At 44.7% G+C, this 72,089-nt stretch overlaps 1 protein-coding gene and 1 pseudogene across 1 annotated transcript; one reads left to right on the top strand and one right to left on the bottom strand.

Annotated features, from left to right (window-relative positions):
- Positions 1-61,752: 61,752 nt before the first annotated feature.
- LOC123425366 (mitochondrial import inner membrane translocase subunit PAM16 like 2-like) lies at positions 61,753-63,936 on the bottom strand. The gene is made up of 4 exons (XM_045109054.1): positions 63,682-63,936; positions 63,509-63,596; positions 62,686-62,816; positions 61,753-61,859 (listed from the first exon to the last, which is right to left on the bottom strand). Exons 1-4 carry the CDS (start codon positions 63,682-63,684, stop codon positions 61,830-61,832), a joined length of 252 nt encoding a protein of 83 aa, XP_044964989.1. The 5' UTR covers positions 63,685-63,936; the 3' UTR covers positions 61,753-61,829.
- Positions 63,937-65,429: 1,493 nt separating this feature from the next.
- Positions 65,430-66,562, top strand: LOC123429703 (annotated as a pseudogene).
- The last annotated feature ends 5,527 nt before the right edge of the window (positions 66,563-72,089 follow it).

Genomic DNA, 72,089 nt, shown 5'->3' with positions numbered 1-72,089 from the left:
TCTAGTGCCGAACGGACGGCACCTCCGCGTTCAGCACACGTACAGCTCGACGATGATCTCGGCCTTCTTGATCCAGCAAGAGAGACGGAGAGGTAGATGAGTTCTCCGGCAGCGTGTCGGCGCTCCGGAGGTTGGTGATGATCTTGTCTCAGCAGGGCTCCGCCCGAGCTCCGCAGAAACGCGATCTAGAGGTAAAACCGTGGAGATATGTGGTCGGGCTGCCGTGGCAAAAGTTGTCTCAAATCAGCCCTAAAACCTCCGTATATATAGGGGGAAGAGGGGGAGCCTTCCCTTGGGGTCCAAGGACCCCCAAGGGGTTCGGCCGAGCCAAGGGGGGCAACCCTCCCCTTCCAAACCGAGTCCAACTAGGTTTGGAAGGAGGAGTCCTTCCCCCTTTTCCCACCTCCTCTTTTTTTTCTTTTCTTTTCTCTTTGATTTTCTTCCTATGGTGCATAGGGCCTTCTTGGGCTGTCCCACCGGCCCACTAAGGGCTGGTGCGCCACCCCCAAGGCCTATGGGCTTCCCCGGGGTGGGTTGCCCCCCCCCCCCGGTGAACACCCGGAACCCATTCGTCATTCCCGGTAACTCCGAAAACCTTCCGGTAATCAAATGAGGTCATCCTATATATCAATCTTCGTTTTCGGACCAATCCGGAAACCCTCGTGACGTCCGGGATCTCATCCGGGACTCCGAACAACATTCGGTAACCGACCATATAACTCAAATACGCATAAAACAACGTCGAACCTTAAGTGTGCAGACCCTGCGGGTTTGAGAACTATGTAGACATGACCCGAGAGACTCCTCGGTCAATATCCAATAGCGGGACCTGGATGCCCATATTGGATCCTACATATTCTACGAAGATCTTATCGTTTTAACCTCAGTGCCAAGGATTCATATAATCCCGTATGTCATTCCCTTTGTCCTTCGGTATGTTACTTGCCCGAGATTCGATCGTCAGTATCCGCATACCTATTTCAATCTCGTTTTACCGGCAAGTCTCTTTACTCATTCCGTAATACAAGATCCCGTAACTTACACTAAGTCACATTGCTTGCAAGGCTTGTGTGTGATGTTGTATTACCGAGCGGGCCCCGAGATACCTCTCCGTCACACGGAGTGACAAATCCCAGTCTCGATCCATACTAACTCAACGAACACCTTCGGAGATACCTGTAGAGCATCTTTATAGTCACCCAGTTACGTTGCGACGTTTGATACACACAAAGCATTCCTCCGGTGTCAGTGAGTTATATGATCTCATGGTCATAGGAACAAATACTTGACACGCAGAAAACAGTAGCAACAAAATGACACGATCAATATGCTACGTCTATTAGTTTGGGTCTAGTCCATCACGTGATTCTCCTAATGACGTGATCCAGTTATCAAGCAACAACACCTTGTTCAAAATCAGAAGACCCTGACTATCTTTGATCAACTGGATAGCCAACTAGAGGCTTGCTAGGGACAGTGTTTTGTCTATGTATCCACACATGTATATAAGTCTTCATTCAATACAATTATAGCATGGATAATAAACGATTATCTTGATACAGGAATTATAATAATAACTATATTTATTATTGCCTCTAGGGCATAATTCCAACAGTCTCCCACTTGCACTAGAGTCAATAATCTAGCCCTCACATCATCATGTGAATTACATTGTAATAAATCTAACACCCATACAGTTCTGGTGTTGATCATGCTTTGCCCGTGGAAGAGGTTTAGTCAGCGGGTCTCCTACATTCAGATCCGTGTGCACTTTGCATATATTTACGTCCTCCCCTTCGACGTAGTCGCCGATGAGGTTGAAGCATCGTTTGATGTGTCTGGACTTCTTGTGAAACCGTGGTTCCTTTGCTAGGGCAATGGCACCCGTGTTGTCACAGAACAAGGTTATTGGATTCAGTGCGCTTGGCACTACTCCAAGATCCGTCATGAACTGCTTCATCCAGACACCCTCCTTAGCCGCCTCCGAGGCAGCCATGTACTCTGCTTCACATGTAGAATCTGCTATGACGCTTTGCTTGGAACTGCACCAGCTTAACGCACCCCCATTAAGAATAAATACGTATCCGGTCTGCGACTTAGAGTCGTCCGGATCTGTGTCAAAGCTTGCATCGACGTAACCATTTACGGCGAGCTCTTCGTCACCTCCATACACGAGAAACATTTCCTTAGTCCTTCTCAGGTACTTCAGGATATTCTTGACCGCCGTCCAGTGATCCACTCCTGGATTACTCTGGAACCTGCCTGCCATACTTATGGTGAAGCTAACGTCCGGTCTAGTGCACAACATTGCATACATGATAGAACCTATGGCTGAAGCATAGGGGACGGTGCTCATATGCTCTCTATCCTCATAAGTTGCTGGGCACTGAGTCTTACTCAATCTTGTACCTTGTAAAACTGGCAAGAACCCTTTCTTGGACTGTTCCATTTTGAACCTCTTCAAAACTTTATCAAGGTATGTGCTTTGTGAAAGTCCTATCAGGCGTTTCGATCTATCCCTGTAGATCTTAATGCCTAGAATGTAAGCAGCTTCTCCTAGGTGCTTCATAGAGAAACTTTTATTCAAGTAATCCTATATGCTCTCCAAAAACTCTACGTTGTTTCCAATCAGCAATATGTCATCCACATATAATATTAGAAACGCCACAGAGCTCCCACTCACTTTCTTGTAAATACAAGATTCTCCAACCACTTGTATAAACCCAAATGCTTTGATCACCTCATCAAAGCGTTTGTTCCAACTCCGAGATGCTTGCACCAGCCCATAAATGGATCGCTGGAGCTTGCACACCTTGTTAGCATTCTTAGGATTGACAAAACCTTCGGGTTGCATCATATACAACTCTTCCTTAAGGAAACCGTTAAGGAACGCTGTTCTGACATCCATCTGCCAGATTTCGTAATCGAAAAATGCAGCTATTGCTAACATGATTCTGACGGACTTAAGCATCGCTACGGGTGAGAATGTCTCATCGTAGTCAACTCCTTGAACTTGTGAAAAACCCTTTGCCACAAGTCGAGCTTTATAAACGGTCACATTGCCGTCAGCGTCTGTCTTCTTCTTAAAAATCCATTTGTTCTGAATAGTCTTGCGGCCCTCAGGTAGTACTTCCAAAGTCCATACTTTGTTCTCATACATGGATCCTATCTCGGACTTCATGGCCTCTAGCCATTTGTTGGAATCTGGGCCCACCATTGATTCTTCATAATTTGTAGGTTCATTGTTGTCTAACAACATGATTGACATGACGGGATTACCGTACCACTCTGGAGCAGCACGTGGTCTCGTCGACCTGCGTGGTTCGACAGGAACTTGAACCGGAGTTTCATGATCATCATCATTAACTTCCTCCTCAACCGGCGTCGCAATGACAGAGGTTTCCCCTTGCCATGCGCCACCATCTAGAGGGATGAGAGGTTCGACAACCTCATCAAGTTCTATCTTCCTCCCACTCAATTCTCCCGAGAGAAACTCCTTCTCGAGAAAAGCTTCGTTTTTAGCAACAAACACTTTGCCCTCGGATTTGAGATAGAAGGTTCGACAACCTCATCAAGTCCAGTGATCCACTCCTGATTACTTTGAAACCTGCCTGCCATACTTATGGCCAGGCTGACGTTTGGTCTAGTGCACATCATTGCATACATGATAGACCCTATGGCTGAAGCATATGGGACGGTACTCATCTTTTCTCTATCTTCCGCAATTACTGGGCACTGAGTCTTACTCAATTTTATACCTTGTAATACTAGCAAGAACCCCTTCTTGGACTGCTTCATAGATAGATCCTATCTCGGACTTCATGGCCTCCATCCATTTGTTGGAATCCGGGCCCACCATTGCTTCTTCATAATTCGCAGGTTCATTGTTGTCTAACAACATGATTGATAAGACATGATTACCGTACCACTTAGGATTAGTACGTGATCTTGTCGACCTGCGAGGTCCGATAGCAACTTGATCTGAAGCTTCATGATCATCATCATTAGCTTCCTCCTCAACCGGCGTCGCTTCGACAGAGGTTTCCCCTTGCCCTGCGCCACCATCTAGAGGGAGTAGAGATTCCACAACCTCATCAAGTTCTATCTTTCTCCCACTCAATTCTTTCGAGAGAAACTCTTTCTCAAGAAAAGCTCCATTCTTAGCAACAAACACTTTGCCCTCGGATCAGAGATAGAAGGTGTACCCAACTATCTCCTTTGGGTAACCTATGAACACGCACTTTTCCGCTTTGGGTTCCAGCTTTTCAGGCTGAAGTTTTTTGACATAAGCATCACATCCCCAAACTTTAAGAAACGACAACTTTGGCCTTTTGCCATACCACAGTTCGTATGGTGTCTTCTCAACGGATTTTGATGGTGCCCTATTTAAAGTGAATGCAGCTGTTTCTAATGCATAACCCCAGAACGATAACGGCAAATCGGTAAGAGACATCATAGATCACACCATATATAACAAAGTATGATTACGACGTTCGGACACACCATTACGTTGTGGTGTTCCAGGCGGTGTCAACTGTGAAACAATTCCACATTGTCTTAAGTGAGCACCAAACTCGAAACACAGATATTCACCCCCACGATCAGATCGTAGGAACTTGATCTTCTTGTTACGATGATTTTCAACTTCACTCTGAAATTGCTTGAACTTTTCAAATGTTTCAGACTTGTGCTTCATTAAGTAGACATAACCATATCTACTCAAATCATCAGTGAAGGTGAGAAAATAACGATATCCGCCGCGTGCCTCTACGCTCATCGGACCGCACACATCGGTATATATGATTTCCAACAAGTCACTTGCACGCTCCATTGTTCCGGAGAACGGAGTTTTAGTCATCTTGCCCATGAGGCATGGTTCGCACGTGTCAAGTGAATCAAAGTCAAGTGACTCCAAAAGTCCATCGGCATGGAGTTTCTTCATGCGCTTTACACCAATATGACCTAAGCGGCAGTGCCACAAAAATATGGCGCTATCATTGTTAACTCTAATTCTTTTGGTCTCAATGTTATGTATGTGTGTATCACTATCAAGATTCAATATGAACAATCCTCTCACATTGGGTGCATGACCATAAAAGATGTTACTCATAGAAATAGAACAACCATTATTCTCTGACTTAAAAGAGTAACCGTCTCGCAATAAACAAGATCTAGATATAATGTTCATGCTCAACACAGGCACTAAATAACAATGATTCAAGTTCATAACTAATCCTGATGGTAACTGAAGTGAAACTGTGCCGACGGCGATTGCATCAACCTTGGAACCATTTCCTACGCGCATCGTCACTTCATCTTTCGCCAGCCTTCGTCTATTCCGCAGTTCCTGTTTCGAGTTGCAAATATGAGCAACAGAACCGGTATCGAATACCTAGGCACTACTACGAGAGCCGGTTAAGTACACATCAATAACATGTATATCAAATATACTTGATTTTTCTTTGGCCGCCTTCTTATCAGCCAGATACTTGGGGCAGTTGCGCTTCCGGTGACCCATACCCTTGCAATAGTAACACTCTGTTTCAGGCTTAGGTCCAGCTTTGGGTTTCTTCGTCGGATTGGCAACAGGCTTGCCGCTCTTCTTTGAATTACCCTTCTTGCCTTTGTCGTTTCTCTTGAAACTAGTGGTCTTATTCACCATCAACACTTGATGCTCTTTACGGAGTTCAGACGCTGCGACTTTCAGCATCGCAAACAACTCGCCAGGTGACTTGTTCATCCCTTGCATGTTGTAGTTCAACACAAAGCCTTTATAGCTTGGCGGCAGTGATTGAAGGATTCTGTCAGTGATAGCCTCTTGCGGGAGTTCAATCCCCAGCTCAGCTAGACGGTTTGAGTACCCAAACATTTTGAGCACATGTTCACTGACAGACGAGTTCTCCTCCATCTTGCAAGCATAGAATTTATCGGAGGTCTCATACCTCTCGATCCGGGCGTTCTTCTGAAAAATGAACTTCAACTCCTGGAACATCTCAAATGCTCCATGACGCTCAAAGCGACGTTGAAGTCCCGGTTCTAAGCCATACAAGACTGCACATTGAACTACTGAGTAGTCCTCCTTACGTGTTAACCAAGCGTTCTTAACATCCTGGTCAGCTAGGGCAGCATTAAGGACATAATTGTTCTTCCCAGCTTGTAAGATTAGCTTAAGATTACGAGCCCAGTCTACAAAGTTGCTTCCATCATCTTTCAACTTAGCTTTCTCTAGGAACGTATTTAAATTCAGGGTGACTGTCGCGTGAGCCATGATCTACAACACAAATATATTCAAAGTGGACTTAGACTATGTTCAAGATAATTAGAGTTTAACTTAGTCAAATTACTCGCTAAACTCCCACTCAAAAAGTACATCTCTCTGGTCATTTGAGTGGTTCATGATCCACTTACACTAGCTCAAGTACGATCATCACGTGAGTTGAGTATAGTTTCAGTGGTAAGCATCCCTATGCTAATCATATCATCTATATGATTCATGATCGACCTTTCGGTCTCATGTGTTCCGAGGCCATGTCTGCACATGCTAGGCTCGTCAAGCTTAACCCGAGTGTTCCGCGTGCGCAACTGTTTTGCACCCGTTGTATGTGAACGTTGAGTCTATCACACCCGATCATCACGTGGTGTCTCGAAACGACGAACTGTAGCAATGGTGCACAGTCGGGGAGAACACAATTTCGTCTTGAAATTTTAGTGAGAGATCACCTCATAATGCTACCGTCGTTCTAAATAAAATAAGGTGCATAAAAGGATTAACATCACATGCAATTCATAAGTGACATGATATGGCCATCATCACGTGCTCCTTGATCTCCATCACCAAAGCACCGGCACGATCTTCTTGTCACCGGCGCCACACCATGATCTCCATCAACGTGTCGCCATCGGGGTTGTCGTGCTACTCATGCTATTACTACTAAAGCTACATCCTAGCAAAATAGTAAACGCATCTGCAAGCACAAACGTTAGTATAAAGACAACCCTATGGCTCCTGCCGGTTGCCGTACCATCGACGTGCAAGTCGATATTATCTACTACAACATGATCATATCATACATCCAATATATCACATCACATCGTTGGCCATATCACGTCACAAGCATACCCTCCAAAAACAAGTTAGACGTCCTCTAATTTTGTTGTTGCATGTTTTACGTGGTGACCATGGGTATCTAGTAGGATCGCATCTTACTTACGCAAACACCACAACGGAGATATATGAATTGCTATTTAACCTTATACAAGGACCTCCTTGGTCAAATCCGATTCAACTAAAGTTGGAGAAACTGACACTTACCAGTCATCTTTGAGCAACGGGGTTACTCGTAGCGATGAAACCGGTCTCTCGTAAGCGTATGAGTAATGTCGGTCCAAGCCGCTTCAATCCAACAATACCGCGGAATCAAGAAAAGACTAAGGAGGGCAGCAAAACGCACATCACCGCCCACAAAAACTTTTGTGTTCTACTCGAGAAGACATCTACGCATAAACCTAGCTCTGATACCACTGTTGGGGAACGTCGCATGGGAAACAAAAATTTTCCTACGCGCACGAAGACCTATCATGGTGATGTCCATCTACCAGAGGGGATATTTGATCTACGTACCCTTGTAGACCGCACAGAAGAAGCGCTAAGAAACGCGGTTGATGTAGTGGAACATCCTCACGTCCCTCAATCCGCCCGGCGAACCATCCCGCGATCAGTCATACGATCTAGTGCCGAACGGACGACACCTCCGCGTTCAGCACACGTACAGCTCGACGATGATCTCGGCCTTCTTGATCCAGCAAGAGAGACGGAGAGGTAGATGAGTTCTCCGGCAGCGTGACGGCGCTCCGGAGGTTGGTGATGATCTTGTCTCAGCAGGGCTCCGCCCGAGCTCCGCAAAAACGCGATCTAGAGGTAAAACCGTGGAGATATGTGGTCGGGCTGCCGTGGCAAAAGTTATCTCAAATCAGCCCTAAAACCTCCGTATATATAGGGGGAAGAGGGGGAGCCTTCCCTTGGGGTCCAAGGACCCCCAAGGGGTTCGGCCGAGCCAAGGGGGGCAACCCTCCCCTTCCAAACCGAGTCCAACTAGGTTTGGAAGGAGGAGTCCTTCCCCCTTTTCCCACCTCCTCTTTTTTTTCTTTTCTCTTTGATTTTCTTCCTATGGCGCATAGGGCCTTCTTGGGCTGTCCCACCAGCCCACTAAGGGCTGGTGCGCCACCCCCAAGGCCTATGGGCTTCCCCGGGGTGGGTTCCCCCCTCCCCCCCGGTGAACACCCGGAACCATTCGTCATTCCCAGTACATTCGCGGTAACTCCAAAAACCTTCCGGTAATCAAATGAGGTCATCCTATATATCAATCTTCGTTTCCGGACCATTACGGAAACCCTCGTGACGTCCGTGATCTCATCCGGGACTCCAAACAACATTCGGTAACCAACCATATAACTCAAATACGCATAAAACAACGTCGAACCTTAACTGTGCAGACCCTGCGGGTTCGTGAACTATGTAGACATGACCCGAGAGACTCCTCGGTCAATATCCAATAGCGGGACTTGGATGCCCATATTGGATCCTACGTATTCTATGAAGATCTCATCGTTTGAACCTCAGTGCCAAGGATTCATATAATCCCGTATGTCATTCCCTTTGTCCTTCGGTATGTTACTTGCCCAAGATTCGATCGTCAGTATCCGCATACCTATTTCAATCTCGTTTACCGGCAAGTCTCTTTACTCGTTCCGTAATACAAGATCCCGCAACTTACACTAAGTCACATTGCTTGCAAGGCTTGTGTGTGATGTTGTATTACCGAGTGGGCCCCGAGATACCTCTCCATCACACGGAGTGACAAATCCCAGTCTCGATCCATACTAACTCAACGAACACCTTCGGAGATACCTGTAGAGCATCTTTATAGTCATCCAGTTACGTTGCGATGTTTGATACACACAAAGCATTCCTCCGGTGTAAGTGAGTTATATGATCTCATGGTCATAGGAATAAATACTTGACACGCAAAAAACAGTAGCAACAAAATGACACGATCAATATGCTACGTCTATTAGTTTGGGTCTAGTCCATCACGTGATTCTCCTAATGACGTGATCCAGTTATCAAGAAACAACACCTTGTTCATAATCAGAAGACCCTGACTATCTTTGATCAACTAGCTAGCCAACTAGAGGCTTGCTAGGGAAAGTGTTTTGTCTATGTATCCACACATGTATATAAGTCTTCATTCAATACAATTATAGCATGGATAATAAACGATTATCTTGATACAGGAATTATAATAATACCTATATTTATTATTGCCTCTAGGGCATAATTCCAACAGCATGTTGGTCAAGGATGGTTAAGGTTTCCTAGCCATAGACAAGTGTTGTCACTTGATGACGGGATATCATCATTAGGAGAATGATGTGATGGACCAGACCCAAACTATAAACGTAGCATGTGATCGTGTCATTTTGTTGCTATTGTTTTCTGCATGTCAAGTATACATTCTATGACCATGAGATCATCTAACTCACTCACACCGGAGGAATGCCTTGTGTGTATCAAACATCGCAAATTTTACTGGGTGACTATAAAGGTACTCTAGAGGCATCTCCGAAGGTGTTAGTTGAGTTAGCATGGATCAATATTGGGATTTGTCACTCTGTGTGACCGAGAGGTATCTTGGGGCCCACTCGGTAATACAACATCACAAACAAGCCTTGCAAGCAATGTGACTAAAGACTTAGCCACATGATCTTGTATTACGGAATGAGTAAAGAGACTTGCCGATAACGAGATTGAAATATGTATGGCGATACCGACGATAGAATCTCGGGCAAGTAACATACTGAAGGACAAAGGGAATGATATACAGGTTTGTGTGAATCCTTGACATAGAGGTTCAACCGATAAGATCTTTGTAGAATATGCAGGATCCAATATGGATGTCCAGGTCCCGCTATTGGATATTTGTCGGAGAGTGTCTCGGTCATGTCTACATAGTTCTCAAACCCGCACGGTCGGCACACTTAAGTTTCAGTGACGTTTTCGTATAATTGAATAATTGATGTTGGTAACTGAATGTTGTTCGGAGTCCTGGATGAGATCCCAAACATCACGAGTGTCTCCAAAATGGTCCGAAAACGAAGATTGATATATAGGACTGTTGCATTTGGCTTCCGGAAAGAGTTTGGGCATTACCGATAAAGTACCAGGAGTGACGAATGGGTTCCGGGGTTTTACCGACACGGGCCACCCACCCGGGAGAGGACCTAATAGGCCCACGGGTGGTGTACCAGACCTTAGTGGTCCTATTTCGGCCAAGGCAAAAATAAAGGAAAAAGAAAGAAAAAAAGCAAGGAGGTGGACAAGAAGGAAAGGAATCCTCCACCAAACCGCATTGGAGGAGGAGACCTTCCTCCTTGGCTAGGCCAAAGCCTCCTACTTGGAGTAGGAGGCAAGTGTCAGCGTTCTGGGAATGGGGGTACCCAGACTTTCCTACATGTGGCCCAGGGCCGGCCCACTTCATCAAGCGAACCAACGGGCTCGGCGCCACTCAAGGCAAGGCCCTCGTGAGGGGTCAAGCCTCACGACGCTACAAGAGATATGCTAATACACGACGCTATATTTTCATCGCCACATCATCACGGTTTTTAATTTACGACGATCTTACGACGAAAAACGAAGCGTCGAAAAACGGACAACAACGACGTTTTGATCGAAATCGTCGTAACTTTTACGACGATTCCTGGATCGTCATAACATTTACGACGATCCTAAATCATCGTTGGCAATCTAACCCAGTCCTACGTGGCAAAATTACGACGAAATCAAAACGTCATGGTTGAAATCATCCCAACCCATTTCAATTGATCACATGGGCTGATTTTATTTTTTGGGGCTTTTTCTTATTGGGCTTCTTTTTGGGCCTTAGCCTATTTACAACCACTTATAGTATTTTTTTTCAATTTTTTTATCATTATAATTTGGGCCCTGACCTTTTAGTGTCCAAATACATTTGGTCCAGTTTCAGTTTTGGCCCTTTTTCATTTTTGAATTGAGGAACTTTTTGTTCCAGAACTTTTTTTCATTTCTATTTGTTGGGTCTTTTCAACCCAATTATTTGTCCATTATGAAATCCAACACTATTTCATATTTAAATCAAGAAAACAACAAGTCGAATTAAAATCATCCATCATATAACATCACAAAATACATATCCGAGGTTTACATAACAAAATAAGTCATCTCATGAATGCATTTCCTTACACAGGAACATAGCAAGAACGAATAGAATTGCACAATAGAACAATGGCACATCTGCTACTGTCCCAACAGTACAGTGGACTTCATTTCGCTCTCCTATGAGGCATGCTCGAGATGCGACAACTTGTCATCCTATAAGAACATTACACTGCACATGAATCAATCAAAAGGAAATAAATATAAAAAATACTGACTGAATATTTCCTACAAATGTACTTTTGTTTTTTTAGGTTACAGAAATTCTTTGAGCATATAAAATATAAGGACATGCATATAATACATTTTCACTGTAAAGCAGCAAAAAGAACAGCGTGTAACACAGAGGATGATGGTGGTGTGAAGAGCCTACATGGGGTAACTGAGACAAAAAGACAAACCAAGACAATCACATTTTAATTCAGCAGCCTACCCTAATTCATCAATTAACTACCAAAGAAATCAATAAAAATCCAATGAGACACTAAAAAATCAAGGTGGTGCTGGTGCCAAACGTACATTGCTATGTTCAGAGCTTGGTGCGGTTAGTTCTTCATCAGGCATGTAGGCTGTTGGGGTAAAGTTCTGTTCGTGTGAACCTCTGCAACTTGGTGTGCCTCCTGATGGTGGGTGAAATGACGCCTCCGAGCTACATGTAGGGAAGATTTCTGCCACTCAAATAAGACATTATTCACGTTTAGGGTGGTGGCAAGCAAGGCATCCAGAAAATATGAAAACAAACATATTTAATACGTGTACATCATCATTTACAGAATCACACGGGCAGCAGCTATCACTTGCTAGCTCCAACCTCTATTACCGGAGATTGAGTTCCACTTCTTACAAAATAATGTGATGAAATTCAACCAAGCCATGAAGGAGGCATCACTAGATTGTAAGCCCGCCCTAATAAGTACTTTAGATCAATAAGGGTGATATTAAATGCGGCTGCTATTTTCTTCATGAGTTTTGCACTATAATTTTGTTACTTTAAGCAACTAGTTCATCATCAACAAATGATAGCATCTATTTGTTTTGTTCAGCTGGTAGCCTACAGAAAAAGTTTGTGCTCCTAGAGGTCTCTCCTCAACAAATTGTTAGGATAGCTGCTGGTTCAGTACTTTCCCATTCTACTCTTTTTATGACAAGGCAACAAATTTTAATTTATCCAAACATGCTACCGTAGCTCAAGGGACAATATGATCTCAAAAGTACTCATTGAAGGACTCACAATAGACAACCCCAAGCACGTGAGTGTTCTGAACTCTCACACCAGCAAACTAGATGAGATATCCTCTATATACTTTCAGACTTGCCAAAGCAAGCGCAAACAGAATTGAGGCGGTCACACCTGCAGAATTTTTACAAAGGAGATGGAGGTACTATTGCTAAGATCAACCCCACTAGTTTTGATACAGCTATGAAGATTGACAAAGTCTGAATCTAAAAGTATGCAATACCATCGCTGACTTTCCTAAAGAAGCACAACATGCATGGCCATGGAACGAGGGCCAGTGCCAAGAGCACAGGGCGAGGAAGAAGATAAGAAGGGGAACTCACGTGTATCATCAGTAGCCGATGCCGAAGCACGCCATCGATGCCGCACAGCAAGGGAAGACCACTAGTCAAGCAAGGAGCCTATAGCTGCGCCCCTGCATCGTGGCCCGAGAAGAAGCACACCGCACAGAGGCTCCTGTCCTGGCACATGACCGTGGAGAAGGAGCAGACCTCAAGCAGCTCCCTGCATTTTGTGCAAGAAATTCACGTTTCTCAATCCACTGAATTTTCAACTATGTTCCGTTGCATGCTCAAATCTCACCACCACCTTGACCAACAGTAGCAGCACCAACAGAGAGAACTTCACAAAGAGAGCAACAACAACTATATATGTAACAATGTTCAATTTATTGTTGCTGTATAAAACAAATATGTTGATGATTCAGGAATTTAATGACTAGATTTTATCATTTGAAAAGGCAGAGGCAAGAATATTTTTAGTCAATCAATCAATCAATCAGTCTGATGTACTAGTATTTAGTAGAGCTCAAGGATGATGAGTTTGACAACAAAGAAATCAAAACATGGATAGAGAATTTGAAGGAAAACCACCTAAGCGGCAAGCAAGGCCATGAACACCACGTAGGTACAGGTATCGAGGTGGTTTCAGTCAAAGTGAAAAAACAAATGGACACATATACAGAGAACCAAGGGTGGTGCTAATTCATGTGTATGACCAGATTGAGGTGGCATCCAGTTGGTTTCAGTTAGAGTTGAACCAAAAAATCAACACACACAAACTGAAGAAAATTGCAGTGCTGATTCATGTGTGTGCACATGATATGCAAATGCCACCAAGATAGTTTCAGTCAAAGTTAAAACAAACGGACACATGCAAACTGAAGTAGACCATAGTGCTTATTCATGTGTATGTACAGAAGATGCAAGTGGCATCCAGATTTTCGATATAAGTAGTAAGCTTATACTCGTGTGGTAAATTTTGTGGAATATGTAATGTATACTCCGCATCTACCAAAATAACATCGGCTAGAACTGAAGAGGGGCTGATGCCAAACAATCCAAACGCATCAATCAAATGAATGTAACTAGAAATGGCAAAAAATGGTGCTTTGGCTGCGGATTTGACCGAACCTAACAAGAGTGAGATCTTGAAACTGAACATGTCATGTATACTCGTGTGCAATCCAACCAACCATATATGTGTGGAAATCATTGCCTTGAACCCATCCGCACATGTCTCTCTCTTTTCTCTGAAACTATTTTTTTACCTCCGTATGTAGCAGCAGCACCCGCACAGTGGTTACTATTTTTTAAAATTATTATTTTGAGAAGAATGAAGAGCAGCTAAACTTCTAGTGTGTGCATGGCATGGCTGGAGTAACTTGCAGGTGCGTGTGAACAATTTGAGTTTTCTGAAGAAGGAACAAAAGTTTTGGTTTTCTGAAGTTTTCTCCTCTCCCCTCTGAATAAGTTGCGGTAAGCCTGCAAATGCAAATTGGATGGGCGTGCAGGACAAAAGAGAGCATGAAAAGGATAGAGAGCATGGACAGACCTTCCATGGCGTCGGAGTAGCGGCGACCTGGAGGAGCGAATCGGTGGTCTTCCCTTCCTTCCTTATTTCCTTGCAGGTGGCGCACCTAACCTGCGCGCGTTAGGGAGTGAGGCCAAATCAAAACAAGCACAAGCACAGGGGGAGTAGAAGAGGGACGACCTTGCATTCTGTGGTTTTGCCGGAGTGCCCATGTCCATGGAGATGGCCGATGTGAATCTTCCATCCGACGCCATGCTCAGAGCATCTCGATAGATGGGGGCAGGGGAAGGGCGGTGTCGCCCCAAGAGAGGGAGGGAGAGAAGGAGGCTGCCTAGCGCCTAGTCTCCCTCCTCACCTACTCGGTGGCGCCATGGCTGATCTTGGTGCGGCTCCTTGGCGCGCCGCCTGACCTGACCTTCTCGGCCCCAGTCGCGGTGGTTCTCCTTCCTTCTCTCCCTATGTCGTATGATGTGGCCAAGGGAGGGTAGGAGTGGAGGAGGCCATGGCGGCCGACGAGGTAGCCGTGCGTTGTGGGAGAGGGAGACAACGACGTGTTGAAGTTCTGGTGCATGAAGAAGGAGGGGAGGGGAGGGGCTTACCGGTGTCAGATCTGGCCACCTCTCGCCTTGCCGTCTCCGGATGTAGCAGATCCCACCTCAACTCGCCGGAATCGGGTGGAGCAGAGGAGTTGCGGGAGGGAGAGAGAGGGCTCGCGGGGGAGAAGGGCTTGCGGTGAGGGAAGGGGATGGGAGAGAGGAGGAGGGCATGGGGGAGGCCATGTACGATGGGGAGCTCTGCCAAAGGGAGGTGGCGGCTGCGATCTGGAAGGGAGGAGGTGGCGACTGCGATTTGGAAGGGAGGAGGAGGGGTGTGCAGGGGAGAGAGAGAGGATCTCACGGTGGGTGGGTGACAGGGTGAAGGGGTGTGGGCCGTTGGATCTGTACGACTTGGACGGCTCAGATCGCTTTCAATAGGGTGATCCGTGGACTCTATTCTGATTGGTCGATACGTGTGTCATTTAAAATAAACTCTAAATGCTAAAAAACAATGGAGATTTATGAAGAAACTACCAATGATATTTGCAAAATGCCACCACTAAAATTTTCATTCAAGTTATACCACATTTTATGGATAATAACCAACTTCTATGCATTTTCTCTAGACGAAAAATTCATTTTCCATTTTTCGAGGGCCCAAAATGAGTTGTTTTGTGAAGGACCTACCACATGTACCCACGAGTGATATGTCAACATAGTTAGAACATGTTACGACATTTTTATAATCGTCGCAAAAGTTATGACGATCTCATCTTATGCGGTTACGACGTTTTTGGCTCACATCATCGTAATTTATATGTAGATTTGATTCCCTCAAACGGTTTACGACAATCTCGGATGAAACTGTCATAGATTTATGACGAATTCATCAATGACGTCTTAAAAAATGTCATGTATGAGCATATTTCTTGTAGTGCGAGGAGGAACAACATCAAGACCCGCAGGGGGCCTCCTCAGGACCCCTCTGGGGCGGCGGATATTCCGAGCCGAGGCCCGACCTCAGGAGTCGAGGATGACGCAAGGGCAGGAAAGGCGAGTAGCACACTACAGGAATCAGCTATTTTGATGATAGGTATAATCTTTGCCGTCAGCAAATCGTCGGGGCAGACGGCAAACGGGAAGTTTGCCGTCATGGGCAGACGGCAAAGAGTTACTATCATCAAAAATCACGAAAAACAGACGTAAAAAAAACCACACGGCAAAAAATAGTTTTGCCGTCAACTATTTGGGTAGATGACGGCAAAGGTACGATTTTTGCCGTCTACTTATGCTACGGATTACGGCAAAACAAGATGTCCACGCTCCTGTTAACTGACCCAAACGGCAGGTAGTTTTGCCGTCTTGGATTAGCAAAAGAAGACGGCAAAAAATAGTCTTTGCCGTCAGTTACGTCGTACAGAAGACGGCAAAGAGTAAAAACACAGCTGCCCTACCTCCCGCGAGTGCAAAAAGAACATACCGGATAAAAAAACGAGCGCAACAGCCCTTCCCTCTCGTGACTGGTGGTTCCCTCCTCTAGGGTTCACAGCGAGCCTCCCAGCCGCCGCCGCCGCCAGGCCCTCCCCGGCCGCCGCCGCACGTGCCCTCCGTGGCCGCCGTCGTCCGTCTGCGCGACATGGCGGGAGGGTAGGCCACCTCCGGTCGGGCCTCCCTCCACCATCGCCAGTGCCCTCGCCGGCTGACGCCGCCGGTGCCCAGCCGCCGTCGGACCTCCCTACCTGTCTCCGGTCACCACCAGCACCCTCCTCCCATTTGGTAACCAATGACCGAAGTGTTTCAGATCGTGCGCGCCGCTGCCTCCCTCTCGAACGTCCATTGTGCGTGACGCGGCGGCAGCGAGGGCGAGTCATCCTATAGTGCTGGATTCTTTCTGTTACTTTCAAGTACGTATTTTCTTGAGGGATATTTATACTCTACCGAACACAATACTGGTACTTTGATTGCACTTCAGTTTTGCTCTCTCTTAATGTATATCGTACATTTAAGTTTTCCCAAACCTGCATGATTTTTCAGCAGTCCGGGATAGGGTTCTAAGATTGATATCACGCTAACTAGGTGTTTTCTGTGTTGCACTCATCTTTTCTCTGCTATTTAACATTGTCTTATTTTTGCTGAAGTTGGTGGGCAAAACTCTTGGCAAAGGAGTCGGAATAACATGGGAAGAAGCTAGGATTCAGGTTAGTTGAAGCAATTAGTTTTCCCACTTTTCGGGTTCTACGTTCATTTTGAATATTAGTGCGTACAAAAAGTTTGGATATGTAACCATACTTATGTCTCACAGTAAAAAAATTCTGTTCCAAACGAATTGTATTTTTTGTTTATTGCTTGAAACTTGAGAATGTTCTTATCATCTTTTTAGAAGATGAGACTTTAAGCAATAAGTACTTTATATGGTTCAGTTTCATTATATCACTACCACATGTTGTATATCTGAATTAAGTTTACACATACTGGTGTACAAGATTTCATGATATCTGACACTGAAAGCAAAAGGAGTAGAACCACTATGGTTCTTGCCATTCCTCATCTCACGGGCTTCTCTTTCATTGCCCATAATGCGCTCCCATTTTTAAAGCTCAAAAACCGTATTGGAATATTTTGCTTATGTTAGGTTAGTTTTTATAGGCCTTTGTCTATAAATTCAATTTTCTTGGCGGTTTTTACCATTTCAATCTGAATGCATAGCAGTTGTCTGAATCTATAGATGTTATTGGTCTAATTACTACCCTTACTACTCATTGACTTTGTGCTGCTTGGGTACCAAGATGCCAAATCTTCATCATAGACAAATAGTATACATTTTTACCATAATTGTCATATTATGCATTTTCTATATGCTACCATTTGCATTTAGCTGAATAAGTGTGGTGTGACTTCCAGTCTGAATGTCCGAAGAATTTTTTGATTCATGGAAGGTCCAACTCATTTATTTTTCTTCCATTAACACAGTGATTCGTGCAATGGACTACATGTTGAAAAAAGCAGCATTGTGATTCTAATGTTACTCTTTTTTTAGATGATTCTTATGTTACCCTTAAGAGGCATGTGCTCATGTTAAATGATCTTAATTTCTGAAAGTAGAATAAAATCAATGGAATGGACTTTAGTAATATTATGTTGTGCATATGTCAAACTATTATTGGAAATTGGTTTCATATATTGTCGCAGTAAAATTGCCTATGCTGTTGGAGCCTGTTCGACCAATGTTTGTGGGTGGATCTCCATCGGATGAGGGCGGCAAGATGCTAGGGACTATACCATTGTGATTGCTGCTGGCGCTGGTTCAGGTCAAGTCAACAGTGGTGGCGGTTCAATTCAGGTTATTTGAGTGTTGCCAATCTTTAGATTACTGCTCTTCACTGATCTTCCCTGTATTTTTACTAATTTATACATTGTATTTTCAGAAAACACGAACTGCTCTGCTTTACTAAAAGTTGGATCTCTCTAAGTCATCTTATTTAACCGGTTATTCCTAAGTAGCAATAAACTAAACACTTGTGCAGTAGAAAATATCATAAATGATAAACGTGCATGGCTACAAGTGCTTTCTCTTTGGCACTAAGCCATCTACAAATATTCTGCCTTAATTTCATTATGTATTTGAATACAATTAAAACATGTTACAAAATGGAAGCATTGTTTGGCTCTACATGCATTTATCTCATGATCACCTTCGCTTGCAGTTATATTTCATTTTCCTTGGAAGTATTGAATCTTTGGGTTTTACTAGACTGTTATTCTATGACTCACCCTCGTTCATCTTACTGAACATCACTTTTGTTACTGTAGTTTATACGGCATAATTTGTTGCTATATTTATCAGCGGAAACTGTTTGGAGAAGCAGTCCTGTAATGCCTACTTGTCACAATCTACACGTGGCATGAGGTCACTACTACGGAAACAGGTCAGTCCTTCATTTTGTTTTTCCGACCTCATCATCGTTTTCACATTTCTATTTCAAATCCCTATTAAAGTGCCATATTTCTGTTACGGACCAACAATTATGTACATTACTGCCTCCAACTTCTAAATTCTAATTATTTCAATTAAGTAGATCAACTTATTGGTTGACAAGTACTCATTTCCTCATTTCTTCATGTAAAAGAGTATATTCTAGATTTCTTCATTTCCCTATTTCATTTTTGGGGACTTACGGCATATGAGTTACAACATCATACTGGTTTCACATGTGAATAAAGCATCTTTAATACTTTTGTGACTAACCCAATGCTTATTCTATTTTTTGCCCATTTTGCTGAAAGAAATATCTTTTTGGTTGTTGAAGTCAATTTTCTACCCTTATTTGGTACCATAATAGGATTGAAATATTGACTTGGTATATTGGTCTCTAGGGCATTGAATTGCTCCAAGCTAATCCAAGCTGTGTTGATTTAAATCTTTGTACTGGGTTAAAATATCATTGTCACTTACAATCATATTGTGTGACCATGTGGCTGCATTGTTCCAGGGTGTTTGCTTTTCTATGCCCCTTTGCAAGGCTGAAGTGGAGGAGGCTACCGAAGACGACCTGCTTGAGTTCTCAAAAATCCGAGCACTCGACCTGGGCCAGGTTCTATTTGATTCTTCAACTTTCCCTTATTTGCTTTAGACAGACTGCAGCTACCGGACTGACTGGGATTGTTTTCTATTGGATGGGCAGACACTTCATGTAGATGCTTTATCTGAGGTTGACAATACCACGCAGTCGCTCCTTTCGTTTACTGGCAATAAGAGCGTTCATGGCTTATATGAAGGTATTTATTAAATTTGTACTGATCTACAACCATTCTTTTTTTCTCAAAAGGTATTTAACATTTATAAGTAGATAGCCATTCCAACATTAACAAGAACATAAGGAAGAAAAGTAACAAGAACCAAATACACTAATCAATTTCAAATTTGCGCAGCCTATACGAATTTAATAAATACCTTTTAGAAATTATGACCCAGCTACTTTGGTCCAACCCAATACAAATTAACATGCAGTCTGGGGCCCCCTTGCGTTCAGGGGCCGGGCCTGTCCTTAAGTATTTTCATGCTAGATATAAAGAGTCACGTGTTTTATTGGTGCTTGTAGATCAGTACGTACCATATACTATGGCTATAACTCTCAGACATGATAATCAGGTCCTTATACTTTACCTCGTATCTTTGGTAGTGGCTCCAACGGGGATTTCATCAGGCATCTAGCTAGTGAAAAAAAATCAGAACTCTTAGTGTGAATCTATAACTATTGACTGGCGACAAATTTCATTTAGGTACAAATGATTTAACGCACCTTATTTTGTTGTTATGGACATGAAAACCTTTATTTATTGTGTGCCAAAATCTGACATATGTGCATGACTTCATTTTGTAGGTTGTCATACAGATGTTCTTTGAACTACGATATTGACATGAAGACATTTATCGTAATGCCAAATTTTATGTAGTAATGCCAAATATTATGACATGGATGTGCTATGGATTATGCTATATATATATATAGATGTGCTATGGATTACGCTATATATACATGGATGTGCTATGGATTACGCTATATATACATGGATGTGCTATGGATTACGCTATATATACATGGATGTGCTATGGATTATGCTATATATATATAGATTTGCTATGTATTATGCTATATATATATATGGATGTGCTATGGATTAAGGATGTTATATATATGATGTATGGATTATGGATGTGTTATATGCTGTATGGACTAAGGATGTTATATATATGATGTATGGATTAAGGATGTTATATATATGATGTACGGATTACGGATGTGTTATGTACTGTATGGATTACGGATGTTATATATATGTTGTATGGATTATGTTATATTTATATATATGCTGTATGGATTATGTTGTATATGTATATATATGCTGTATGAATTGTGTTATATATATATATATATATATATATATATATATATACTGTATGGATTATGTTATATATATATACATTGTATATTTATGATCTTTGTTGTCATGTTCATGACGGCAAATAAATGTGGCGCCCTCAACATGTGGTTTGCCGTCTTGTGTAACTTCAGAAGACGGCAAAAGTATGGCATATTTTGCTGTCATGTACAGGTTACGCAGACGGCAAAAAATGTGTCATATTTTGCTGTCATGTACAGATTAGACAGACGGCAAAAAATATTCCATATTTTGCTGTCATGTACGGGTGAGGAAGACGGCAAAAGGGCTAACGTCGACCGTTAGTTAGGCCATTCCTTCTTCTGACCTTTTTTGCCGTCTACCAGACAAGCTGACGGCAAAATAATTTCATTGACGGCAAACATTTTGCCGTCTGCTCTGCCGGACGCTGACGGCAAAGATACCCTTTGCGAGCACATGGTCTGACGACATTATTTGCCGACATGGGCTGACGGCAAAATTTTTGCGGACTGTAGTTCGCTCTTTGCCGTCTGTAGTGTCTTGACGGCAAAATGCTCGATTCCTATAGTGGCAGACATTAGGGTGGTGCAATTTCCCCTTTAGTGCAAAGGGGGGCAAGGACGTACCGGGGCCCCAAAGGCATCTTCCAGAGGTTTCCCTTCTGGTGCAACAAGGCCATCGTCGCCTACCAACTGGATAATGTCATCCCCGGGCCCATCCCTGCAGCATGGGCAACCACTTTGCAGGCGAAGACCACCTTTGGGCAGGGGAGCATGTTCCCCTATTCCCCTTCAAAATTGGCCACTTTGGGATCCCTTCCCGCCGAAATGATAAGGGAAGATGACCGGGGCTGCCACTATAAATAGAGGATATGTTGCTTAGTAGAGGGGGATCCGATTCCAAAACCACCTATTCGCCCACTAGCACTCCGCAAGGTCATCCTGCCTCCGAAGGCGCCCAAGCAGTGTGCTAGTTCATCCACCAACCTCCACAAGAGGCAATCCATCTAAGCAGGAGTTGGGTTTTATTCTTCGCAGCGACCCGAACCTGGGTAAACTGTTGTGTTCTGTGTTTCCCTCGCCATCGATTGAGTTTCTAGCCATCCGTAGCGAGTAGTAAGCCAGGTGAGGCGAATCAGTGAGAGATCTTTATACACGCCCATGATTTTGAATCTTTAGGGTTTTCTGGAACCCGAAATCCGACATTTGGCACGACAGGTACGGGGTGTCTTAAGGTCTTCTCCAGGATCCATCTCCACCAAGCTTCATCGCTCCGACGGGGCCCGCAGGCCCCGCCGGTGCACGTCGGTCGCCATCGCCCATCATGAACACTGCCACGGGCCCAGACGCTCAAGAAGAACAGGGCTCCTCCCAGCCGGTTACCGAGCACGGTGATGGCCGCATCGCCACCCTGTCGCTCGTCCGGGGCTCCGGGCAACCTCGCACGCCCGACCGAAGATGCCACATGGCCGACGCGCTCGACATGGCCACCGAGCTGCTCCGCTACCGGCCCGCTCCTAACCGCCACCACGACTGGCTCCAGCGCATCGAGGAGCTCGTCGCTGCCGCTGGCGACTCCACGACACTCTCCTGTTCGTTTCGACCCCAACCATCCCAAGAAAACGACAAAGAACAAGATGCGCCGCCTCCACCACCGCGGCGAGATGTGCGCCCTGAACCTAGATAGGAAGCGTGTCCCCGCGGCCAACCTCGCGATCCCAGGGCAGGGCTAGGAGATGAAGCCAGTTGTTAGGTGGTCCCTCTGCCCCGCGTTGGTGCGCACCGCTCCCAGCGTTGCAACCCCCGCGTCGTGAGCACGCCTCGCTCGAAGCAGACCCGATGGAGCAACAAGATCCGGCCGCTCCAACATGTGTCGCACCCGTCGGGCCAGTGGGGTGCCTCGCAATCGCCCCTGAACTCTACCCAACAGCGTGGCCCTGCAAGTTCAAGCCCAACCTAGCCCCGTATTACGACGGCACCCTGGACTCGGCAGAGTTCCAGCAGCTCTACACGCTAAGCATCAAGGCGGCAGGAGGAGGCGACAAGGTCATGGCGTGTTGGTTCCCCATAGCGCTTAAGGGTGGCGCGCTCTCTTGGCTCCTCAACCTCCCGAAGGTGTCCATCACCTCGTGGGACAGCCTGTGCGAGCGCTTCATTGCCAATTTCCACGGCACTCGCGACCTCGCCCCCACCGTGAACAACCTTCACCGCATCAAGCAGCAAGAGGGGGAGACCTTGCAGAAGTTCATACAACGCTTCATGGTCATGCGCCTCAATATCCCTAAGGCGTCGGACGAGGTTGTCATCTCGGCCTTCTCCGACGAAGTCACCGACCTCAAGTTAAAGGAGGAGCTCGCCATGAGGGACGAAATGAGCACCGCACTGGAGATGTTCAACCTGGCAAACAAGTGCACCAGGGTGGAGGAAACAGAGGAGAAGAAGGCCAAGGCCAAGGAGGTGAAGCGCAAGGCCCCTGCGGTGCTCGCAGCATAGCCTGAGGCGAAGTATGACCGAGGAGGAGAGCGCCCGTCAAGAGGGGGGCAATGTGCATCTTCCATGGCACCAGCGGCTATGACACCTCTGAGTGCCAAGAGCTCCAGCTGGCCCCTATAGAGCATATCAGCATGCGCCTTGGGCGGGGAGACAGAAGGCCCGCCCGCGGAGGAGGCTGCTGGGATGACCGAGAGCCACGTCACGGGTGGCGCGAGCAGCCTCGTGATGACCGTTGGCATGGCCAACCTCAGGAGGACCGTTGGGGCGGCTAGGCTTAGGAGGACCGCAGACGCGATGACCCTCAGGAGGGGCAGCGACGTGGCCAGCCTCGTGAGATCCGCCCTCGTGAGGTTGGGTTGCGTTCTGTGCCTCCGCCACCTACGAGAAGGGATGAAGACATGCAGGACGATAGGGTTGGGGGCTTCCAGGAGGTCAGGGCGGTGGCCTCCATCTAGGGCGGCGCCCAGACCCCAGCCTCCAACCGCGCCTTCAAGCAGCTCGCACGGGAGGTGAATGCTGCTTTCCCGAAGGCTGAAGTGATGCGCCCCCACAACTGGTCCCACACCACCATCGCCTTCTATCCCAGCGATCAGCTCAGGTGCTCGTTCATGGCCGGAAAGCTCCCCATGATGTGCACCCCGACCATTAGCAACGTCCTCGTCACCAAAACCCTTATCGATAGTGGAGTGGGGCTCAATGTCCTCTCAGTCGATACCTTCGAGAAACTCCAGCTACCCTACGCACAGCTCCTGCCGACCAAGCCCTTCTCAGGAGTCACGGAGGGGTCAAGCATGCCTATCGGGCAGGTGCACCTGCCAGTCACCTTCAGCGAGCGCAAGAACTACTATACTGAGGTCATCGTCTTTGACGTCGCGCACATCCACCTGCCGTACAATGCGATCCTTTGATACCCGGCTCTCACCAAGTTCATGGCAATGACCCACCATGGATACAACGTCCTCAAGATGTCGGGGAGTGGCGGCGTCATCACCATTGCCTACAACGAGAAAGATGCCGTCTGTGCACTTGAGCGTGCTTACCGCGCAGCGGCAACACATTGCTCGGACGACGACAAAGACGAACTGCCTCAGGACGACCCATGCAAGAAGAAGAAAGAACTCGTCCCCACGAAGCGCCCGGGGGCTACGGGCTCCATGCCGGGGGACGAGGCCCTGCCCCCCATCGCATAGGAAGGCACGCTCGGTGCCCCCTGGGTCGGGCCTGGGGGCTTCAGCCAGGGAGATCCCCGGCCAGGCCAGTGAGACAAGGTAGATGCTCAAGCACAACTCGAGGGCCAGCACCGGTGCACGCCAGGTCAGCTCTCGGGAGTCCGTCAACAGAGAAATCTGAGAACTTCGAGAAGCCCAAGTCGTGCGAGGCCGAGGCTGCCCTACACCACCAATCATAGCTACCATCGGCGGCACAGTGGACCGGACTCGCGTGTGCATCAACGCGTCCGCAATCGACAGAGTCACGGCCCAAGGACCTTTCTGGCCCACGGCAGCTGAGCACCGGTGGGTGTACCCGCGCGCCAGTGCACACATGCCCCTCGTGCTGGGAAACGCGGTTGCCACCTATCAGTGGCTCCAGCAGGCCATGCTCATGCCCGGCCCGCTGGGGCGTGTCCAGGAGGAGGAGGAGGCGCTCGGGCCGAGCGAAGGCCCTGAGCCTAAGGAGACGGCAGACCCGTGAGGGTCGCGACCGCGGAGAGAGGAGATCGGACAATGACGGTGCTTTCGGCACTTCAGCGGCATGGGTGATAGGTGACTTTTTGTTGGCTGCTGCGACGTAAATTTTTGGCTCACTCCATCCAAGGATGCCCACAAGGCCATGCGGTCTCCATGAGCTCAGGGCACTCCCAGCCACTACTTTCATTTAAGCGCCATTCAGTTGTTTCTACATCACCCGCTTCGAACCCTAATGTTCTACCTGGCTTACGTCTTTGGGCGGTCGACCCCCGCATGGGGGCTCTGGTTGAAGCTTATCCTTGTAGGCCGCCTGAGCCATCAAACACCCAGTCTCATTCCCAAAGAAAAGAAATCAACAAGGATTACCAATGAACCAAAAGAAGCTCAGTCTACCAATGACTCGGGGGTAGGGACACTCTCGAGGCCAAAGCGTCCTCGCGACCTCCCAGATACACCCCCACCGTGACACTCTCACACAATAACGAGCCAAGGCTGTATAGGCCCAGGTGATACGTCCCAAACGTATCTATAATTTCTTCTTGTTCCATGATCTTTTGGGTGACATTGTTATATGTTTTGCTACACTTTTATATCTTTTTACACATATTTGGACTAACCTACTAAATCAGTGCACCCAGTGCCAGTTTCTTTCTGCTGATGTCTTTTTTGCACGGGCTTTTACCCAATTTTTCGGAGCCCCAAAAATACCGAGAAATATATATAAAAATCAGCGCACCAGAAGCTTCACGAAGCACGTAAGGGGGCCACAGGGTTGCCAGGGGCCGCGCCAAGAGGCCGCCTAGGTGGCTCCCGCGCCCTTTGGTGCCCTCCTTTCGCCTATATTGACCCCTCGACGAGGAAAACCATATGTGGGATCCAGAATCTCGAATTTCTCCATCGTTCCGTCGCTGCATCGCTTCCGAGATCGGGAGCGTCAGGAAACATCTTCCCGGCACCCTGCCGGAGGGAGGATTGACCTCCGGGAGCTTCTCCACTGCCATGGACGCTTCTCGGACGTGTCTTGAGTATTCCTCCTTGGACCATGAGTCCAGGACCAGTAGCTATGTGATGTCTTCTCTCCAATCTTGTGCTGCCATGATTAGTCCTTGTGAGCTGCCCTACATGATCAAGGCACCTATGTAATTTTCATGCTATTGCAATGCTCGGTCTGTTAGGATCCGATGGATCATGAGATTATGTTCAGATTTTTATGAGTTATATATTTTATTATCCTTTTATATTATGTTCTTTAGTGATTCATGCATGTTCTCCGTTGCTTTGTATTGTTTTGTCCACGGTTCAAGAATTCGTCTGATTAACGAGTTAACTTGCCAGTTAATCGCTACTCTTAGGGTGACCGACTCGAATAAGACCTATTCATCGTGTTAACTTGCCATGCCGATAAATTGGCCAGTTAGACCAATTAATGAGTTGTCATATCGATTAATTAGTTGCCAGACCGATTAATCACTATTGCCCTATTAACTTGTGGGCAAACGATTCCCAAAATTTTGGCACATAATGCCTCCCACCCCCTCTTTCTACTAAATACCTAGGGTTTTGGCCCTCCTCGCGCTTCCTCATGCTCCTTTCATCCCCTCCTAACGTGGCTAGTGGCTAGTCATGTTCTCACCAGGGCCACACTCCACACTACACCTGGAAGATCAAGTTGCTCCGCCATTTTGGTCGCTTGCCTCGACCCCACCCCCCTTGGACAATCCCCATCCTCTCCCATGGGATGCTCCCCAATCTCTTCCTCAATGGCATCACCAGCAAGCAAGGTACTACCATCTCCCCCCCATACCTTACTGGAGAATCCAGCATTCATATATTAGTAGATTATGAATTAGAATTTTGTAGATGGATGGATGGATGGAACTTTTGGTTTTGGTTGTTATCTGTAGTATATTATGTGATGTATGTTAGCAAGTATATGGATAAGTTTAAATGTTTAATTGCTCAATTTGAATTATGAGATTTTATATATTTAGATGTATAATGATTATTAATTTTACCTCTTATCTATTTTTTATATGCCTACACTAGAATATTTTGGTATATTACATAGCTAGGTGCATGGAGTTATGGTATGATACATAAATTTTTTAGATATAAGTTGCCAAGTTTCTGTTTAATCTACTGATTAATGGTCAACCTATTAATCCAGATAATAGGCCGATTCACCGATTAATTGCTACTCCCAAGCCTACCGAGCAACTACCAGTTACCGATTTCTTGAACAATGGCTTTGGCCGAGTAGTAGATTGCAACTCCAAGAGGGAGAGTTATGCATGATTGTGGGTTCATGCCCCCTGATGTCTAGCTTGAGTGACAGAAACATGAGACTAGGGGATGTGTTGTTGCCACGAGGGATAAAAAATCGGTGCTTGTGACCACGGTTGCAAGGATTGTTTACCTTATGCATAGTTCGTTAATGCAGTTGTCCGTTGCTTTGAGTTTACACTTTTTGTGGGGCTCGTAACTTAATACCAGTGAGATGTTCTGGATAGATATCTCAAGGTGGATGATTAGTAAGTAGATGCTGATGAATAAATGGTCTACTTTTCTTGGCATACTGCCCATTACTATTGAGCCTCTAACTTTCAAGTAGCATAATTAGCATTGCGGTGCGTTCATAATTCTGTCAATTGCCCAGCTGTAATTTGTTTACCCAAGCATAGTTGTTTATCGTCTTTTGGGAGAGAGACATCATTAGTGAACATCATGTGACTCTGGTCCATATCATCACCCATTGCTTACACCACCATCTTTTACTGCTTTCATTTACTTTCCCGTTGCAATCACTATCACTATTCCCGCTTGTGGTTTGATCCTTTGCAAACTACAAGGCTGGAGAGATTGACAATCTCTCTGTACTTGTTGGGAGCAAAGTTATTTGTGTGTGTGCAGGTCCACGTCTTCTGCTAGCGCCACGGTGGAAGACACCTACTTGTTGATCCTCAGAGTCCTCCTCGTTCGATAAACCTTACAGTGTTCGTGTAAGGGAAAACTTGCTGCTGACTACATCTCAACCTTCCACTTGGGGTAACCAACAAGGAGCGAGAAGTATATACACCATCTCGTCAACAAGCAAGTTTTTGGCACCGTTGCCGGGGACTACAGTCTTTAAGATAGGGGAGTTGCATGCTATCTTTTACTTTTGCTTTTTAGTCTTGTTAGTTTGCTTTCTAGATTTTCCTTTAGAGTCTTATACCAAAAACCACACAAAAATTAGTTACTTTGCTTTGTTTTGTCGGTATGTCTAAGTCCTTTGCCTCTAGTGTTGCACCCGAAGAAGAGATTCTCACCTTTAAACAAAGGGTTGGAGAAAGTTTGAAATATGCTTGGTATAGAATTAAAAATTCTCAAGATGGAGCCACCAAGAAGCAATCCACCACTATTTTGCTTAGAAATTTTTATGTTGGTATTACTTCTAGGCATAGGTTTGTTCTAGACACAGCAATAGGAGGGAATTTATTGGAACCTCCCGTTGGGGATGCTTTTAACGTTATGTAAAATCTTGTCGGAATCCCAACTATTGTTGACATTAAGGGCAATGTTACTATAGCTCACATTATGAGTAAGCTTGAGAAAATAGAGCTAGAGATGACAAGCATGAGTAAAATAAATGAAGTAGATCGTAGGATTCAAGGGAACTTAAATAGACTTGATAGCTCCATGCACAAAATTTACAAAACTTGGGAGACCCTTAAATCCCATGATATGGATCCTTCTAGGATTGATAAGATAGAGGATATTTTTGAAACTTTACGAACTACTCTATCCTCCATCAAGACTAAAAGGTAGAAACCCCCGCAAGGAAGGGACCTAGGTTCGTTAACGTACCAAGGTTCCTCAACCCAAAACAAATATACCTATTGCTAGGGGTGTTGAAACTGTGAAGACCTTGGAAGAGATACCTCTCTTAAATAGAATTAGAAATAAATTCCAATTGGTCTCACTACCTTTGATTTTGTTCCTAGAAGTGTTGCTACTAAGCCTCTCGTTGAGAGTCCTCTTAAGATTAGTTGTACTATTGAAGAGCTTTTTGATCATCTTTGTGATGGTTCAATTGATACTACTTGATCTTTTTGCATCATGATTAGCTCAAAGGCATAAAAGAAAGCGCTTGTTGGGAGGCAAACCAATTTGTTTTTACTTTCAGTTTTAGTGGTTTTGATGCTTGTTACTACTGTAGCAACATCATTGTATCTTTATTTTCAGGCTTTGTGCCAAGTTTTAGCCTCCGATTGCAAGAAACTTCAAAAATTGTGACATTCTGTCCAGAAACAGATTATGTCTGCTTGACGGAAGAATTCGCCAAAAATCACCACATCATCTTTTTGATCTGAATTATTTTGAAAGCATGATCTATATAATTGTCTTTCTGGCATCTGTTCTGAGTATTTGATTTGAGTTGCAGAAGTACCCCGAAAAATTTATTTACTACCTGTTGTTCTGTTTTTCATAGATTCTGCCATGTTTTGCATTTTCATCATTTTACAAATCTTAACCTCGCTTTTCCTTTTCAAAAACCTTTTGGCAATCATGAGAAACAGTAGCTTTTCATGAAAATCATTATTTCCAGTTGGTAATGAATTATTTTATCTTGGGTACTAACCACTCTAATCAGCTTATGATGAGTTTCGTATGAAGGGAGTTTTCAAGTATGCGATGGAAGATGATGAAAGAAGATCGAGGAGTGTCAAGCGCTCAAGCTTGGGGATGCCCCCATGCACCCCCAAGAAATATTCAAGGAGACTCAAGCGTCTAAGCTTGGGGATGCCCCCGTGCATCCCCTTCTCTATCAACAATCATCAGTTCGTCCATCTGCATGCTATATTTTTATCACTTCATATGATATGTGCTATGCTTGGAGCGCCCCGCTCTTTACTTTTTAGTTTGTTTTAGTTTTGCTTGCTGTTCATAACAAGTCGGAACCTAGCCTACCTTGTTTGGGAGAGAAACACGCTCCATTCCACTCTAGAACACAACATAGGTTTTCATGCTTATCTTTTTTTGTGTGTTCTCTATCTTTTCATCGCTGATGTCATGCTTACCTCTTAGTTTTCATGCTATATCTTTTTAAGAGCTTTTATTTAGGTTTCTTTTCGAACTCTTTTGAGTTAACATGCTTATCTTCTTTACAGAGTTGGCTCGTTGCACTGAGTTGTGTGTCTTGCATGAGTAGGTAATTGAGGTTGCTATTTAATTATATAGTAGTAACTTGCAATAGTTTTGAGGTATTGATTTGAGTAATGTTTGGACTATTGGTGCCAAGAGCTTGAGACTTATGGTGATAGGTGTCATATTTTGGGAAATCCGTGTGTTCTTCAAAAACTAAAAATTAGTTGAGAACTCTAGCTACTAAATTGATCGCTAATCTTTGGAGGGGTTGGAATATATAGAGTACCCTCACGTTACTATGGGTCAAGGATGCGCAAGGATAACCAAGCCCCCAAACACTCCTCCTCGGGGTACTTGTCTCTTTGTGAAATTCCTAACTAGATAGAGAGTTACCGCTAATAAGTGTATGAGTTCTTCGGACTAATGTGAGTATTCGATTGTTGGCACTTCCACCATCCATATTTTGCTAGCCTCTTCGGTATCGTGCAATGCCCTTTCTCATCTTGAGAGTTGGTGCAAACTTTGCCGGTGCATCCAAACCCTTGGCATGATACGCTGTGTCATCATAAGCCTCATTATATCTTTCCTCAAAACAGCCACCATAACTACCTATTAAGGCATTTTCATAGCCTTTCCGAGATACATTGCCATGCAACATCCACCATATCATGACTTGATCTTCATGTCATGCATGCTTGTGCTTGATCGAGGAGCCGCATGATAGTTGGGCCTTGCCCTTATTACTGCTACATGACGCGCTAGTTTCATTGTATATCCTGCTACACTCGCAGAGGCATACATTTGCATACATCATGGTAGTTTTCACTTGTCTTTATGTTGAGCACTTCTTATAAAGTGTGATGATTTTCTTTTTATTCTTGTAAAACATAGAGTGTTGCCCTTAAGTGAGGAAAAGATCCCAAAGAGGACAAATGAAAAGATCCCAAAGAGGACAAATGAGAGATAAAAAGAAAGAGCCAAAGAGGCCACAAAAAAAAGAGAAGGGGGCAACACTACTATTCCTTTTGAAAGATCCACACTCGTACTCCATTGCTATATTTGTACTACATAGAGATTATTATTCATGCATAACTATGTGGGGACCCTTACACTATAGAACTTGGCTTGCATATTCCAATAATGAGCCTCCTTGCTACCTCTTGAGCTTGCGTTGGTTTTTCCCTTGAAGAGGAAAGGGTGATGCAGCATAGTAGCAGTAAGTATTTCCCTCTGTTTGAGAACCAAGGTATCAATCCAGTAGGAGTATCAAGGCAAGTATCCAAAGTACCTGCGCAAAAACAAACAAATTTGCACCCAACGCTATAAAGGGGTTTTCAATCCCTTCACGATAGATTCCAAGGTGAGATCTGAAGGCGGAAAGTGCACCAAAGTGAAAGTGTGGAGCTGAAAATATGAAGTGAAGTAGACCCGGGGGCCATAGTGTTCACTAGAGGCTTCTCTCATGATAGCAAATATTACGGTGGGTGAACGAATTACTGTCGAGCAATTGATAGAATCAAGCAAAGTCATGATGATATCTAAGGCAATGATCATACATATAGGCATCACGTCCGAGACAAGTAGACCGATACTGTCTGCATCTACTACTATTACTCCACACATCGACCGCTATCCAGCATGCATCTAGTGTATTGAGTTCATAACAAACAGAGTAATGCCTTAAGCAAGATGACATGATGTAGAGGGATAAATTCATGCAATAGATATAAACCCCATATTTTTACCCTTGATGGCAACAACATGATGTGTGCCTCGCTACCCCTTCTGTCACTGGTGAGGACACCGCACGGTATGAACCCAAAACCAAGCACTTCTCCCATTGCAAGAATTATAGATCAAGTTGGCCAAACGAAACCCACAACTCGAAAAGAATTACAAGGATACAAAATCATGCATATAAGAGATCAGAGGAAACTCAATTAACATTAATAGATAATCTGATCATAAATCCACAATTCATCGGATCTCGACAAACACACCGCAAAAGAAGATTACATCGGATAGATCTCCATGAAGATCATGGAGAACTTTGTATTGAAGACCCAAGAGAGAGAAGAAGCCATCTAGCTACTAGCTATGGACCCGAAGGTCTATGGTGAACTACTCACGCATCATCAAAGAGGAAATGGTGTTGATGAAGAAGCCCTCCGTGTCCGAATCCCCCCTCCGGCAGGGCACCAGAACGGTCCCCAGATGGGATCTTGCGGAGAGAGAAGCTTGCGGCGGCGGAAAAGTATTTTCGTGGCTCTCTCCCGTGGTTTCAGATTTTTAGGGAATTTATAGGAGGAAGAAGTAGGGCAAAGGAGCCACGAAGGGCACACAAGCCTGCTAGTTGCGGCCCCCCAGGTCACGCCTAGGGGGCTTGTGGCCTCCCCCGGAGTCCTTTTCCTTGGTTCTCAAGTTCCCTGCGTATCTTCTGTTACGGAAAAATTCATTCCGAAGATTTTATTCTCTTTGGAATCCGTTTAATATTCTCCTCAGAAAAGGGTCAAAAACACAGAAAAAACAGGAACTGGCACTTGGCACGGAGTTAATAGGTTAGTCCCAAAAAATATATAAAATTCATACAAAACATCCAAAGTTGACAAGATAATAGCATGGAACCATCAAAAATTATAGATACGTTGGAGACGTATCAAGCATCCCCAAGCTTAACTCCTGCTCGTCCTCGAGTAGGGAAGTGATAAAGACTGAATTTTTGATGTGGAATGCTACCTAACATATTTGTCCTTTGAAACTTCTTTCATGTGACATGAATGTTCAGATCCGTAAGATTCAGAACAATAGTTTGCTATTGACATGAAAAGAATAATACTTCAAGCAAACTAGCAAGGTAATCATGAACTTTCGAAATAACAAGTCCAAAGAAAGTTATCCCTACAAAATCATATAGTCCGACTATGCTCCCTAATCCCCACACAACGAATTTAAAATCATGCACAACCCCGGTATTGGCCAAGTAATTGTTTTCGCACTCTTACTTTCTCAAATATTTTTCAACTCCCACGCAATATATGAGTGTGAGCCATGGATATCGCACTATTGGTGGAATAGAGTGTGGTGGAGGTTGTGAGGCAAAAAGGAGGAGATGGTCACATCGACTCGGCATATCAATGGGTTATGGAGATGCCCATCAATAGATATCAATGTGAATGAGTAGGGATTTCCATGCAACGGCTGCACTTAGAGCTATAAGTGCGTGAGAGCTCAAGCAGAAAACTAGTGGGTGTGCACCCAACTTGCTTGCTCATGAAGACCTAGGGAAATTTTGAGGAAGCCCGTCAATGGAATATACAAGCCAAGTTATATAATGAAGATTCCCACTAGTATATGTAAGTGTCAAAACGAGAGACTCTCTATCATGAAGATCATGGTGCTATTGTGAAGCACAAGTGTGGAAAAAGATAGTAGCATTGTCCCTTCTCTCTTTTTCTCTCTCTTTTTTTTGTTTGGGCTCTTTGGCCTCTTTTCATTAAATTTTTTGTGTGGGAAACTTTGGCCTCTTTTCATTTTTCCTCACATGGGACAATGCTCTAAAAATGGTGATCATCACACTTTTATTTACTCACAGCTCAATGCTTAGAGCAATGATGACTCTACAGGAGATGCCTCCGGCAGTGTACCGGGATGTGCAACGATCTAGCTTGGCGTATGACGTTGAAACATCTCGCTAGCTATCTTACGATCATGCAATGACAATATGAAAGTGACGGCACAAGTCATGTGACGGAACGGTGGGAGTTGCATGGCAATATATCTCAGAATGGCTATGAAAATGCCATAATAGGTAGGTATGGTGGCTGTTTTGAGGAAGGTATATGGTGAGTTTGTGCACCGGTGAAAGTTACGCGGCACTAGAGAGGCTAGCAATGGTGGAAGGTGAAAGTGCATCTATACCATGGACTCACATTAGTCATGAAGAAATCATATACTTATTGCGAAAGTTTTATTAGTAATCGAAACAACGTGCTAAACGCATACTCCTAGGGGAAGGGTTGGTAGGTGTTAACCATCGCGCGATCCCGATCGCCACACAAAGGATGACAATCAATAAATCAATTATGCTACGACTTCCTAACATAGCGGTTCGCCATACGTGCATGCTACGGAATCACTAACTTCAACACAAGTATTTGTAGATTCACAACACCCTACTAACATAACTCTAATATTACCATATCCATGCCTCAAAACTAATTGAGAGGAATCAAACTTCTCTTTACTAATCGATGCACATGAATATGGAAGTTTTATTATATCCTCTTTGGATTCCTATGATCTTTAGGACTACTTTCAAAGCACAATCCAACTACCAAGTTACTCAGAGAGAGCACTCTCAAAAAGATATACGTGAAGATAGAGAGTTCTTATTTCTCCAAAATATGACACCGACGTGCTCTAAAAAGATCTAAGTGAAGTACTAGAGCAAAGTTATCTAGCTCAAAAGATATAAGTGAAGCACATGCGAGCTAAATTGCCTAACTCAAAAGATATAAGCGAAGCTCAATGAGTATTCTAGCAAAATCACGATGAGTGCATGTCTCTCTCAAAAAGGTGTGCAGCAAGGATGATTGTGACACAACAATAAGAAAAGACTCCTATAATACATGACGCTCCAAGCAAAACACATATCATGTGGTGAATAAAAATATAGCTCCAACTAACGTTACCGATGGATTGAAGACGAAAGAGGGGATGCCTTCCCGGGGCATCCCCAAGATTAGGCTTTTTGGTGTCCTTGAATTTGGCTTGGGATGCCTTGGGCATCCACAAGCTTGAGCTCTTTCCACTCTTTATCCCATTGTCCATGAGAACATCACCCAAAACTTTAAAACTTCACAACACAAAACTTAAACAGAAACTCGTGATATCATTAGCACAAGAAAACAAACTACCACCTCTTTAGGTACTGTAGCAAAGTTGATTTCTATTTATATTGGTGTTACATTACTGTATTATCACTTTTCCATGGCTAGTACCCCCCCCCCCTATTGGAAATATGCCCTAGAGGCAATAATAAATTAGTTATTATTATATTTCCTTGTTCATGATAATCATTTATTATCCATGCTATAATTGTATTGATTGGAAACACAATACTTGTGTGGATACATAGACAAAACACTGTCCCTAGTAAGCCTCTAGTTGACTAGCTCGTTAATCAAAGATGGTCAAGGTTTCCTGACCATAGGCAAGTGTTGTCACATGATAACGGGATCACATCATTAGGAGAATCATGTGATGGACTAGACCCAAACTAATAGATGTAGCATGTTGATCGTGTCATTTTGTTGCTACTATTTTCTGCGTGTCAAGTATTTGTTCCTATGACCATGAGATCATATAACTCACGGACACCGGAGGAATGCTTTGTGTGTATCAAACATTGCAACGTAACTGGGTGACTATAAAGATGCTCCACAGGTATCTCCGAAGGTGTTCGTTGAGTTAGTATGGATCGAGACTGGGATTTGTCACTCCGTGTGACGGAGAGGTATCTCGGGGCCCACTCGGTAATACAACATCACACACAAGCCTTGCAAGCAATGTGACTTAGTGTAAGTTACGGGATCTTGTATTACGGAACGAGTAAAGAGACTTGCCGGTAAAACGAGATTGAAATAGGTATGCGGATACTGACGATCGAATCTCGGGCAAGTAACACACCGAAGGACAAAGGGAATGACATACGGGATTATATGAATCCTTGGCACTGAGGTTCAAATGATAAGATCTTCGTAGAATATGTAGGATCCAATATGGGCATCCAGGTCCCGCTATTGGATATTGACCGAGGAGTCTCTCGGGTCATGTCTACATAGTTCTCGAACCCGCAGGGTCTGCACACTTAAGGTTCGACGTTGTTTTATGCGTATTTGAGTTATATGGTTGGTTACCGAATGTTGTTCGGAGTCCCGGATGAGATCATGGACGTCACGAGGGTTTCCGGAATGGTCCGGAAACGAAGATTGATATATAGGATGACCTCATTTGATTACCGGAAGGTTTTCGGAGTTACCGGGAATGTACCGGGAATGACGAATGGGTTCCGGGTGTTCACCGGGGGGCAACCCATCCCGGGGAAGCCCATAGGCCTTGGGGGTGGCGCACCAGCCCTTAGTGGGCTGGTGGGACAGCCCAAAAGAGCCCTATGCACATTGGAAGAAAAATCAAAGAGAAAAGGAAAAAAAAAGAAGGAGGTGGGAAAGGGAAGAAGGACTCCACCTTCCAAACCAAGTAGAATTCGGTTTGGGAGGGGGAGACCTTCCCCCTTAGGTTCGGCCGACACCTTGGGAGTCCTTGGACCCCAAGGCAAGGCTCCCCCTCCTCCTCCTATATATAGTGGGGTTTTAGGGCTGATTTGAGACAACTTTTTCCACGGCAGCCCGACCACATACCTCCACGGTTTTTCCTCTAGATCGTGTTTCTGCGGAGCTCGGGCGGAGCCCTGCTGAGACAAGATCATCACCAACCTCCGGAGCGCCGTCACGCTGCTAGAAAAATCTTCTACCTCTCCGTCTCTCTTGCTGGATCAAGAAGGCCGAGATCATCCTCGAGCTGTACGTGTGCTGAACGCGGAGGTGTCGTCCGTTCGGCACTAGATCGTGGGACTGATCGCGGGACGGTTCGCGGGGCGGATCGAGGGACGTGAGGACGTTCCACTACATCAACCGCGTTTCTTAACGCTTCTGCTGTGCGGTCTACATGGGTACGTAGATCGAATATCCCCTCTCGTAGATGGACATCACCATGATAGGTCTTCGTGCGCGTAGGAAAATTTTTGTTTCCCATGCGACGTTCCCCAATAGTGGCATCATGAGCCAGGTTCATGCGTAGATGTCTTCTCGAGTAGAACACAAAAGTTTTTGTGGGTGGTGATGTGCGTTTTGCTGCCCTCCTTAGTCTTTTCTTGATTCCGCGGTATTGTTGGATCGAAGCGGCTCGGACCGACATTACTCGTACGCTTACGAGAGACTGGTTTCATCGCTACGAGTAACTCCGTTGCTCAAAGATGACTGGCGGGTATCAGTTTCTCCAACTTTAGTTGAATCAGATTTGACCGAGGAGGTCCTTGGATGAGGTTAAATAGCAACCCATATATCTCCGTTGTGGTGTTTGCGTAAGTAAGATGCGATCCTACTAGATACCCATGGTCACCACGTAAAACATGCAACAACAAAATTAGAGGACGTCTAACTTGTTTTTGCAGGGTATGCTTGTGATGTGATATGGCCAACGATGTGATGTGATATATTGGATGTATGAGATGATCATGTTGTAATAGTTAATATCGACTTGCACGTCGATGGTACGGCAACCGGCAGGAGCCATAGGGTTGTCTTTAAACTAACGTTTGTGCTTGCAGATGCGTTTACTATTTTGCTAGGATGTAGCTTTAGTAGTAATAGCATGAGTAGCACGACAACCCCGATGGCGACACGTTGATGGAGATCATGATGATGGAGATCATGGTGTGACGCCGGTGACAAGAAGATCGTGCCGGTGCTTTGGTGATGGAGATCAAGAAGCACATGATGATGGCCATATCATGTCACTTATGAATTGCATGTGATGTTAATCCTTTTATGCACCTTATTTTGCTTAGAACGACGGTAGCATTATGAGGTGATCTCTCACTAAAATTTCAAGACGAAATTGTGTTCTCCTCGACTATGCACCGTTGCGACAGTTCTTCGTTTCGAGACACCACGTGATGATCGGGTGTGATAGACTCAACGTTCATATACAACGGGTGCAAAACAGTTGCACACGCAGAACACTCGGGTTAAGCTTGACGAGCCTAGCATGTGCAGACATGGCCTCGGAACACATGAGACCGAAAGGTCGAGCATGAATCGTATAGTTGATATGATTAGCATAGAGATGCTTACCACTGAAACTATTCTCGACTCACGTGATGATCGGACTTGAGATAGTGGATTTGGATCATGTACCACTCAAATGACTAGAGAGATGTACTTTTTGAGTGGGAGTTCTTAAGTAATATGATTAATTGAACTAATTGTCATGAACATAGTCTAATGGTATTTTGCGAATTACGATGTAGCTTGCGCTATAGCTCTACTGTTTTTATATGTTCCTAGAGAAAATTTAGTTGAAAGTTGATAGTAGCAAACTTTGAAGAGGATTGTCCTCGTTGCTGCGCAGAAGGCTTATGTCCTTAATGCACCACTCGGTGTGCTGCACCTCGAGCGTCATCTGTGGATGCTGTGAACATCCGACATACACGTTTCTGATGACTACACGATAGTTCAGTGCAAAATACTTAATGGCTTAGAAACAAGGCACCGAAGACGTTTTGAAACGTCACGGAACATAAGTGATGTTCTAAAGAGAGGAAATTGTGATTTCATGCTCGTGCCCTTGTTGAGAGGTACGAGACCTCCGACAAGATTCTTTGTCCACAAAGTAAAGGAGAAAAGCTCAATCGTTGAGCGTGTGCTCAGATTGTGTGAGTACGACAATCACTTGAATCAAGTGGGAGTTAATCTTCCAGATGAGATAGTGATGGTTCTCCAAAGTCACTGCCACCAAGCTGTGAGAGCTTCGTGATGAACTATAACATATCAAGGATAGATACAATGATCCTTGAGCGATTCGCGACGTTTGACACTGCGAAAATAGAAATCAAGAAGGAGCATCAATAGTTGATGGTTTGTAAAACCACTAAGTTTCAAGAAAGGCAAGGGCTAGAAGGGATACTTCATGAAACGGCAAAACAGTTGCTGCACTAATGAAGAGACCCAAGATTAAACCCAAACCCGAGACTAAGTGCTTCTGTAATGAGGGGAACAGTCACTGAGGCGGAGCAACTCTAGATACTTGGTAGATAAGAAGGCTGGCAAAAGTCGAAAGAAGTATATTTGATATACATGATGTTGATGTGTACTTTACCAGTACTCCTAGTAGCATGAGGGTATTGGATACCGGTTCGGTTGCTAAGTGATTAGTAACACAAAATGAAAGCTACAGAATAAACGGAGACTAGCTAAAGGCGAGGTGACGATACGTGTTGGAAGTGTTTCCAAGGTTAATATGATCAAACGTCGCACGCTCCCTCTACCATCGGGATTGGTGTTAAACCTAAATAATTGTTATTTGGTGCTTGCGTTAAGCATGAACATGATTGGATCGTGTTTGTTGCAGTATGATTATTCATTTAAAAGAGAATAATGGTTACTCTATTTTCTTGAATAATCACCTTCAATGGTTTATTGAATCTCGATCGTAGTGTTACACATGTTCATGATATTGGTACCAAAAGATACGAGGTAATGATGATAGTACCACTTACTTGTGGCACTGCCGCTTGAGTCATGTTGGTATAAATTGCATGAAGAGGCTCCATGCTGATGGATCTTTATACTCACTTGATTTTGAATCACTAGTGACATGCAAATCATACCACATGAGCAAGGCCTTGTTTTCATTGAGATGAAATAAGATAGTAACTTGTTGGAAGTGATACATTTTGATGTATGCAGTCCAATGGGTGCTGAGGCACGCAGTGGATATCATTATGTTCTTACTTCACTGACGACTTGAGTAGATACAGGAGTATTTACTTAATGAATCACAAGTCTGAAATATTGAAAAGTTCAATTCCGTTTCAGAGTGAAGTTCGTCGTAACAAGAGGATAAACTGTCTACGATATGATCATAGAAATGAATATCTGAGTTACGAGTTTTGGTACGCAGTTAAGATAATGTGGAAATTGTTTCGCAGTTCATGCCACCTGGAACATCATAGTGTGATGATGTGTCTGAACGTCATAGCCACGCACTATTTGGTATGGTGCATGCTATGATGTCTCTTATCGAATTACCACTATCGTTTATGGGTTATGCATTAGAGACAACCGCATTCACTTTAAATAGGGCACCACGTATTTCCGTTGAGATGACACAGTATAGATTGAGGTTTAGAGAAATCTAAACTGTCGTTTCTTGAAAGTTTGGGGCTTCGACACTTATGTGAAAAAGTTTCACTCTGATAAGCTCGAACCCAAAGCGGATAAATGCATCTTCATAGGATATCCAAAACAGTTGGGTACATCTCCTATCTCAGATCCGAAAGCAAAGCATTTGTTTCTAGAAACGGATCCTTTCTCGAGGAAAGGTTTCTCTCGAAAGAATTGAGTGGGAGGGTAGTAGAACTTGATGAGGTTATTGAACCATCACTTCAACCAGTGTGTAGCAGGGCGCAGGAAGTTGTTCCTGTGGCGCCTACACCAATTGAAGTGGAAGATGATGATGGTGATCATCAAGCATCGGATCAAGTTACTACAAGCCTCGTAGGTTGACAAGGTCGCGTACTACTACAGAGTGGTACGGTAACCCTGTCTTGGAGGTCATGTTGTTGAGCAACAGTGAACCTACGAGTTATGGAGAAAGCGATGGTGGGCCCAGATTCCGACAAATGGCTGGAAGCCATGAAATCCGAGAGAGGATCCATATATGAAAACAAAGTGTAGACTTTGGAAGAACTACTTGATGGTCATAGGACTATTGAGTAAAGATGGATCTTTAAAAGGAAGACAGACGATGATAGTGATAAGTCACTATTAAGAAAAGCTCGACTTGTCGCAAAGATGTTTTCGACAAGATCAAACAGTTGACTATGATGAGACTTTCTCACTCGTAGCGATGCTAAAAGTCTGTTAGAATTATGTTAGTAGTTGTTGCATTATTTATGAAATATTGCATGTAGGATGTCAAAACATTGTTTCCTCGACGGTTTCCTTGAGCAAACATTGTATGAGATACAACCATGAGGTTTTGTCGATCCTAAAGATACTAGCAAGTATGCAAGCTCCAGCGATCCTTCATTGGACTGGTGCAAGTATCTCGGAGTTGGAATATACACTTTGATGAGATGATCAAAGATTTTGGGTTTGTACAAGGTTTATGAGAAACTTGTATTTCCAAGGAGGTGAGTGGGAGCACTATAGAATTTCTGATAAGTATATGTGGTTGACATATTGTGGATCAGAAGTAATGTAGAATTTCTGTAAAGCATACAAGGTTGTTTGAAAGGAGTTTTCAAAGGAGTACCTGGATTACGCTGCTTGAACGTTGAGCATCAAAGATCTATGGAGATAGATCGAAAGCGCTAAATAGAAGTTTCAACAAGATGCATGCCTTGACAAGTTTTTTAAAGAAGTTCAAAATAGATCAGCAAAGAAGGAGTTCTTGGTTGCGTTGTGAGGTGTGAATTTGAGTAAGACTCAAAACCCGACCACGGCAGAATAAAGAGAATAGACGAAGGTCGTCTTCTATGCCTTAGCCGTAGAATCTAAAGTATGCCATGCTGAGTACCGCACCTGATGTGTGCCTTGACTCAAAGTCTGTTGAGAGGTACAGAAAGTGATCCATGATTGAATCACTGATCAGTGGTCAAAGTTATCCTTAGTAACTAAATAGACTAAGGAATTTTTCTCGATTATGGAGGTGGTTAAAGAGTTCGTCGTAAAGGGTTACGTTGATGCAAGCTTTGACACTAATCCGAATAACTATGAGTAGTGAAACGGATTCGTATAGTAGAGTAGATATTTGGAGCATTTCTGAATAGCACGTAGTAGCAGCATCTATAAGATGACATAAAGATTTGTAAAGAACGCATGGATCTGAAAGTTTCAGAACCATTGACTAAAACCTATCTCACGAGCAAGACGTGATCAGACCCCATAACTATATGAGTGTTGGATTCGTTGGAATCACATAGTGATGTGAACTAGATTATTGACTCTAGTGCAAGTGGGAGACTGTTGGAAATATGCCCTAGAGGCAATAATAAATTAGTTATTATTATATTTCCTTGTTCATGATAATCGTTTATTATCCATGCTATAATTGTATTGATTGGAAACACAATACTTGTGTGGATACATAGACAAAACACTGTCCCTAGCAAGCCTCTAGTTGACTAGCTCGTTGATCAAAGATGGTCAAGGTTTCCTGACCATAGGCAAGTGTTGTCACATGATAACGGGACCACATCATTAGGAGAATCATGTGATGGACTAGACCCAAACTAATAGACGTAGCATGTTGATCGTGTCATTTGGTTGCTGCTGTTTTCTGCGTGTCAAGTATTTGTTCCTATGACCATGAGATCATATAACTCACGGACACCGGAGAAATGCTTTGTGTGTATCAAACGTCGCAACGTAACTGGGTGACTATAAAGATGCTCTACAGGTATCTCCGAAGGTGTTCGTTAAGTTAGTATGGATCGAGACTGGGATTTGTCACTCCGTGTGACGGAGAGGTATCTCGGGGCCCACTCGGTAATACAACATCACACACAAGCCTTGCAAGCAATGTGACTTAGTGTAAGTTACGGGATCTTGTATTACGGAACGAGTAAAGAGACTTGCCAGTAAAACGAGATTGAAATAGGTATGCGGATACTGATGATCGAATCTCGGGCAAGTAACATACCGAAGGACAAAGGGAATGACATACGGGATTATATGAATCCTTGGCACTGAGGTTCAAACGATAAGATCTTCGTAGAATATGTAGGATCCAATATGAGCATCCAGGTCCCGCTATTGGATATTGACCGAGGAGTCTCTCGGGTCATGTCTACATAGTTCTCGAACCCGCAGGGTCTGCACACTTAAGGTTTGATGTTGTTTTATGCATATTTGAGTTATATGGTTGGTTACCGAATGTTGTTCGGCATTTTGATATGATGTATGTGAATTTGGTATTCGTACGGTATTTTGATATGATGTATGTTGTCTTTTTCTCTAGTGGTGTTAGGTCGACGTCGACTACATAACACTTCACCATATTTGGGCCTAAAGGAAGGCGTTGGGGAGTAGTAAGTAGATGATGGGTTGCTAGAGTGACAGAAGCTTAAACCCCAGTCTATGCGTTGCTTCGTAAGGGGCTGATTTGGATCCCCTAGTTTAATGCTATGGTTAGACGTTGTCTTAATTCTTCTTTCATAGTTGCGGATGCTTGCGAGAGGGGTTAATCATAAGTGGGATTCTTGTCCAAGTAAGGCCAGTACCCAAGCGCCGGTCCACCCACATATCAAACTATCAAAGTAACGAACGCGAATCACATGAACATGATGAAACTAGCATGACAGAAATTCTCGTGTGTCCTCGGGAGCGTTTTTCCTCCTATAAGACTTTGTTCAGGCTTGTCCCTTGCTACAAAAGGGATTGGGCCACTTTTCTACACCGTTTCTACTACTTGTTACTTGTTACTTTTCACTTGCTACGTTTCACCTCACTACACCATCACTTGTTACCGCTACTTTCAGTGCTTGCAGTTATTACCTTGCTGAAACCCATTTATCACAACCTTTCGCTCCTCGTTGGGTTCGACACTCTTACTTATCGAAAGTACTACGATTGATCCCCTATACTTGTGGGTCATCAAGACTCTTTTCTGGCGCCGTTGCCGACGAGGTAGGTGCCTTTGGTAAGTGGAATTTGGTAAGGAAACATTTATATACTTTGCTGAAATTTATTGTCACTTGTCACTATGAAAACTGTTCCTTTGAGGAATTTGTTCGGGGTATCTTCACCACGAACGGAAGCACGAGGAGTTGCTCCTCAACCTGAGGTACCTACTGAAAATATCTTTTATGAAATTCCTTCGGGTATGGTTGAGAAACTGCTGGCTAATCCTTTTACTGGAGATGGATCTTCACATCCAGACTTTCATCTAATCTATGTAGATGAAGTTTGTGGTTTATTTAAGCTTGCAGGTTTTCCCGAGGATGAGGTAAAGAAGAAAGTCTTTCCTTTATCTTTGAAGGATAAGGCATTGACATGATATAGGCTATGTGATGATACTGGATCATGGGACTACAATCGGTTGAAATTGGAATTTCATCAAAAGTTCTATCCTATGTATTTAGTACATCGTGATCGGAATTATATTTATAACTTTTGGCCTCGTGACACAGAAAGCATAGCTCAAGCTTGGGGGAGGCTTAAATCAATGCTATATTCATGCCCCAATCATGAGCTCTCGAGAGAAATTATCACTCAAAACTTTTATGCTCGGCTTTCTCATGAAGATCGTACCATGCACACTTCTTGTACCGGTTCTTTTATGAAGAAGGATATTGACCACAAGTGGAATTTATTGGAAAGAATCAAACGTAATTCTGAAGATTGGGAGCTTGAATATGGTAAGGAGTCAGGTATGAATTTCCATTTTGATTGCGTTAAATCTTTTGTTGAAACAAACACTTCTAGAGATTTTAGCGCTAAGTATGGACTTGACTCTGAGACAGTAGCTTCTCTATGTGAATCTTTTGCTGCTCATGTTGATCTTCCCAAAAAGAAGTGGTTTAAGTATCATCCGCCTGTAGAAGTCAACATAGTTAAACCCAATCTAGTTTAAGAGAAAGTCATTGCCTTCAATGATACTATTGTTCCTTGTGCCTACGCTGAGAAACCACCTTACCCTGCTAGGAAAAAGGATTATTCTAAAGCTCCCATTGTGATACGTAGGGGTTACATTAGACCACTTGCACCCCCTGAGGAAATTAGAGTTGAACCGAGTGTTGCTATTATCAAAGATCTCTTAGTCGAAGACATAGACGGGCATGTTATCAAATTCTGTGAGGACTCTGCTAGAATTGCTAAACCTCACGCAAAAGACAAATAGGACCTGTAGTTGGCCTGCCCATTGTTTCTGTCAAGATAGGAGATCACTGTTAGCATGGTCTATGTGATATGGGTGCTAGTGTTAGTGCAATACCCCGGTCCCTATACGATGAAATCAAAGATGAGATTGCACCTGCTAAGTTAGAACCCATTGATGTCACTATTACACTAGCTAATAGAGACACTATCTGCCCTATGGGAATTGTGAGAGACGTAGAAGTCATGTGTGGTAAGACGAAGTATCCTACTGATTTCCTCGTCCTTGCTACTGCACAAGATAGCTTTTGTCCCATCATATTTGGTAGACCCTTTATCAACACTGGCAATGCTCATATTGATTGCATTAAGCAGACTGTCACTGTTAGTTTTGAGGGTGTGTCTCATGAATTTAACTTCTCCAAGTTTGGAAGACAACCCCACGAAAAAGAGTCGTCTGGTAGGGATGAAATCATTGCTCTTGCCTCTATTGCCGTGCCTCCTACGGATCCTTTAGAGCTATATCTGCTTGAGCATGAAAATGATATGCATATGGATGAAAGAGATGAGATAGATAAAATTGTTTTAGAACAATATCCTATTCTCAAGAATAATCTGCCTGTTGAAATGCTTGGGGATCCACCCCCACCAAAGGATGATCCTGTGTTCGAGCTTAAATAGTTGCATGATACTCTTAAGTATGCCTATCTCGATGAAAAGGAGATATATCCTGTTATTATTAGTGCTAGCCTCTCAAAGCATGAAGAAAAGAAGTTACTAAAAACACTGAGGAAGCACCGTGCTGCTATTGGATATACTCTTGATGATCTTAAGGGTATTAGTCCCACTCTATGCCAGCACAAGATTAAAACTGATCCTGACTTCAAACCAGTTGCTGATCATCAAAGGAGATTGAATCCTAAGATGAAAGAAGTCGTGAGAAAAGAAATATTAAAGCTTCTAGAAGAACGAATCATTTATCATGTTGCTCATAGTGATTGGGTAAGTCCATTACATTGTGTACCTAAGAAGGGAGGTATCACCGTCGTTCCTAATGATAAGAATGAATTAATCCCACAAAGGATTATTACTGGCTATAGGATGGTGATAGACTTCCGGAAACTGAACAAGGCAACGAGGAAAGACCATTATCCTTTGTCGTTTATCGACCAAATGCTAGAAAGGCTATCCAAACACACACACTTCTGCTTTCTAGACGGTTATTCAGGTTTCTCGCAAATACCTGTTGCACAATCTGATCAGGAGAAAACCACTTTCACCTGCCCCTTCGGTACCTTTGCTTATAGACGTATGCCTTTTGGCTTATGCAATGTACCTGCCACCTTTCAAAGATGTATGATGGCTATATTCTCTGACTTTTGTGAAAAGATTATCGAGGTTTTCATGGATGACTTCTCCTTTACAGGTCTTCCTTTGACGATTGCCTCAGCAACCTTGATCGAGTCTTACAGAGATGCAAAGATACCAACCTCGTCTTGAACTGGGAGAAGTGCCACTTCATGGTTAATGAAGGCATTGTCTTAGGACACAAAATCTCTGAGAAAGGCATTGAAGTTGATAAGTCTAAGGTTGATGCAATTGAGAAAATGCCTTGCCCCACAGATATCAGAGGTATACGAAGTTTCCTAGGTCATGCTGGTTTCTATAGAAGGTTCATTAAAGACTTCTCTAAGATTTCTAGGCCTCTTACCAACCTCTTGCAGAAGGATGTTCCTTTTGTTTTTGATGAGAATTGTGAGGAAGCTTTCGAAATACTTAAGAAGGCCTTGATAACCGCACCTATTGTTCAACCACCTGATTGGAACTTGCCCTTTGAAATCATGTGCGATGCTAGTGATTACGCTGTTGGTGTTGTTCTAGAGCAAAGAGTTGACAAGAAGTTGAATGGCATTCACTACACTAGTAAAACTCTAGACAGTGCCCAAAGAAACTATGCCACTACGGAAAAGGAGTTTTTAGCAGTCGTGTTTGCATGTGAAAAGTTTAGAGCTTATATAGTTGACTCCAAAGTCACTATTCACTCTGATCATGCTGCTATTAAGTACCTTATGAGAAGAAGGACGCTAAGCCTAGGCTAATCAGATGGGTTCTCCTGCTACAAAAATTTGATTTGCATGTTGTTGACCGAAAGGGTGGTGATAACCCTGTAGCAGATAACTTGTCTAGGCTAGAGAATGTCCTTGATGACCCACGACCTATTGATGACAGCTTTCCTGATGAGAAACTAAATGTCTTCCGCATTTCACATAGTGCACCGTGGTATGCTGATTACGCAAACTATATCGTAGCCAAATACATACCACCCAGTTTCACCTACCAGCAAAAGAAGAAATTCTTCTTTGATTTGAGACACTACTTTTGGAATGATCCTCACCTTTATAAGGAAGGAGTAGATGGTGTTATTAGACGTTGTGTGCATGAACATGAACAGGGACAGATCCTGCAGAAGTGTCATTCCGAAGCCTACGGAGGACACCATGCTGGAGATAGAACTGCTCATAAGGTAGTGCAATCAGGTTTCTATTGGCCCACTCTCTTCAAGGATGCCCGTAAGTTTGTCTTGTCATTTGACGAATCCCAAAGAATAGGGAACATCAGTAAACGTCAGGAAATGCCTATGAACTATTCACTTGTCACTGAACCGTTTGATGTCTGGGGCTTTGATTATATGGGACCCTTCCCGAGTTCCAATGGGTATACTCACATCTTAGTCGTTGTTGATTATGTCACTAAGTGGGTAGAAGCTACCCCCACTAGAAATGTTGATCATCACACCTCTATTAAGATGCTTAAAGATGTCATTTTCCCAAGATTTGGAGTCCCTAGATATTTGATGACTGATGGCAGTTCACACTTCATTCATGGTGTTTTCTGTAAGATGCTTGCTAAGTATGATGTCAACCATAGAGTTGCATCTCCTTATCACCCTCAGTCTAGTGGTCAAGTGGAGTTGAGTAATAGGGAGATCAAATTGATCTTACAAAAGACTGTCAATAGATCTCGAAAGAATTGGTCTAGCAAACTTGACGATGCACTATGGGCTTATAGGACTGCTTATAAGAATCCCATGGGCATGTCTCCATATAAAATGGTTTACGGTAAGGCCTGCCATTTACCTCTTGAGCTGGAACACAAAGCTTATTGGGAAATCAAAGAGCTCAACTTCGATTTCAAACTTGCCGGTGAGAAGCGGTTGTTTGATATCAGCTCATTAGATGAATGGAGGGCCCAGGCATATGAGAATGCCGAGTTGTTCAAGAAAAAGGTTAAGAGATGGCACGATAAAAGAATACAAAAACGAGAGTTCAATGTAGGTGCTTATGTCCTGCTATACAATTCTCGCTTAAGATTCTTCACAAGCAAGCTTCTCTCTAAATGGGAAGGTCCTTACATTGTCGAGGAAGTATATCATTCTGGTGCCATCAAAATCAATAACACGGAAGGTAACTTTCCTAGAGTGGTAAATGGGCAAAGAATCAAGCATTATATCTCTGGTACTCCCATAAATGTTGAGACCAATATCATCAATATCATAACTCCAGAGGAGTACATAAGGGATGTTTATCAGCCTGTTTCAGACCCTGAAAACGAAGAGGTATGTGTTTCGGCAAGTAATTGGACTCCGAAACTTTTCCAATAGGAAATTTTCTCCGTTTTGGAATTTATGGGAAAATAGAAAAAAAAAGCAGTCCGGAGAGTGCACGAGGCGGCCACAAGCTTGGTAACCGCCACCTACCCCCTGGCGGCGGCTACAGGGCTTGTGGGCACCTCGTGTGCCTCCCGGACTCCGTTTTCTTGTGGAGCACTTCTTCTGGCCCAGAAAAAATCATTATATATACGCCCGAGGGTTTTGATCTCCGTATCGCGCAGTTTTCCTCTGTTTTCGTTTCGAGCTTGTTTTCTGCCGCAGATCTAGGTCAAGATGTCTTCTCAGGATTCAGAGGGGGAGAGCTATGTGGCTGATTACCTAGCTAACCCCAAGGTCTATGGGGACTTGGAACCATATGGATGGACCACTGACGAGGAAGAGGACTATGATCCCAAGGGGATGGAACAAACGAGTTCCGACGAAGAGGAGGATCCTCTACCTCAACCTGGACGCACTCATGTGGAGTTCAAGAAGTCAAGCCTCCCTGACCAAAGGAAGAAGCCTAAGACCTTGTTTATCCCTTCTCATTTCTTGCAGGAGAGTAAGCAGGAACTTTGCCATAGAGTGTTGAAGCTTGAGGAGGAAAATGACGATCTGAGGGAGCAGAACTTTATGCTCAAGTGGAAATTAGACAAGCTCAAGACTGCTTCAACAACTCCACCACCATCACCACCAAAGGAAGACAACTAAGCATTGGTATGGGAAATCCCCTTGGCTTTTGCCAAGCTTTGGGGAGTTGCCCTGGTATCGTATCACCTTTTTATCTTTTTCTTTTACCTTTGTTTTAGTTCTTTCCTTTTCAGTTTTTACTTTTTTCTCTTAGTGGAATAAGTCTTTAGTGTTTAGTTTGAGTCTTTTGCCTTGTGTCTCTCCCCCGATGTATTCGAGCTTGCGAGCTATATAATAAAGAGTATCTTAGTCAAGGGATTTGTTTTGTGCCGTGATCAAAAGTATGAAAAGAACGATAGCATGAAAGATCATGAGATGATCATATGGTAAGTGATAGCTTCACTTATAACAAGTATGATGATTGAAACTTGTTGAGAATAGACCAACATAGACCCCGGTCATTGTTGCAATTAATAAGAAGTAATAAGGAAAGAGAGGTTCACATATAAATATATCATCTTAGACACTTTTTACAATTGTGAGCACTCACCAAACTATTACATGCTTAGGAGTAGAAGTTGGACAAGGAAGACAACATAATGAATTTTGTTTGCTTGGTTCCAAACAATGTTATATGATTAGAGATCCCTTAGCATGTGACGATGGCTTCCACCTCATATTAGCCAAAACTCCCGCACCAAGTAGAGATACTACTTGTGCATCCATAAACCTTCAACCCAGTTTTGCCATGAGAGTCCACCATACCTGCCTATGGATTGAATAAGATCCCTCAAGTAAGTTGTCGTCGGTGCAAGCAATAAAAATTGCTCTCTAATATGTATGATCTATTAGTGTGTGGAAAATAAGCTTTATACGAACCTGTGATGAGGAAGACATAAAAGCGACAGACTGCATAATAAAGTTCTTTATCACAGGAGGCAATATAAAGTGACGTTCCTCCGCACTAAGAGGACACGCATCCAAACCTCAAAAGCGCATGACAACCTCTGCTTCCCTCTGCGAAGCGCCTATCTTGTACCTTTACTTTTTGCCCTTGGAAGAGTCATGGTGTCTTCACCAATTCCTTATTTTGCCTTTGTCTTGGCTACCGTCACATGCTAGGGAAAGATCTATATTCATATATCAACTTGGAGATGAGTACTTATGCTTTATTATTGTTGACTTTACCCTTGAGGTAAATGGTTGGGAGGCAAAACTATAAGCCCATATCTTTCTCTGTGTCCAGCTGAAACTTTGATACCATGAGTACCACGTGAGTTGTAACAATTGTGGAAAACAAAAGAGATGATTGAGTATGTGGGTTTGCTTTACAAGCTCTCATTTGACTCTTCCTGATGTTATGATAAATTGCATTTGCTTCAATGACTATGGACTGTTGTTGGCTACTTCTTGGTAAGGTTTTTGTTTTATACTTTGCTTTGTTAAGGAATTGTTACTTTCCCATAAGAATCTTTATGATGTATTGTTGTTCTATGTGTGATCATGATGCCCTCATGTTTGTATTATGTTTTATCGACACCTTCATCCCTAAACATGTGGACATGTTTATGGATCTTGGTTTTCGCTTGAGGACAAGCGAGGTCTAAGCTTGGGGGAGTTGATACGTCCATTTTGCATCATGCTTTCATGTTGATATTTATCGCTTTATGGACTGTTATATTACTTTGTGGTACCATACTTATGCCTTTTCTCTCTTATTTTGCAAGGTTTATTTGAAGAGGGAGAATACCGGCACCTGGAATTCTGGACTGGAAAAGGAGCAAGTCTGAGTCCTCTATCCTCCACAACTCCAAATGCCCTGAAAATCAACGTGGAATTTTTTGGGAATATATAAAAAATACTGGGTGAAAGAAGTGCTAGAGGGGAGCTACCAGGAGCCCACAAGCCAGGTAGCCACCACCTACCCCCCTGCGGCGGCTACAGGGCTTGTGGGCACCCTGGCGGCCCACTGGCCCCCCTCTTTTTCTATATGAAGGGTTTCGTCCAGAAAAAATCAGGGTGGAGATTTTTCCTGGATTCTCCGCCGCCACGAAGCGGAACTTGAGCTGAACCAATCTAGAGCTCCGGTAGGACGATCCTGCCGGGGGAACTTCCCTCCCGGAGGGGGAAATCATTGCCATCGTCATCACCAACACTCCTCTCGTTGGAGGGGAGTCATCTCCATCAACATCTTCATCAGCACCATCTCCTCTCCAAACCCTAGTTCATCTCTTGTAACCAATCTACGTCTCGCGACTCCGATTGGTACTTGTAAGGTTGCTAGTAGTGTTGATTACTCTTTGTAGTTGATGCTAGTTGGATTACTTGGTGGAAGAGTTTATGTTCAGATCCTTGATGCTACTCATTACACCTCTGATCATGATTATGGGTATGCTTTGTGAGTAGTTACTTTTGTTCCTGAGGACATGGGATAAGTCTTGCTAATAATAGTCATGTGAATTTGGTATTCGTTCGGTATTTTGATATGTTGTATGTTGTCTTTTTCTCTAGTGGTGTTATGTGAACGTCGACTACATAACACTTCACCATATTTGGGCCTAGAGGAAGGCATTGGGGAGCAGTAAGTAGATGATGGGTTGCTAGAGTGACAGAAGCTTAAACCCCAGTCTATGTGTTGCTTCGTAAGGGGCTGATTTGGATCCACTAGTTTAATGCTATGGTTAGACGTTGTCTTAATTCTTCTTTCGTAGTTGCGGATGCTTGCGAAAGGGGTTAATCATAAGTGGGATGCTTGTCCAAGTAAGGGCAGTACCCAAGCGCCGGTCCACCCACATATCAAACTATCAAAGTAACGAACGCAAATCACATGAACATGATGAAACTAGCATGACAGAAATTCCCGTGTGTCCTCGGGAGCGTTTTTCCTCCTATAAGACTTTGTTCAGGCTTGTCCCTTGCTACAAAAGGGATTGGGCCACTTTGCTGCACTGTTGCTACTACTTGTTACTTGTTACTTTTCACTTGCTATGTTTCACCTCACTACACCATCACTTGTTACCGCTACTTTCAGTGCTTGCAGTTATTACCTTGCTGAAAATCGTTTATCAGTGCTTTTCGCTCCTCGTTGGGTTTGACACTCTTACTTATCGAAAGGACTACGATTGATCCCCTATACTTGTGGGTCATCACCTTACTTTTCTGAGTAAGTCATCCCCTCATCGCCCCGTAACATATGATTTCTTAGATTTCGATCGTTCTTTTTTTTCTAACATTCCGTGTTTTGTGCAGTGACACACATTGCACACTCATCCTCCTAAGCCCGAAATATTCCATGGCCACGTATTTCGACTCGGACCGTCAGTCGAAGAAAGACTACACAAATATCAAGAAAGTTCTTGAGGATGTCCTCCCCGGCTACGCCAAATCTGGAGGCACCTTCAGGAGGCCAATTCTTAGGTATGGCAAGCACGTGTTCACCCACGTAACAACGTTCCCCTGCGTCAAGCAGCCGCCTGGCAGTCAGAAGGATGCCTACTACACCCTCCATCACATGCGGGCGATCGTACGGGACCAACATCACCGTATGCTACCAAATGATCTCAAAGAATGGGCCGCACACTTGTCGGCAATCCAGGACGAGGACATCAGACAAGAATTCTTTCGCATCGAGTGGAGTTGGCGGAAATCATCTATCAAGATGTCCTTGCTAGATCGGGGCAGTTCTACCTAAACTGTCAACCGTCCAACAGTGAAATTGACACAACGCTACAAATGCAGGCTTACAACGACCGCACATTCATGACCATCACTATAGATGGCGGCTTCATCCACGCTCCGATCCCTGAGTCGATTCAAAAGTACTGATGCTATGTTGTAATCAAACTTTAATGAACTTGTATGTCTCTTTAGTTTGGACAGTCCTTCAACTTATATGTGTAGTCGATGCTATTTATTAGTAGGACCATGAATCGTGCTATTAATGTGTTGCTTTTCTCTTCCGGTCCTTTTGTTGCATACTTATATATTGCTTATATATTATCTGTGAATTGCTACTAACGTTTTGTTTGTCTAGTGCATAGAGATGTCGTCTTATGTCATGTACAAGGGTGAGGTTCCCGGAGTCTACGACGACTGGGAGGAGTGTCGGAGACAGGTTCACCGTTTCAGCGGTAACAGTTACAAAGGGTACACCACTAGGGCGGAGGCGGAAGCTAGATACACGCACTATCTAGCGGGAGAGAGGGAGCGGAGGAGGAACCGGATGAAGATCAGTTTCATCACGATGATGCTCATTGTGACCGCAACCCACTTCTATGTGATGGTAGTTTAGATATCTACTTGTAATCTGAAGAAAAACTCGCTACTCGCGGTCTCGAGACTTGTAATGTTCTAACTTTGTTCGTTATTTTGAATTCGGGAGACTAATATGATGAATTGTATTCGGAGACTAATCTTCTATTGTATTCGATAAATCTGTTGTTTATATGTTGTGATGTTTATATTTTGTGCTATAATGTATTTTGTAACCTGTACAAATATCAGAAAAGAAAAAAATCCTAATATTCATAGTAGTGGCGCACCAAATTGCACTCTAGTGGCGCACGAGGTGGTGCGGCATTAGTATCTGGGATAGTAATGGCGCACCAGGTGGTGCGCCATTAGTGTCTGGGATAGTAATGGCGCATTAGGTGGTGCGCCACTGTTATGTATATTAACACTGGCGCACGAGGGGTGCGCCATTACTATTTATTAGTAGTGGCGTGATAATAATTGCGCACCTATAGTGCGCAATTAATAGACAAAGTAGGTGCGCCACTAATAGCCCTTTTTTAGTAGTGCCCCAACAACTTTTACCTCACGTTATTTGCCTATCTCGAGGCGTCGTACCCGAAAGGGATTGACAACCCCTTTAACACGTGGGGTTGCAAGTATTTGTTATTTGTGTGCAGGTGTTGTTTATGTGGTGTGAGGAGGTTCTCCTACTCGTTCGATAACGTTGGTCTCATCACTGATGGAAATACCTACCGTCGCTATACTGCATCATCCCTTCCTCTTTGGGAAAATACCAACGTAGTTCTAGCAAACATCAACTCAAACGTGATTTCTCACAAATATAAAACGAAAAGTCTTCTAACTTGAAGCTTGAGTCAACATTGTTCCTTTCTTGCATCTAGGGGTATCTCCACATAAACCTTAAGCGATAGCTCTCCGTGGACTTTTCTTGAAATATCTAGGTAAAAGTGTTAGTCCAAGAGATATTGTATGTTGTCATGAATTATCAAAATCACCAAGGAAGCATATGTGCTTTCAGTTCTTATTATTGAATATACCAAAGGTTGGTTGTACGATTCGGATATTCATTTACTTTTATGCTCTTTCTATGGTGTCGCTAAGACGCTCGACTTAGGCGGACATTTACCTTTATGCCCTTTCTATGGTGTTGCTAAGACACCAGATTGAGGTGAGCATTTATTTATTATGCCCTTTTCGTGGTGTCGTATAGACGCCCGACCGTGGCTTGTTAATTTATTATTAAGCCTTGTATGTGGTATCGCTCATACGCCCGATGGTGGTCGTCTACTTTTACATGTTAACCTTTCGGAGCATCGCTTCACATACCCGATCCGTTCCTTTTAATTTCTTGGATATTTTGGGAGGACTATGACCCGACTTATCTGCTCTAACTTAACTTTTGTTAAACTTTCTACCATAGCTCATTGAGATCATTAACCTTGCCTACGAAACTGTTGCATTCATCTTATCTTTTGTGCAAACTGTCTTGCGAGTACTTTCCAAGTACTCACTGGCTTGTTGATGTGGCGAGATATGGATGAAGGAGACCTCATGGATGAAGATTACGATAGCGAGTATGATGCCTAGAGGAGTCCTAGTCAGTCTTGAGATCTTGGAGTCTGTCGTTGTATTATTTCACCGCTTCCACCATCATGAATAAATCATCAAGCCTCATTGTGACGCTTGGCATCTACGCACCCAAGATCTATCTATCGAGATCAACAACTATGAGAGGGGAGTGCATCTACATAGCCTTGTAGATCCCTAAGCAGAAGCGTATATAACGCGGCTGATGTAGACGTACTCTTCATGATCCAATCGTGATCCGATCCGATCTAGCACCGAGTGGACGAAACCTCCGCGTTCAACACACATGCGGCTCGATGACGTCTCCTCCTTCTTAATCCAGCAAGAGAGGAAGGAGAAGTAGATCGTATATTAACCAGCACGACGGCGTGGTGAAGATGGTGGTGGAGAAATCCCAGCATGGCTTCGCTAAGCGCCTCCAAAACTGCGAACGAGGAAGAATAGGAGAGAGGGGAGGCCGTAAGGCGTGGGAATTGTTGTGTCCATCCCTCCCCTCTCCTCTTCTATTTATAGGAGGCAATGGGAAGGGTTAGGTTGCAGCCCTTGGCCCCTCCTCCAAGGAGGGCCGGCGACTAGGGTGGAGTCCTCCTTCTCCAAGGCACCTCCTGGGTGCCTTGTCCCTTTAGAACTCTTGCCCCCAAGCCCAATTGGCCTCTAGGGGCTGGTGCCCGTGGCCTAGGGTGGCTAGGGAGCCATCCCTACAACCCATGTAGGCCCACGGGGCAGGTGGAGCCCCCGTGGACAACCGAAACTCTTTCGACATCCCAATACACTACCGGTAATGTCTGAAACTTTTCTAGTAGGCAAAATAGGACTTCCATATATAAATCATTACCTCCGGAACATTCCGAAAATCCTTGTGATGTCGAGGATCTCATCCGAGACTCTGAAAAACATTCGATCACTAACGTACATATCCCAATACTACTCTAACGTTAAGCGTGCAGACCCTACGGGTTCGAGAATCAGACATGACCGAGACACCTCTCGGCTCAATAACCAATAGCGGGACCTAGATTCCCATATTGGTTCCCACATATTCCACGAAGATCATTATCGGTGAACCACGATGTCAAGAATTCAATCAATCCCATATGCAGTTCCCTTTGTACAGCGGTATGTTACTTGCCCGAGATTCGATCGTCGGTATCTCCATACCTAGTTCAATCTCGTTACTCGCGAGTCTCTTTACGCGCTCCGTAATACAAGATCATATGACTAACTCCTTAGTCACATTGCTTGCAAACTTCTGGTGATGTTGTAGTACTGAGTGGGCCCAGAGATACCTCTCCGTCATACGGAGTGACAAATCCCAGTATCGATCCATGCCAACCCAACAGACACGCTCGGAGAAACCTATAGAGCATCTTTATAATCATCCAGTTACGTTGTGATGTTTGATACACACAAGGCATTCCTCCGATGTGAGGGAGTTGCATGATCTACTGGTCATAGGAACAGACACATTGACATGTAGAAAGCAATAGCAATAAACTTAGTCATACGATCAAATGATATGCTTACGGTTTGGGTCTTGTCCATCATATCATTCTCCTACTGATGTGATCCCGTTATCAAATGACAACTCATGTGTATGGCTAGGAAACCTTAACCATCTTTGATCAACGAGCTAGTCTAGTAGAGGCTTACTAGGGACACTTTATTGTCTATGTATCCACACATGTATTTGAGTTTCCAATCAATATAATTATAGCATGGATAGTAATCGATTATCATGAACAAGGAAATATGACAATAACCAATTTATTATTGCCTCTAGGGCATATTTCCAACAAACCCGGTAGCAAAGGCATGGTGGGCCTGCTCTGGTCAGATCCAACCTGGATAGTACGACCTCCATGCGCGACGGCGGTCCCGTGTACACGATGCTGGATGGAGGGTCCTCGAGCGGATCTGTGCGAAAACTCTACTCTTGGCACGTTGCCAATGTCGACAATGGCGTTGTTTTTCTGTATCGTGGAGAAGCTCTAGGCCCGTATTTGCTACCTCAGTGGGAAACCCTAGGTTAATCGATGGCATGATGATGACACTCATGTGTTGTACCCCTCTTAAGGCCGTCATTCTAGGATGTGTGCATAGGCTCAAGGGACCAGTGGACGACGTCTGTGGTGGAGCGGTGTTCCCTGTGACGCATCGACGTCATGGAGTCTCGGCGACGAGGCGCATCAAAGTCTTGTTGACGGATGCATGATGATGAATGTCCGTAGGAAGGAGGCGTTGTCTGGCGTCGTGGGAGCGTCGACTGAAGGCCTGGCAAGGTCGATGCGTCGGTACCTCTCCGAAAATGGATTGATGAAAGACGGCGGCAAGGACCTACGGGAGTGCGTCGGGCCGGTTTGTGCGTGAGACCCGATATGTGGCTTGGACGGGAAATTCGGCTTTAGATGTTAGACTTTGGTGCGATGTTTGTTTGGTACTCGGCTCGAACATTCGGCACACCTTCATTAATAGATAGGAGTAGCGATAAATGTTGTCAAGATGGTGGCTTCACACACATTGATGTATTACTTTATATGTTTTATGAATAATAAATAAAGTGGTTGCAAGAATCTCCGAGACGTAGATGTGAGGGGTCATCCTTCTTTCTAAAAAAAACTATGAATACAACCCCGTACTTTGTACTCTGAAGGGTGAGTGGATGCAACCCTTATTGTTGAGCCGCGGGAGGGTCCGAAATATGATGCAGCTCCCGAGTCGCAAATAAGGAGATCTCTCATACCATCCACAAAGAGTGCTTTTTGTACTTCATTTAGCGATCATACATTGTGTAATAAAACATGAGTGTATGCGAGCATATGGTGTGACCCAATGCGCGGGAGGACACTGCCTCCATTTTTTCACGTTTTTATTTTGGTTTTTGATGCCATGTTTACTTTTGTTTACAATTTCAAATATTATAAACATATTTATTACAAAAATATACTTTACATAATATTTTGAATTTTTTTAATCATGTATTTAAAAAATATTAAATGAGCATACAAAAAATGGTTGACCATGTATTACAAAAATGCTGAAATCTTTGGATCATATATATAAAACAATTAATCAACCATTTGAAAAACTGATAAGCAAGTGTTTCAAAAATGTTAATCAAGCATTGGGAAAATGTTAAATGTGTATAGAAAAAATGTTGAACATGCATTAAAAAACAACGATTTTTTATCATTGCATATAAATGCTAATCAAGCATTTTAAAAAATCTTCAACAAGATTTTAAAAATGGTAATAAAGAATTTTAAAAATGCTAAATGTGTATAGAAAAATGTTGACAATGCATTTAAATAATATTAATCTCGCATATGAAAAATGTTGATAAAGCATGTGAAAATTGTGAAATGTGCATAAAAATGTTGATAGTGTATTAGAAAAATGATAATCTTGTATTTAAAAAATGTTAATCAATCATTTGAATTTTTTAAAGTGTGTATAAGAAAAAATTCCATGTATTCATAAAATGCTCTTTTTGTATCAAAAATATTAACCAAGCATTTGATTTCCTAAATGTGTATAAAAATGTGAACCATGTATTATTTAAAAAAATTGTATTGAAAAATGTTAAACACGTATTACAAAAATGTTGTTGATATATACGAAAAATGTAGAATGAAACCAAAAGAAACAAACAAAACCAAAAAAGAAAATAAAGAAACTAAAGAATATGGAAAATAAAACCAAAGAAAAAATAAAAAATGGAGAAGAAAAAACCAAAAGAAAGAAAATAAAACAAAATAAACCAGAAGAAAACCGAATAAAACAAAATAAAATGGAGCAAGGAAAGAAAAAAACAAAAAAAAAGGTAAACTAATGCAAAAACCGGTTCTTTTCCCTTTAGTTTTTTTTTGTTGAGAAAATGTGTAACCTATATTAAGTCGCAATGTTCATGGGGATACAGATTATATCGGGCAAAATAGCTAGCCACATGTGGCGCCCGGAAGGAAGAGAAGGAGCAGCCTTAGCGAAATGATGAGCTTCGAAGTTGTGCTCCCACTTCTCGTGAGTGAAGGTGTTAGCTTCGAACAGGACCCAACGAGCTTGAGTCTCCCGGGTGATTCGAGCGTAGCGACCAGACGGATTGGCCATGGCAATGTTGTAGACCACCTCCGCATAGTCCGACGGGATGCACACAGCTGGGACATGAAGGTCCGAGGCAACGGCCAGAGCTACATTGCATGCTTGAGCTTCGAGTGATGTTGGATCAACAAGGCCATCAAATACCACTAGTGAAGCTCCAAGATACTTCCCTGATTTGTCCTGGCATATTGCCGTCGCCGCACATCGGGAGCCATTCCTAGAGAGGCCTGCATCAACATTGATTTTTGCAGCCTGATCAGGAGGAGGGAGCCAGCCTGCTTATGATGAAGTGGTTGGAGCATGCCTGCTGCTTCTAGGGCCCAACGAAAGTTTAGTTGGTGAGGTTGCTGCCCGTGGAAGCTGCTCCAGATCCTCCAGAAAGCGGCTGATAAAACAGGAAGTGCTGAGCGAGCTCTGAAACTGCTCATCATGGATTGCGCGCCGACGCACCCACCAAATGGCCCACATTGTGACGAGCACTTGGGTCAGTTCAGCCTGCGGAAGTGTTTCGAATAACCAAAACACCCATAGCTTGGCATCGTCCGTTGTATTGGAGGTGATGACCTCCGTAATCTCTTCATGTGCTAACGCCGAGACGCAGCAAGACATCTTGCATTCGAACAGGGAATGCCGCCACGAATCGATCGCCGATTGGCATAAGTTGCATGCCGGAGAATCCGCCATCCTGCGGTGGTTTCTCACGTCGCTAGTGGGGAGAGAAGTTCGCGCCAGGCGCCATACAAACACCTTGATCTTTGATGGTATTTTCACGCCCCAAAGTTTAGTCCAGGCTTTGCGGTCGGCCTCAATCCAAGAATGGCCCGTAGTACTCGGTAAGCTGATCTCATAGAGAACACCCCATTCCTCTCATAGTGCCATGCCCAAAATCCTCCTGTAGTCTCAGATTTAGTGGAATGTTCAGGATCGCCGCCTTATCCGCAAGTAAGTGCTTCTCCAGCGTCGCCGCATCCCAGATCGGCGATGTTTGATCTATCAATTCAGCTACCCTGAGGGGGGCACTTGGTGTGCTGGGACTTATCGTCCTCAGTTTGTGATCTTGTGGAATCCAATTGTCTAGCCATACGCATGTGTCATGCCCATTCCCAATGCGCTTGATAAGTCCCAACTTAAGAGTGTCCCTGCCGTTGAGGATAGAACGCCACACTTGTGAAGGGTAGCCACCCAATTCAGCCTCAAGAATGGAACTAGCAGGGTAATAAACCGCTTTCAAGATGCGAGCACTCAAGGAATGTGGCTCCTGCAGCAAGTGCCAAGCTTGTCGGTCAAGAAGTGCCAGGTTGAAAAGTTCAATGTCACGGAAGCCCATTCCTCCCATATACTTAGGTTGTGTCATGGCTTCCCATGAAACCCATGTAGTTTTTCGCTCGCCCTTCTTGGATCCCCACCAGAACTTGTGAAAAGGACCGTTTATATGGTGGCACAGCCCTCGGGGGAGCTTGAAGCACGCCATTAAATAGGTAGGAATTGCTTGTGCTACAACCTTGATGAGCATCTCTTTGCCTCCCTCTGGAAGTGCCTTCTCCATCCAGCCCTGAACATGCTTCTGGATCTTGTCTTTCAAGTACTAAAAGGATCCTTATTTTGCTCTCCCCACATCGCTAGGGAGGCCTAGATATTTCTCTAACATCTTTTCATTTTGGACATCCAGTACATGCTTGATCTCATGTCTTAATGCTTCCGCGCACCCCTTGCTGAAGAAGATGGAGCACTTGTCCTTGTTGATTCTCTGTCCGGAAGCCCCGCAGTATCTCTGGAGGAGGGCGTCAACACGGCGATCCATATGAGGGGTAGCGTTAAAAAATAACAAACTGTCAACAACAAAAAGGAGGTCATTCAGTGTCGGAGCATCAGCCGCCACTTTAATCCCCTCAATTCTCTCATGAGCAAGGGTAGACTTGAGCACACAAGAGAGACCTTCGGCTGCCAACAAGAACAGGTAAGGGGATATAGGGTCCCCACTGCCGTATACCCCGCGAAGGCTTGAATTCCTCCAGTTTCCCACTATTCAACAAAACTGAGAAAGAAGTAATACTTACGCACCTCATGACTGCCTTGGTAAACCGGGGGCTTAGCCCAAGCTTCAGTAACCGTGCGCAGGTATGGCCACTCAAGGCGATCGTAGGCTTTCATCATATCCAGCTTTACACTACTAGGAAAAGGCCTGCTAGTGGTGCACCTGTTTTGGCTACTAATGGCGCACTACAGGTGCGCCACTAGCATCACGCCATTAGAATTTTTTACTAATGGCGCACCACAGGTACGCCATTAGTATCTAGTATACTAATGGCGCACCAGGCAGTGCGCCATTAGTATGCCTCCGAGGGCATATATACTAATGGCGCACCAGGCAGTGCGCCATTAGTATAGCCCATGGTGCTTCATTAATATGCCTCCCAAAGCATATATACTAATGGTGCACCAGGCAGTGCGCCATTAGTATAGCCCATGGTGCTCCATTAGTATGCCTCCCAGGGCATATATACTAATGGCGCATCAGGCAGTGCGCCATTAGTATAGCCCATGGTGCTCCATTAGTATCTGGTATTCTGGCATATATATGTTTTGTTTCAAAACCACAAATTCAATAGCACATTACATATATATCAAATATATAATACATAATATGTGCCCAATAGTTTTACTGATCCACAACACATAACATATATGCAAAGTTGCATAACAAATTTCATGATCCATATATCAAAATCCCATAGCATCCATACATCCAAAATTCCATAGCATCCATATATACATATAGTTCCATAGCATCCATACATACATAGCTCCATAGCAAATATAATACACAAGATACTTTGCGGGCATTAGTAAGTAATATTTGGCACTAAAACAAATGCCTTCATGTCCATATCATAGTCTAAAGAGCATCCGCGTGGCAACCTACAAGATGAAAAGAGATGCAGATTGGAACTGACGTGACCAGTTCAAGTCTATTTTGCAAGACAGATGGGCCATCATACATGATCAGTGTACAGTTATACAACCATACATGGGGAGGGACCCTTGTCCAACTCAGCTATGGAGGTCACCGGGGAAGAGAGAGGAGGGGCTGGTGGTGTGGAATTTGGTGCTAGTGTACAGTTATACAAATAAATGTGATGTGCACATTTTATTGAATATGTGATTTGGGCCAAAGCAAGTGACATAGTTTTATTGGCGGTTCAACATTCCCATTTGTGAGCATTAATTATATTAGTCTACTCCATTTTTTGTTAACAATGGTGGATACATGCTATGTTGCCCGTCGTGCATTACCTTTGTAGTAACAACTGTCATGAACATGGGGGTGCTTTAGACGATGTGCATGGCAGCAGCCGGGGGAATAGAGGAGTGGAGATGGCTCACCATGGGGGTGCTTTAGACGATGCAGTGCACTGCCGTCATGCCGTGTGTAGCAAAATATTCAGAAGGGGAAATCTGAGCAGCAGTTTGTGTGTCTAAAGCAAATGGATATAAATGTGCCTCCCAGAATCATAACTATGAGATGTTGACACAGAGCAATAGAATGGCTGTGTACATGATGTTGGCATTGTTCAATATTCATGCAATTTAACATCAGTATTACGCTGAAGCAAACTAGTGTATATGTGCTTTGATAATTTTTAATTTGATGAAACATACCCATGGAGAAAAAACCTTAGGTCATGTGAATATCAATAAAGGGAGCTAGAAGATATCAAGAGAAGGGGCTTATATTATCACACACCTGCATGATCTCTTCCCAACTCGTCTTTTCACTGATACCCAATATTTGCCGGGCTTCTTGCTCGGTCATGGCCTTGCTCGCCCTTCGAATACCGTTCACAGCTTCCTGGGCAGCTCTGGTTCTCTGTACATCTACAAGACAAATCAGGAATTATTAGTTGCAACCAGAAAGCCGCATGTTGGTCACACAAATAGTCAGGCAGATGTCTCTATGCATCTATAAGCAACTAAAGGAAGAAGGACTCTCCAAGTTAGCTTTTATAATCACATCAGGAGTGCGTCCTGTGCAGGATAAGGTCAATAATACATCACATATGAGTGTTGACAAAAATTTCCAACGAGATACTGTATTAAACTAGTGAATGTCATAGGTAGGTAAACTAGTGATCAGGAATGCATGAAGTTGACTACAACTGTGGAGAAATTTCACAATAAACAGTTCCAAACAGGGTCTTATGGAACAAAAAGATGGAACGGGTTTTCATTCATTTTAATCAAATGATAGATAGAATTCCCTGTGTGCATCCTTCAATCTAAATGATAATCATAATAATAGATGACAAGAAGAAACACGTGGAAGACAAGAAACTTTTTTGCACCATTCATTCACATCTTAACTAACAGTGTAGCATTCCAGAGTGCAGACTACGTCCATCAAGCCAAGCCGAAATAAAAATCCTGTCACCATCACCTTCATCGCCACTCAAGTTTTGGACAGCAAGGGACACCACAACATGTTGAGGAGGACTAAAAGAGGCGTCTTTTGGCTGTGACCGACCTAGACATTTTTACGGAGTAGGGGGGCAAATTAAAGGAGCAATCACTGACGATGGCCTGGCGGTAGGCCTGCACCACGGCCCTGCTGACGACGGCGCCGCCCATGACGAGGAGTTGCCCGAGGAGCCTTCCGGCCTGCCGAGTCATCATCAGCCACACGATTCACAAAGCTCGAGTATGGATCGGATCGATAAAAAGATCGAGAGGCCAGCGCACGTACCATCTCGCTCTGGCTCTGGTTCTGTTCCTCCCCTTCCCCCTTCCCCCTCCCCTATCCGGCGGCGGCGGAAACCCTAGATTCGTCTCGCCTCGAGGGAGTAGTAACTATCTTATCTGTTCGCTGCGCCGACGAGGTCCACCGGAACAAGCTGGAATCGAGCGGCGTAGGCAGCGGCGGCGAGGGTTTCCTGGGGTGGGGAGCGAGAGACGCACGAGATAGAGAGAGAGGGAGGAGATAATTGCACCAGTAGTCCTGGAAGTTAGCGGCGGGGTCCAACATGGCCCTGGAAGTTGAGAAGTGCTTCAATACGGTCCCGGTACATGAAAATACATAGTCAATACGGTTCTGATACTTGAAACGACAGTCCTGACTCTACAGGATCGCATACGTATCACGTATTTCCTCTCTGACACGTCAGCACGTGATGCCCCCTTCCCCTTCGCCACGACTGCTGCGTGCTCCTGCCTTCCCCTCCCCTCCCCGCTTCCTCCTCACCTCAACCAGCCGCGCCGCACTCTCAACCCTGCCGCGGGCGCCGGTTTCGTCTCCGGCGCGGTACGTGCCGTCTCTCTGTAGTTTGTACTATGCGTCTACGCCCATGCCATGCCCACCTCCGGCCACTTACTTTTCGAGGGACGCGGCTTGCCTGCGGCTGCTGCGTGCGCCCATCCGTGCGACCCAGCCATCGCACGGCAGTGGCTCACGCATGCCCCGCTCCAGAATTCATGCGGAAAAATAAAACAAAATACACATCCTAATACAGATTCTTTTCCGTAATACACTCCTATCCACATCTTTCCCCTTCTGTCTGAACTGAAGCTCAATCTCCATCGCCCCTCCGGCCGCCCATTCGTGCAGCAGGCCAGACGTACGTCGCCGCTCACAAGCGTGGAGCAAGGCTCGGCTGGCTGCGGCCCGCCTGCGCTTGCGGGACCTGGTTGTGCAGCAGCTTGGCCATGACCGGCGTCTCAACCGGCCACACGACAGGGTGGCGCGTCGGGCTTGTGGCTGCGGCCCGCCTGCGCTTGCCGGACCTGGCTGTGCAACTGCTTGGCCATGACCGGCGCCTCAACCGGTCATACGACAGGGTGGCGCGTCAGGCTTGTGGAGGAGCTTGGAGGAGGGGTCGAGGGAGCGAAAGGAAGGACGTCGTCGACCGGAGCGTCCGCGCCATGGATTTGATGCTTGAAGGGGAGGGGAGGGGAGAGAGACTGCAATCTTATGCTCCACGATGTTTGGCATCTGCAGGTTATGATCGGTTTTTGTAGAAGCTGTACAAGGGTGCATCATGCTGCTTTTTCCCGTCCAACACTCGAGATCATGACGCAGTTAATTGAAAGATTCACCGTCAAGAACTGAGTCAGGTTTCTTACTTTCGGTGTGTGAGATTGATCGTCACCCTCTTGGTTCCTCGGACCACTCCTTGGAGAAGCCATGGGGGACGCAAGACTTGGAGATGCCATTAGGGACGTGGATTACTTTGCTGCTCAATTCAAGAAAGGCCGTTATTGATTGTAGTAAGACCATAGGTCGCTCCTGCCTCCTATGAACTACAGACTACAGATTTACATTTTGGCGCGCTTTTGTATATGTTGTGGATCTGTTCGCAAGAAGGCGGGAGATTGGATTGTTTCCTTCAGTTTTGCTTTCTATTTTAATGACGAGAATATTACGGAAAAGAATTTGTATTAGGATGTGTATTTTATTTTATTTTTTCGCATGGAATTCTGGAGTGGGACGTGCGTGGAGCTACAGCCGTGCGATGGCTGGGTCGTACGGATGGGCGCATGCAGCAGCCGCAGTCAAGCCGCGTCCCTTTTCGAGATGGTCTTCTTGTTTTGACCATGTGCACATTTTCTACTACTGCTGCTACTGTCTGAATCCTGAGATGATTTTTCTTGCGATCGGCGTGTGTGCATGCAGGTGGTCAGCGATCGCGACGCACCTGCCCAAGTGCACCGACAACGAGATAAAAAACTACTGGAACACGCACCTCAAGAAGTGGCTGGCCAAGATGGGCATCGACCCGGTCACGCACAAGCCGCGCTCCGACGTGCCCGGCGGCGCGGGCGGCGGCGACGCCGAGGGTGCGGCCGGCGCGCAGCACGCCAAGGCCGCGGCGCACCTCAGCCACACGGCGCAGTGGGAGAGCGCGCGGCTCGAGGCCGAGGCGCGCCTGGCGCGCGAGGCCAAGCTGCGCGCGCTCGCCGCGTCCGTCTCCTCCTCGACGCAGTACCCGCTGGCGGCCCACGCCGCGCCCGGCCTTGACTCGCCGACCTCCACGCTGAGCTTCTCGGACAGCGCCGCGCTCGCGTCGGTGCTGGAGGCGCACGGCCGCGGCACGCCGCCATGCAGCCCATGCAGGCGTACGAGGAGGCGTGCAAGGATCAGAACTGGGGCGACACCGACGCCGACGCCGCCGGCGCGGGCTTCGCCGAGGCGGGCTTCACCGGGCTGCTTCTTGACGGCTCGTTGAGCCAGGACACAAGGCCGGCGGCGAGGGACGACGCAGCCGAGGCGGGCGACCAAGAGCACGAGACGGAGGAGGAGAAGAACTACTGGAACAGTATACTCAACCTGGTCAACTCGTCTGCGTCAGTGGTGGTGCCCGCCGACGAGGCGTACTCGCCGGCGCCAGAGTTCTAAGTGGTACTGGTGGCGACCTCTGCACATGCCTTGCCGGTGGCGACCGCATACGACGGCGAGGGGCAAGGAGAGGAGCGCGCGGCCACCGCGCCGGAGACGAAACCGGCACTCGCGGCAGGGTTGAGAGTGCGGCGCGGTTGGTTGAGGTGAGGAAGCGGGGAGGGGAGGGGAAGGCATGAGCACGGAGCAGTCGAGGCGAAGGGGAAGGGGGCATCGCGTGCTGACGTGTCAGAGAAGAAATACGTGATACGTATGCGACGTGTAGAGCCAGGACTGTCGTTCCAAGTATACGGACCGTATTAACTACGTATTTTCATGTATCGGGATCGTATTAAAGCACTTCTCAACTTCCAGGACCATAATGAACCTCGCCGCCAACTTCCAGGACTACTGGTGCAATTATCTCAGAGAGGGAGGGTGCGCGGTGGGTTTCTCATTCGTTTTTCTTTTTTCTTTTTTTCCTCCTTCTCTTTAGTAGTGGCGCACCACCTACAAATGCGCCATTAGTAACCCTGGTTACTAATGGCGCACCAGCTGGTGGTGCACCATTAGTAGTTTTGTAATATATATATATAGTAGTGGCACACCACCTACAAATGCGCCATTAGTAACCCTGGTTACTAATGGCGCATCGGCTGATGGTGCGTCATTAGTAGTTTTACAAAACAAATTTTTTTTATAGTAATGACGCACTGAGTGAGTGGTGCGCCATTACTAGTTAAACTAGTAATGACGTACTCTGTCCCGGTGCGCCATTAGTACTTTTGCAAAAAAAATAAAAAATTATAATAGTGGCGCACCGTGTGTGTGGTGCGTCATTAGTGTCCATTACACTAATGGCACACCTGCATATGGTGCGCCACTGCTACATAGTAGTGGCGCACTACTTGTCTGGTGCGCCATTAGTGTCTATATCATCTATAGCCCTTTTCCTAGTAGTGTTAGGGCATCAAATTTGTTGCCTTTTAGCTTCTTTGTTTTCATGTAATGCAGACACTCGTACGCAGAGATGAAATTGTCAATAATAAGGCGGCCTGGCACAAATGCGAACTGTTCTTCGGAGATGATATCGGGGAGAATAAGCTTCAGACGGTTAGCCAGAACCTTCGATGCAATCTTAAAGATCACATTGCAGAGGCTAATAGGTCGAAATATTCCTAAATTCTTTGGACTTGCTATCTTGGGAATTAAGACGATCAACATTTTGTTGATCTCTTCCGGAGAATCAATTTCATTGAGAATACGAAGCACCATATCAGTCACCTCATCACCACATAACTCTCAGGGTCGCAGAAAAAAATGTGCGGGAAAGCCATCCGGCCAAGGGGCCTTTGTAGGAAACATTTGAAAGAGGGCAGTCTTCACCTCCTCATTGCCATATGGAGCATTGAGCCTACTATTCATGGCCCCATCCACTTTCACAGGTATGTGCGACACGACCTCCTCCATACCAATTGTGTTTTCAGACGTATAGAGCTGCTCATAGAAATTCGACGTGGGAGTAGCCACCTCCGCAGGATCAGTACACAATGTGCCATCACCTATCTGCAGCTCTGTAATATGGTTATTGGATTTCCTTGCACTAGCCTTCCGGTGAAAGAACTTGGTGTTGCTGTCTCCCTCGGAGAGACACTCAACTCTTTTCCCTTTAGCAGGTTGCATCCAACTTATTTAACACAAGATCGATGTTGGCTCATTGGCCTGGGAGAACAAGTTGTTCTCCAGGGGTTCCCTCCCCTGGGAACGTTCCCCAAATATTAGCATCCTATCATAAAGTGTATAGCAAGTTTGTAACCTTGGTTAGTTAGCCAGCTAAGATTGTATTAGTCCTTGTATCTAACTCAAACTGATCAGGTTGTGTACCCTGATTTGGTTGTTGTAACCGTGTAATCTTGTCTATGCAGAGGAAGATATAATGGAAAGGTGTGACTACTCTTGGGTGTACTACACCCGAGTTTAAATTTTTTGGAGAAAACGTCATCAAACAGAATTCTATAAATCTGAAATTTTGAGACGACAAACTTTGTCAAATGTTTGAGATTCTTGCAAAATTACAGCCAAAAAAACATCTAAGGATCTCTCACCAAAAAAAATCCCTACTCAAACAGTGCACAAAACTTTGAACATTGATGTTGTCTTTTTTGGTGAGAGCTCCTGTGATGTTATTTTTGGCTGAAGTTTGGCAGGAAGCTCGAACATTTGATAAAGTTTGATTTTTCGAAGTTTCAGATTTTTTTAATTTGTTCGATCACTTTTTTTTTCTATTTTTTTTTCAAACTCGAGAGTAGAAAATCCAGTCTCAAGATATAAGTCAGCCTTTGGGACTTAGAGATGTCCAATTCGCCTCAAATCACAAATGTCAGAACTATCACATTTCCTTCAACCTGCACATGAGGAAGTATATGAATCGGAGGTTCTGCCACGCATATCAAGATGGTAAGAAGGGTACTCTGCTGGATTTGTATTCCACGTACGGTGCAGGTGCAGTTGCAGTTGCAGTTGCAGTTGCAGGGGGGCACGGGCGGTGTAGCGCGTCAGGCTCGCGCGGCTAGCCACACCGCGGCCTTTCCAATTGGCGTGCTTTGCCGTCTGCCGCGTCCTTATCTGGAGGAATTTCCCGCTTGAAATGATTATTACCCCGAAGAAGACGTTGCCGCTCACTTTTTGCCACTTGATCAAGAAGGAACTTCTGCTTTATAAACAGTTGACAAACTGGTCATGCAATGCTTTGTGTAAGTAGCTACAGCCAGTGATCGAGAACACGCCTATACATACGGAACGTACGTACGTACGACTAATGTCGCCGGCTGTTGCACCGCCCACCGCCGAGGCCGGACCTGATCCACCGGCGCAGCATCCCGAGGTGGAGGCCATCACCATGCGCGTGGTCTCGGCAGCGGAAGACGCCGAGGCCGAGCCGGCGGTAGACACCACCAGCTTCTCGTGTCCAGTACTGCTGCCTCCCACATCATCCTTCGCAGAAGGCATGCACGTGCTCCTCGTCCAGCCCGCGACGGACTCGCCGGCGGCCGTTGTCCGGGCTTCGCTGGTCCTCGCCAGCCCGGCTGTTGTGCAAGCGAGGAACAAGGACGCATGCAACCGCAAGGCCGCCAGGGAGCTCCGGGGCTGGCTGATGGTCCTCGCTACCGTGATCGCCTCCATCACCTACGCCTCCGGACTCAACCCGCCCGGCGGCTTCCAAGGCGGAGGCGGGGACAGGGTGGCGCCCGTCCTCCGCGCCACCAGCCCCAGGCGGTACACAACCTTCTACTACTGCAACACGGCCGCCTTCGCGCTGTCCCTCTCCATCGTGCTTCTGGTGGCCAGCCAGGACCTGCGGAGGCTGGCCAAGATCAAGGTGTTGGAGATCATCGTGGCGCTGGACGTGCTGGCGCTGCTCATGGCCTACATCGTCGGCTCCACGTTCGGGTTGGAAGAGCTGGGTGTTTGCGCCGGGCTGGTGCTCATCGTGCCGGTGGCCCTCATCGTCATGTCGTCTCGCGTTTGTGGGAAATACTTCTGGGACGAACTCTGAATCTCGATCTCTGATAAGAAACTATCATATACGGCCATTAGGTAACTTTCATATGTATGTGCGATTAATTGAGAGAACTGCTCTTAAGGGGACCGCCTATGCATCACGTAGTTGAAAGAAAAAGTTGCATCCGTCATTTCTGTTATGGACGGCATGATCTTCATCCAACAACTCAAACTAGATCAAGCATTGTTCATCATCAACCAACGAATAAATAGCATAAAACTACTATAATTTAGGTTAGGGTTCCAAAGAGCTATTGGTATTTTTTTCCATTGGTAACTACCATCTCAGGGCCCAGCTGTTCAAAAAACCCAAATTCCTCGTTGCTAACATTTTAAACAGGCTTATGACAGGTCGGCCCCGCTTCTAAATAATCCGTTTGTTGACCGTTTTGTTTGACCATTGTGGGACCAACATTTGAGATGTTTCTTCTTCCTCCTACCTTTTCTTCTCCTCCACTCTCTTTCTTCTCCATCTCCTTCTCGCGAAGGCCCGAGCTCCAGCACCTCCAGCACTCATCGACGACCACCTCCATCACGTGCCACGCCCAGGAGCAAGGGCCGCCGCGAGCTGTGCCCAGGAGCAAGGCGAGCATGGGCCGCCGCGAGCCTGTTAGCCATAATCTTGACTAAGTGTGCTACTACATTTGTTAGTGCATGCGCGTGCAAAAATGCTATATCTATGTAAAGCTTTACTAATCCTTATGTAATCTTCACATAACTAATCTCACCGCCCCCTGATTTTAGTGGAGTGGACCCCGCCCTAATTTCATCCAAACAGAAACTGCCATCTCAGCTGTTACGTTAAATCATGTAGCACCCTTACCTAGATGTAGCATTGCTGCATGCGGGTGTGCATGCGTAGTTGGTTAGTGTAAGTGCATCTAGTTCCCTTAGTGATTTTGGTAATTTGAAGACTTATAGGTTAGATAAGTAATGTGTTTATAAGTGTACACAGGCTCCATAAGTCGCTGAGGAGTTTGAGTTATACGATGAATATCGACCCCTAAAAATGTATGTCTTCGACTGAAGAAATTGGTCTAAGCTTGAAGACTTTGATCGTGAAGAAATTGCGATGAAATTGATATTCCTCATGAAGGTATTGAAGATGAGGAATTCGGTGTGTCCTGAAGAAAAACTGTCTCAAGACTTCGAAGCGTGAAGACTTACTCTTTCTGTTTTCGTTTTCTGTACTTTTGAGTCTTAGGAACACTGTACTGTTAAAGGGGGTCGAGGTAATACTACGGAATGAATTTCCTCATGATGCTCAACCCAATCCTAAACCTACAAAAGCCTCAAGTGAGGAATATGAGAGACATGAGGACTTTCACAGTTGAAAGTTCCGACCATTGCCGCGATACGCGCCACCTCACCGATCTTATCCACACCAATAGTCACAATATTTAAGGGCATTTATGTCAAATCATGTCGGGATGCTCCCAGGCTATAAATAGCCACCCCCACAACTACTAGCTGGTTGGCTGCTTCGAGAGAAACTTACACTTGTCATTTAGAGCAACCCAAATTCCTCAGAGTCTTCGAGAGTAAATCATCAGTAAGGAAATACCCCAAACACCAAACCACAAACCAAAAACCAAGTGATTGAGCATCACTGAAGAATTTGTTCCTGTTTGGAACTGAAGTATTTTACCTTTGATGACCGTGCATCCTCCAGACGGTTAGGCGTCATGGTCTAGAGAATCCAGCAGTCAATTGTGAATCGCCGGGTGACCGAGTTTCTGAGGGTTTGGAAGTCTGCCCTGAAGACTTACAACGAGTGTTAGGCGAGGACTGTGTGTCCTTAGCTCAAGGAGAATACAGTAGGGACCGTGTTTCCCGGGACTGTGTGTCCTTTGGTTTCAATACCAAGCCGCTCCAAACCAGACGTACAACTGTCACAACAGTTGGAACTGGGTCATCAACAATTGTCTTCATCGTGATACGGGCTCTATTTCTTCAACTCTTTCAATTCCTCAATGTTGTATGTTGAAGAATTTCATTGTCACTGTTTGAAGAATTTGCTGAAGAATTTCTCTGAGTTTCCTCAACCTCAAATTCTTCATACCAGTTAATCTTCACCTGTTTATTCTGTGCTTGCAAACCGATTCTCATAAGCTTCATCAAGTAAACTGTTGTTGTAATCTTTGCACCTCTGATCCTGCGCTATTTCCGCTGCACGTTATTCATCAGTAAGAAATTTCCTCAGCGATGAAATTCTTAAAATC

The sequence above is a fragment of the Hordeum vulgare genome, chromosome 2H (assembly GCF_904849725.1).
Source record: "Hordeum vulgare subsp. vulgare chromosome 2H, MorexV3_pseudomolecules_assembly, whole genome shotgun sequence".
Lineage (NCBI taxonomy): Eukaryota > Viridiplantae > Streptophyta > Magnoliopsida > Poales > Poaceae > Hordeum > Hordeum vulgare.
The sequence above is the reverse complement of the archived record's forward strand: the minus strand, read 5'-3'. Positions and strand labels throughout refer to the sequence as shown.

Bases quoted from the DNA above. Each gene is read 5' to 3' on its own strand.
- LOC123425366 (XM_045109054.1), bottom strand. The intron at 62,817-63,508 runs GTGATTGCTCCT...TTTGTCTTGTAG, and splicing joins CTACCGCCAGGCCATCGTCA to ATGTACAGAGAACCAGAGCT. The intron at 61,860-62,685 runs GTGTGTGATAAT...TTCATCTTGTAG, and splicing joins GTTGGGAAGAGATCATGCAG to GTTGCCACGCGGATGCTCTT.